The 72089-nt window shown below is 39.5% G+C and overlaps 2 protein-coding genes across 2 annotated transcripts; both read right to left on the bottom strand.

The window, feature by feature from the left end:
- Window positions 1-34159: 34159 nt before the first annotated feature.
- Window positions 34160-36219, bottom strand: LOC104116341 (probable aquaporin TIP3-2). The gene is made up of 3 exons (XM_009627176.3): window positions 35926-36219; window positions 35362-35612; window positions 34160-34734 (listed from the first exon to the last, which is right to left on the bottom strand). The coding sequence occupies exons 1-3, from the start codon at window positions 36059-36061 to the stop codon at window positions 34342-34344; spliced, it is 780 nt and encodes a 259-aa protein (XP_009625471.1). The 5' UTR covers window positions 36062-36219; the 3' UTR covers window positions 34160-34341.
- A 4487-nt stretch (window positions 36220-40706) lies between these two features.
- Window positions 40707-49212, bottom strand: LOC104116340 (uncharacterized). The gene is made up of 6 exons (XM_009627175.4): window positions 48990-49212; window positions 48811-48884; window positions 42226-42274; window positions 42002-42108; window positions 41554-41630; window positions 40707-41167 (listed from the first exon to the last, which is right to left on the bottom strand). The coding sequence occupies exons 1-6, from the start codon at window positions 49036-49038 to the stop codon at window positions 40924-40926; spliced, it is 600 nt and encodes a 199-aa protein (XP_009625470.1). The 5' UTR covers window positions 49039-49212; the 3' UTR covers window positions 40707-40923.
- Between the last annotated feature and the right edge of the window lie 22877 nt (window positions 49213-72089).

Below are 72089 nucleotides of genomic sequence, written 5' to 3'. Positions count from 1 at the left end.
TAATTGTACAGGATCTGAGGCAGGAGCATCTGGTTACCAGTCTGGTGCGCATATTTGATCCCCATCTCGAGACTTCACAGTGAGCTACCTTCCGAGCCGTTCTGCAGCGGCTGGAGTCTCCCTTATGTTGTATTTGTTTTTCTGTCTATTTCATTTCAGAAAGCAGGCTAGTGTCCTTTTGTATATTTTACTAGATTGCCCACATACTTGTGACACCAGGTCTTGGCACACACACTAGTAGACTTATGATTTTGGATTTGTTTACATGATTACGATTTGTACTCGTTTGCTTCCGTTTAATTATATCACATTCACAAATTTCTAAATCTCTTTAACAAATGAGGAAATGTTATCCACTTAGTATTTTATTTAAACGAGAAACCATTAGTTTGATCAGTGTTGGCTTTCCTAACAATAGTATTGGGCTCCATCACGGCCTAAGATGGAATTGGGTCGTGACAGTAAGAGTAATATATTTATAATTATACAATACTAAATTATTTATTTTAACATTATTAATTACCTAATTTATAAAATAGGTATTATTTATTAGAAATTATTTTCAACATATTTATCGTAAATAAATAAGTATAAATAATTTAATTTTAAAAAGGAAGGTCAAAATTGGTCGTCAACACCTTTGGTATGGCAAATTACCCGAAGACCCGAAGGCGTCCCGGGCACTACGAACCAAAGTAACTAGTTACTGCCTCACAGATGGGCAGTTATATAGTAGATCATACGAAGGACCATTGGCTCGGTGTTTGGGAGCCTCGGAGGTAGACTACATGATGACGGAAGTCCACGAAGGAATTTTCGGGAACCACTCCGGTGCAGATTTGTTAGTTCTAATGTTGGTTAGGGTAGGTTACTATTGGTCACGGATGGAGCACGACGCAAAGACATTCGTTCAAAAGTGCGACAAATGTCAATGCCATGCACAATTGGTACATCAACCAACAGAACTTTTGCATTCGTTATTGTCCCCATGGCCATTCATGAAATGGGAAATAGACATAGTTGGTCCTCTGCCACCGGGCCCCGAAAAGGTAAGATTTCTTTTAGTTTTCACTGACTACTTCACTAAATGGGTTGAAGCAGGTCCTAACCAAAATATCGGTGATTACGAGGTGGTCGACTTCATATGGGACCACGTAATCTGTCGATTCGGAATACCGAAGGAAATTGCCTATGACAATGGACCACAGTTCATAGGTTCAAAAGTCACAAAATTTTTGGACGATTTGAAAATAAAGAGGATTATATCTTCACCGTACCACCCAAGTGCTATGGACAAGCGGAATCAAAAAATAAGGTGATTATCCAGAACCTTAAAAAGAAGCTAGAAGCTGCTAAAGGCAAATGCCCTGAAGAACTACCGGGTGTGCTCTGGGCTACCAGACAACAGCGAAGCCGAGCATGGGAGAAACACCTTTCTCTCTCATATATGGCGCAGATGCTCTGATACCGGTGGAAGTAGGGGAACCAACTTTAAGGTTTTTCCGAACAAACGAAGAAGCAAATAATGAAGTGTTGCTGGTGAGGCTGGGCTTGCTAGACGAACAAATGGACTTGGCGTATTTGAGGATGGTGGCTCAAAATCAAAGGATGGAAAGATATTATAATCGCAAGGCCAATCTCTGCTACATCAAAGTAGGAGACTTGTTTTTGAGAAAGGTGACTCAGAGAACTCGGGTGTCAACATCGGGAAGCTGGGACCAACATGAGAAGGGTCCTACTGGGTTTTAGCTATCACCGAAAAAGGGTTGTACGATTTGGAAAATCAAGATGGAGTAAAATTTCCTAGCAACTGGAATGTGACTCACCTCAAAAGGTATTATTGCTGACGGATGCTACTAATACTGAAAGTATGTGCTGCACTCTTTTTCCCTTCGTCTAGGTTTTATCCCAATCGGGTTTTTCTGGCAAGGTTTTTAACGAGACACCGACGAAAAGCATACTACGAAGGGAGTGTCATCGGTAAAGGAAAGACCTATAGATATCAAGGCACTAAAATTTTTACATCGATGGCAAACAACTATGTGTATGGTTAAATAAGCTTTGGATCGATGACAAGTTTTGGCTTCCATCACTAGAAAAAGATTATTTGACCATTCACAAGTTGTTTCCCCTGATGAAGCAAGACTTCCAGTATTCGAATTCGATTGCTTCACATTCAAACACTGGGGGGGAATAATATCTGATACGGCACCAGGAATGCCACGAAAACTGGGACTGCGAGAATCAAGATCAATGTTTCTTCAAGACCGGGGACTGCATGACCAACCCCGTAGAAATAAGTTATACAAGTTAGCCACATGTATTGGCAATTTTTACTTTAGCAAATGAACTCTTATGTACTTTTAAAGATAGAAGGAATAAAATAAAGTCCTTTTATTTTTTCTTATTTCTTGTCCAAATGATGAGTTAATTTTATCGTTTGAAACTTAACAAAAACTTCAAATGCTTGTGCCGGAATGAATAGGAGACGTCCTCTTTAAGAGCACCATAAACATAAGGTCCCTCTCTTATGAAACCCTCATAATAAAGGGTTGATTCTAGAAGAATTTGTGCTCGGAATCAAAAGCTATCGGATAAAAATGTACCAAAAGCTTTAATCAATTAAACGCAAAAGAAATATACTTTGCATAACCCTTAAGCAAAAATTATTTATTTATTTATCAAGTGCCAAACATGGTAAAAGATTTGGCACAATTACAAAGTACAAAAAAAGGAAAAGAAGCTATGCATCATTGCCACCAGAGCCTGAAGGGAGAGAGGGGTCTACGTTTCCCCCGGTAGCAGAAGGCGGATCTACTTCTGGTTCGAGGACTACATCTTCTTCAGTCTCCCCTTCGGTTCCCGAGTACTTGGGACCAGTACTCAAGGAGTCAGTTGCAGCCGGCCGAGTAGGAATATTTTCATGAGCAGTTAGCTCCACTTCTCGTGCCTTGATGATACAATCATCAATATCGACGATGCCCGCTTTGGCATCTTCCAAGGTTTTCCTCCTCATATGATATATAACATAAGTCTTGTCAAATACGAGGGAATCCCCTTGGTCCTGGAGCTTGTTTTGGAGTCTTTCAATTTTGGCCTGAAGGCTGTCCCTTTCAGATCTGAAGATATTGAGGTAAGAATCGAGCTCAACATTTGTAGTTGAGTGGATCCGGTTCTGATCCATGGCCTTCTTGAGCCTCTCCTCCATTTTGGTCCTCTTTTACTCAACAATATTAACCTCCTAGGTCTTAGAGCTTAAGTCTGCCTTCAAATTATTGATCTTCTCCTCGAAGGCAAACTCGTGTTCGGCAGTAGCAAGCATAACGTTGTAGAGATCAGCCCACTTAGCCTTAGCCTCTTGAAGTTGTTCGTGTAATTGAGCAGCTTCTTGGTTGTGGGCCATTTTATCTTGTTCACTTTGTTGCAATCGGGCCTCAAGCTCGCCCATTTTAGCAACTTTTGCTTCCAATACCGGGAGGCGCGCAACAAGTTGGTTCCTTTCAGCCAAAATTTGATCCCATTCGGAAGCAAGTCCTTACATATCAAGGATCAACCTTTGCAGACCTTCAGAAGCAAGAAAGTTGGCCTGTAAAAAAGAATATTAAAGTTAGGGTTTTCATTGCAACATGCAAGCAGAAAAAAAGATGCGAGGGAAACTAGTATGGTACCTATGTTGCGCCGTGCATGGCATTGTTTATCAGGCACTCCCAGGAAAGGGAGCGCATTTTCTTCAAGACTTTCTCCGAAACTAGCGGCTTCAGATAATTCGCAAGCTCCACCGGCTTGGACAAAAGATGGAACCCTTTCGATACCGAAAGAGTGGAAATTCTCCTTCCTCGAGGGTCTAGGGAAGGGTTGAATAATCGTGTCCCAAATTCCCATGGTCGAGAAACCGAGGAAGAGAAGCATACCTTTCTTGGTCATTTGTTGCTAGTGGAGGGGATGTAGCTGTTGTTGGTGGCGAAAGAGCAGCTGGTGTCGATGGGCATGAACCTATTTGTGTGGAAGGTGAAGAAGCAGTAGTGGCAGAAGAAATGTGGGTTATTACTTGCTCAGTGGTCTAAGGAAAAAGAGGCTCGAGGTCCGAACTCCTTGGACAAGAAACAACAATGGGGCCCGAGAAGAGCGAATCAACATTCTCTATCAGGTCCATTTCACCCCAAAGTGCTTGGGTTTCTCCTTCGGTTGGGTTTTGAAGCTCCCCCGGTTGAGCTGATGAAGATCTTTTCCTCCTTTGAAGGGAATCCTCTTTATCACTATCTCCCCCTTCGTCAATGAGGACCACTATGGTCAGCTCAAATGGCGTTTTCTTTGCCTTTTTCTCTTGAGTCCCAGCTGAGGAGGGATGCTTTCTCTTCGGTTTCTTATCCTTGGGTTGGGGACTCCGAGAAAAGGCTCATTCATCGGAAGCAGATCTGCGAGCTCCGCTTCGGGCAATGACATTTTGCAGCACCCTTCTGGCCTCTTCACAGTCAACCAAGGCATCAACCTTGGGGCAGACGACAGAGCCCTTCGAAAGTCCTGTATTGGGCAAAAAATAGAGTTAGCAATTTATTCACGAAATTTTTTGTGTTCATACAATGATAAAAGAAAGAAAGAAAGGATTTGGTTTACCATGGTTTTTGGCCTTCCACTCATATTTGTGGGATATCTCCTTCCACCGGTGGGACTCGGGTGTAGTGATATCTAGAAATTTTTGAACCCACTAGTCCAGGACTCAAACCCGTGGGGGTTCCCATCGGGTAGCTAAAATGAAGAAAATAGAAAATCAGTGAAATCGAAAATAATCTTTTCATGAAGGAAGGAAGTGAATAACCAAAAACTTACGAAAGTGATTCCACGACTCGGAAAAAGATGGAGTTGTGGTCGGATGATTGACCTGATAATAATGATGATGAATCGTTCCATCCACCCACGATCGTTGTCATCCTCTATGCTGGAGAGAAGAGCGTGGTGAGCACGCTTGTTAAAATTTATTACTCCCCCACAAAAGCTTTTGGGAGAATAAAAAGGTTCATAATATGTGCAAGGGTTAGGGTTTCCAGGTTCTCCGTGCATAGTTGGCGAAGGTAGTCCACCGTTCTCCATATATATGGGCCTACTTGTGCTAATTAAGAAGAGGTGATATTGGTGGCAAAACTCCAAAATTATTGGGTCGAGCCCTTTACTCAACCCCAAGGAGAATGGACCCAAGGTAAAGGGATATGTATAGACATACGTAAACCCTTCCTTGAAAAAGGTAACCTGCTCCATCATATCTGGGATGAGGATTTCAAGATTGGGGCAGTTGCAGTCCTCCTTCACAGTTGAGATACTGGAAAGGCGAATGGAGTACGGATACCTGCTAACTGCCCAAGTTCGTGAATGTCACGACCCAAATATCAATATGTCATGATGGCGCCTATTACAATACTAGGCAAGCTGGAAATCACAAAATAACTACGCATTTTAAATTATGAACATGATTAAATAAGTTCAACAATGAATTAGTCATAAATAACTGATAAGAACAATTGCGACTCAACTACAACAATCCCCAAAATTCGGGTGTCAACGAGTACATGAGCTACTAAGTGTCAACACAGTCTAAATCTCTAATACATCTATCTGAAAAATAGAACAGTACAGAATAAAACTGAAAGGAAGGTGAAACTGTGGGCGTCATAGCAGCTACCTCAGTAGTCTCCGATCATATACTGCACCAAGCCTAGCAACCACCGTGTCTGAATGTACCTGGATCTGTACACAAAATGCAGAGTGTAGTATGAGTCCAACCAACCCCATGTACTCTATAAGTAACATGACTAACCTTAGGCTGAAAGTAGTGACGAGCTCACAAAAGTACAGTCTGAATCCAGATAATGATAGTACAGATATAATAGGGAAATGATAGTAATAACTCAGAGAAATTTCATAATCAGATCATACACAATACATAAATGTAGACATGCTTTCGAGTTCAACAATTTAAGCTCCACACTGATAAAATAAGCCAAGTATAGCTAGCATGAGGAATTTTACATCTCTATGTCTACATGTCAAATGTAATGCAACACAGTAATACTCCTAGGTACGCACGCTCTCAAAGTACTCAATCTGACTGTCTCAACTCCCACTCATCACACTCAATCACTCAACTCACTCAATAACTCGGCACTCTCAATCACTCAGCACACTCAATCACTCAGCATTGTATGGTACCTACACTCACTGCTGGTATGTCAGACTCCGGAGGGGTGGATCCATCCCAAGCACTAATATAAGCCAACATGGCATGTTGCGGCGTGCAACCCAATCCTATAATGAGTCAATAGCCTGATCCCATAAATAACTGCAGCGACGTGTATCCCGATCCCATAAATACCACTCATAATTCGGCTCTTAGGACCCAACTCAGTCATCAATCTCTCCAGTCTCTCGGGTTCACAAATCTCATACCAATCAGCCCAAACAATGATAACAAGATGTAATAACAAATGATAGCAGAGACTGAGATATAATATGCAATGAATAAATATGACTGAGCACATAATTGCAACTTAAGCAAATAACTCAACATCAGAAATGATATCAGTGGGTCCCAACAGAATAAGCACATAGCCCTAACATGATTTCTAACATGGATCACAACTCAATTACTTTAACATGTAGAAATTACACGAATAGAAATAAGATTAGATAACTACACAGTACCACAGAATCATCCGAGCCATAATTACCATGGTGCACGCCCACACTCCCGTTACCTAGCATGTGTGTCACCCCAACACCAACCACATAACACGTATTTCAGGGAATCCTTCCCTCAATACCAAGTTTAGAAGTGTTACTTACCTCAAACCGCGCAAATCACAACTCCAACAAGCCATTGCCTAGCAAATCGGGCTCCAAACGACTAGAATCTAGTCACAAACAACTTAATATAATCAATACAAGCTATAGGAATCAATCCCATACGATAAAGCTAAGTTCTTTAACCAAATTCAAAAAGTCAACCCAAATTTCAACCTCGGGCTCATGCCTCGAAACCCGACAAAATTCACAAAATCCAAACACCCATTCAATAATAAGTCCAACCATACCAAAATCATCCAATTCCGACCACAAATCGACCCTCAAACCCCCAAATCTTAGTCTCCAATCCCTAGTCCAAAATCCCCCAAATTTCACCTTAAAACACATAATCTAGGTGTAGAAATCAATCGGTATTCAATATTATTGGACAAAAGTGATCAAAATAGCTTACCTCTTGATTTGTAGAGAAATCCCTCTCAAAAATTGCCCCTAGCCGAGCTCCACAAGTCCAAATGTGAAATAATACTCTAAACCTCATTGTTGAAATTAAATAGTCTGCCCGGCTGTTCCTCTTAGCGATCGCAGAAAATCCCTCGCAAAAAAAGATGTTTCCCTCAAAAATACACTTCGCGAACGCGAAGACTCCATTGCGAACGCGGTGACTAATTCCCCCAAACGTACGCGATCGCGAACACTCTCATAAGATCGTGTAGAACAACGCATATGACATCCCAGGTCTTCTCTTCCTTCTTCGCGAACGCGGAACCTCTCACGTGTTCGCGTAGCACTAACGCCCCAAGGTTTATGATCGCAGACTAATTCACGCGAACGCATAGACCAACTTCACCAGTCACCCAAACAACCCTTTGCGATCGTGGACCTTCCCTCGCGATCACATATAATGAAACTAGAACAAGACATAACAATAGTCTTACAAGTCTAACAATGAGCCGAACATGATACGAATCACACCCAAGGCTCCCGGGACCAAATCCAAACATACCAACATATCCTAAAACATCATATGAACTTAGTCGAAGCCTCAAATCACCTCAAACAACATCGAAAACACAAATCACGCCCAAATTCAAGCCTAATGAACAATTGAACTTCCAACTTCTAAAACCAATGTCAAAACACACTGAATCAACTACGATTGACCTCAATGTTTGCACACAAGTCATAAATAACACAACGAACCTATTCCAACTCCTGAAACCAAAATTCGAGCCCGGTAACAATAAAGTCAACTCTCGGTCAAACTTCTCAACTTTCCAAACCTACAAATCCAACTTTCGCCAATTCAAGCCAAAACGACCTATGGACCTCCAAATCAAAATCTGGACATACCCCTAAGTCCAAAATCACCAACGAAGCTATCAGAACCATCAAAACTCCATTCCGGAGTCGTTTACGCATAGGTCAACATCTGGTTAACTCTTTTAACTTAGGCTTCCAACCTTGGGACTAAGTGTCCCAATTCATTCCGAAGCATTCCCGGAACCAAACCAACCACCCCATAAAGTCACATAACAACAAATGAACACAGTATAAGCAATAAATGAGGGAACGGAGCTATAATACTCAAAATGACTGGCCGGGTCGTTACATTCTCCCCTCTTAAATAAGTGTTCATCCTCGAACGGGTCTAGAATTGGAGTATAAAATAGGTGTGGATAGCTACTTCGTATCTCCCACTCGGTCTCCCAAGTAGCCTCATCGACTGGCTGACCTCTCCATTGTACCTTAACTAAAGCTATATTCTTTGATCTCAACTTTCGAACCTGACAATCCAAAATGGCCACCGACTCCACATCATAAGTCAAATCCCCATCTAACTGAACCGTGCTGAAGTCCAAAACATGAGAGGGATCACCGAAATACTTCTGGAGCATGGAAACATTAAACACTTAGTGAACACTCAATAGACTAGGTGGCAATGCAAGCTTGTAGGCCACCTCTCCAATCCTCTCAAGCACCTCAAAATGGCCAATATACCGAGGACTCAACTTGCCCTTCTTTCCGAACCTCATAACACCTTTCATGGGTGAAACCCTGAGCAATACATTTTCTCCTAACATATAGGCAACATCACGAACCTTTCGATCGGCATAACTCTTCTATCTAGATTGTGCCATGCGAAGCCTATCCTGAATCAACTTGACCTTTTCCAAGGCATCCTGAACCAGATTCGTACCCAACAACCTAGCCTCCCCTTGGCTCAAACCACCCAACTGAAGAACGACACCACCTCCCATATAAGATATCATACGGAGTAATCTGAATGCTCGATTGGTAGCTGTTATTGTAGGCAAACTCTGCAAGTAGTAAAAACTGATCCCAAGAACCCACAAAATCCACGACACAAGCACGTAGCATATCCTCCAATATCTGAATGGTGCGCTCGAACTGTCCATCTGTTTGAGGGTGAAATGTTGTACTCAACCCGTGTGCCTAACTCTCGCTACACTGCTCTCCAAAACTGCGATGTGAAATGCGTTCCCCTATCAGAGATAATGGACACCGGCACACCGTGAAGGCGAACAATCTAACAGATATAGATCTCAGCCAACTGCTCGAAAGAATAGGTAGTCCCAACTTGAATAAAATAAGCGAAGTTACTCAATCAGTCCACAATCACCCAAATAGCATCAAATTTTTTCAAGGTCCGTGAGAGTCCAACAACGAAGTCCATGGTGATACGCTCCCATTTCCACTCAGGAATCTCAAGCCTCTAAAGCGAACCGCCTGGCCTCTGATGCTCGTACTTCACCTACTGACAATTCAAGCACCAAGCTACAAACTCAACTATATCTTTCTTCATTCTCCTCCACCAATAGTGCTGCCTCAAGTCCTGATACATCTTTGTGGCACCCGAATGAATGAAATACCGTGAACTGTGGGCCTCCTCAAGAATCAACTCACGTAACCCATCCACTTTGGGCACACAAATCCGACCCTGTATCCACAACATCCCGTCATCTCCAATAGAAACCTCCTTGGCATCACCATGTTGAACCGTGTCCTTAAGGACAAGCAAATGGGGGTCGCCATACTGATGTTTTCTGATGCGATCATATAAAGAAGATTGAGAAATCACACAAGCTAAAACCCGACTAGGGTCCGAAACATGTAACCTCATGAATTGATTGGCCATGGCCTGAACATCTAATACGAGTGGTCTCTTACCAACCAGAATATAAGCGAGGCTACCCATGCTCACCACCTTTCTACCCATGGCATCGTCCACCACATTGGCCTTCCCGGGATGATACAAAATGGTAATATCATAGTCTTTTAACAGCTCCAACCATCTACTCTGCCTCAAATTTAGATCCTTTTACTTGAACAAGCATTGTAGACTCTGATGAACTGTAAATACCTCACAAGACACGTCGTAGAGATAATGCCTCCAAATCTTCAATGCATGGACAATGGTTGCCAACTCTAAATCATGAATGGGGTAGTTCTTCTCATGGGGCTTCAACTGCCATGAAGCATAAGCAATCACTCAACTCTTATGCATCAAGACACACCCAGTACCAATCCTAGAAGCATCACAATACACTGTATATGAACCCGATATTGAAGGCAAAACTAGAACTGGAGTTGTGGTCAAGGCAGTCTTGAGCTTCTGAAATCTCTCCTCACACTCATCAGACCACCTGAATGGGGCACCTTCTGGGTCAACCTGGTCAAAGGCACAGTGATGGACGAGAAACCCTCCACGAAGCAGCGATAATAACCGGTCAAGCCAAGGAAATTCCGAATCTCAATATTTGAAGACGGTCTGGGCCAACTATAAACCACCTCAATCTTCTTCGGATCTACCTTGATCCCCTCACTGGACACCACGTGCCCCAAGAATGCCACAGAACCAAGCCAAAACTCACACTTGTAGAATTTAGCATAAAGCTTCTCCTCCCTCAATGTCTGTAGTACAATCCTCAGATGTTGTGGATGCTCCTCCTGGCTACGTGAGTACACCAGGATATCATCAATGAATACTATGACAAATGAATCAAGATATGGTTGGAATACGCTGTTCATCGGATGCATAAATGTTGCTAGGGCATTGGTCAGCCCAAAAGATATCACAAGGAACTCGTAGTGACCATAGCGGGTCCTGAATGCCGTCTTCAGAATATTAGAGTCCCGAATCTTCAACTGGTGATACCCTGACCTCAAATCAATCTTAGAGAACAATTTAGCTCCCTGAAGCTGGTCAAATAAGTCATCAATGCGCGACAAAGTATACTTGTTCTTAATTTTAACTTTGTTCAACAGCCTATAATCAATGCATATCCGCACAGTACCATCCTTGTTCTTCACAAAAAGAACCTGTGCACCCCAAGGAGACACACTAGACCTAATGAACCCCTTATCAAGAAGCTCCTGAAGCTGCTCTTTTAATTCCTTCTGCTGGTGCCATATGATACGGAGGAATAGAAATGGGCTGAGTGCCTGGTACCAAGTCAATACCAAAATCAATGTCCTTGTCGGGTGGCATGCCCGGCAGGTCTGCAGGAAACACATCCGGAAAGTCTCGCACAACCGAAAAAGACTCAATGGTAGGAGTATCAACCCCAACATCCCTCACAAAGGCCAAATATGCCAAACACCCCTTCCCAACCACTCGTTGGGCCTTCAAATATGAGATCACCCTACTGGAAACATAGTCCAGAGAACCTCTCCACTCGATTCTAGGCAATCCGGCATCACCAACGTCACGGTCTTAGCATGACAATCCAGAATAGCATGACATGGGGACAACCAATCCATGCCTAGAATCACATCAAAATCAACCATACTAAGCAGCAAAGATCAAATCTCGTTTCCAATCCCCCAATAGTCACCACACACGATCGATATACATGGTCCACAATGATAGAATGACCCACCGGCGTAGACACATGAACAAGTGAAACTAAGGACTCACGATGCATATCCAAATAATGAGAAAAATACGATGATACATATGAATAAGTGGAACCGGGGTCAAATAATATAGAAGCGTCCCTGTTGTCACGCTCCAACCTCGGGGATCGCGACCGGCGCTCAACAGAGTTACCCAGGTCGAGCAAGCATGTACAGTGTCGTCTACCCAACTCACCCATGAATAAATAGAAGAATACATTTCATTAATTAACACCAAGATGGTTCATGAACAACACTAATTCCATCACCATTAGTTACTTCATTTATAAAGTCTCAAAATACACACACTCTTATAGTTTGAAGTAGAAGATGTAACACACATACAACATTACTATCTTGACTTTCCCAATACAAATACACAACCCACATCATGTCTACATAGCCTCTAATAGATATAAAAGAGTACAATGATAGTGCCGGCAACAAGGCTTCGGTTATATCTCAAAACATAATACACATGGAACAAAAGATGCACAACCTCAGAATAAAGTGGGACTCACCAAGTCAGCTGGGAAAAGAGTGTACCGCTATCACTGGTCAGTGCCTTCCATTGTGGAACCACCTGCATCCATTAAAGATGCAGTGTCCCCGGCAAAAGGGACGTTAGTACATGTCGAATAGTACTAGTATGAAAACCAAAACATTTATTTAAGGACATGGAAATACAACATGAATATGATGAATCATGGTAATGATCATAGGGCTTAGATAGACATAAAAGTCAAAACAGATTTATTGAGAACTTCCAATAACACTTATAAATTTCAAGTCGGGAATCCTCTACAACTAACTTTTCAAAAAGCGGCCTTGCCGCCTTACCCCAATGTATATGAGTGAAGGTGCAATCACAATACTAGAAACTCTACACAAAGCGGCCCCACTGCCTCATCCCAATGTATGCGGGTGGAGGTGTATTCACAATACCACAACTATACATAAAGCGGCCACGCCGCCTCACCCCAACGTATGTGGATGGAGGTGAAATCACAATACCACAGCTCTACACAAAGCATCCCCGCCGCCTCACCCCCAACGTATGCGGGTGGAGGTGTAACCACAATGCCACAACTTGAGTTCCCAAAACGATAATAATATGTACAAAAGAGTTCCCTTCTAATCAACTGTTTGGCACCTTTGGCCTTAGCAAGGGTAAATTCATAAAGTTTCATCATATGAGAAATAGGTGTTTAATCACATTGATTTCATACAAGATCTTCTTCCCAAAGGGGTATAACATGACTAAGTCAAAAAAATATAGAATCATTAATACACGAGGGTTCTAACACATTATGCCAATTGGGCATCAATTCTACTAGTTTGAATACCCCACATCAATAGTGTTTCAAGTTCGACTAGACAGGATAGAATTTTACAAGGATTTGGGAATTCCGATACTAGAATAAGAGTTTAGCCTTTATACCTCGAAAGATCTTTTCGTAGTGCCACAATAATGTCCCAGTACTCCTAACAATGCCAATATATAGAGGAGGGGAGAATTACAAGCACGATTAGAGAAATTCGTATGGAAAGGGCTATCACAACTATGACCCAACCTTTCCCTCAACCAATTCAACAACAAAGCCACCCAAGATTGTTCAACAACTTCCCTAAAATCTCTATTAGCTCATGCATGTGATAAATCTACCCTTAGCACACATAATCAACCCCCAAACCCGAAATTGAAGAATTGGGGAAAGAAATTCTTACCTCTTTGAAGCCCTAGCAAGTTCCCTTTGATGGAATTCCAAGGTTTGATCAAAGTAGAGTAGTGAAATCCTTAGTCCTCCCTTCTCTCTCTCTTTCTAGAATAGCTCTCTCATGTCTCTAAAATGTCAGGTAATCCCCCAAAAATGAACACTTAGGCTAGATAAATGAAATGGGGGTCAGGTTATAAAATTGGAAAAATGAAGCCCCGACACAGATCTGCACTTCTGCGGTCCGCAAAATGGACAGCACAATGGCACTCGGAACTAGGCAATTCTTCTCCACTCTGCGACCAGTCTGCAGTCCGCAGACCTATTCTGCGGTCGAATAACGCGTCGTAGAACCTTTCTCCAAAACATTACATGCTAGATATGTGATGGGTTATGCGGCCGCATAATGGACCGCATAATAATCCAAATAAATTGCCTAGATTTCTACCTCAGGCTGCAGCATATCTGCGGTCCACAGATCAGTTCTGTGACCGTAGAATGGGCTGCAGAAAACACCCTACATTTCCAAAAAATTTCTTCAACTCCCCAACGCATTGTTCCACCCAAAAAGTCCGAACCGCCTACTTCAGCACCACAAAACCCCGGGTTTTAGGTAAAATTTTACGGGGCCTTACACCTGTGGCACACTAAGACAATACCTGTGATCACTACGTCTGAAGTAACGGCCTCTGGCCGAGCGGGAAAAGCATAACATCGAGCCTGACCTCAACCTGGCTGACCTCCCTCTCTAGGGCGACCTCTAGCTGCCTGAATCCCACCCCAAGCTGGCTGAGCGGGTGGTGAAGTAATTGGTTCAGAAGCCATAGCCTGACCCCTCTACTGAACTGAACCTCCCAAACAATGGGGACAATGCCTCCATACATGTCCAAACTCTCGCACTCGAAGCAACTCCGATCCGTCAATGGTGGCAGGTACTGAATCGGACCCCGAGAACCAAAATAACTACTAAAAGGACCTGGTACATATGAACCCTAAGCTGATGGAGCACGGGATGAACTCTGAGCTGGGAGGGCACTAAGATATGACTGACTCGGACGAGCACTGTAGGAACCATGGCTAGCTGATGCACCACGATGAATCGAACGAGCCATCTGAGCGGGCCTATAAGGATGACCCCTACTATGGTGGGGCTGTCCTCCAGATGAGGCACTCCTTAAACTACCGGAACCACAAGGCCTCTTGGCCTCCCTCTCCTTATGCTCTTGACTACAAACCTGCTCTAGGCATCGAGCAATATCAACCACCTCGTCAAATAGAGCACCTGACTCAATCTCCCGAGTCATGATGAAACGCAGTCCATAGTTTAGGCCATCAATGAACCTCTTAATCCTCTCCCTCTCTATGGGAACCAACCAGATCGTGTGACGAGCTAACTCTGAAAATCTCATCTCATACTCGGTCACTAACATACCCTCCTAGCGTAGCTGCTCAAACTACCTACACAACTCCTCCCTGCGGGTCCGTGGAACAAACTTCTCTAAGAAGAGAATTGAGAACTCATGCTATGTAAGTGGTGCAGCACCAGCTGGCTTGCTCAACTCATAGGCTTCCCACCATCTGAATGCTGCCCCCGACAGCTGAAAAATAGTAAATGAGACTCCACTAGTCTCCAGAATACCTGCCGTGCGAAGGATCCGCTGGCACCTGTCTAAGAATCCTGAGCATCCTCTGACTCAGCCCTACTGAACCCCGGCGGCCTGAGCCTCCAAAACTACTCTAGTCTCTTTTGCTCCTCGTCACTCATAGATGGACCAACCTGGGCCTGAGCAGCTGCAACCGGCTGGGTTGGTAGTACCCCCGGTGTCTGAAGTCCCTGAACTACCTGCTTTGGAGTACGGGCGGTAGGAGTTTGAGCTCCTCCCCCTGCCTGAGAAGTGGCTGGTGCGGCCTTAACTGAAACCGCCTGAGCAAGGCTAGTGCATACAGTCAATATCAGAGGCAAAGCCTCCTGAAGGTGTGGAATCACAATGGGCACAACTGGTGCCTGAGCTAGTCCCACCAGCTCAACCGCATATGGTATATGCTCATGAGTCGGAGCACCTGGTGGCTCCACAGGTGCTGCTCTAGCTGTTGTACGAGCTGTACCTCAGCCTCTACCGCGGCCCCGGCCTTTCGCTGCCCTTACTGGTGGTACTGGTGGTCGTCCACTTGATCCGGTCACATATATCCTCACCATCTGTGAGAGAATAGAATAATAGAAGTTTAGTTTCCGGAACCAACAAATTCGCACGATAAGAATACAAGAAAGTGAAGTTTCCTAATGGTTCGGTAGCCTCTCGAAGATAAGTATAGACGTCTCCGTACCGTCCACAAGACTCTACTAAACCTGCTCATGACTCGTGAGACCTAAGTAACCTAGGACTCTGATACCAACTTGTCACGACCCAAATCTCAATATGTCGTGATGGCGCCTATCACGTTACTAGGCAAGCCAGCAATCACAAAACAACTACGTATTTTAAATTAAGAACATGATTTAATAAGTTTAGCAATGAATTTTTCATAAATAACAGATAAGAACAACTGCGACTCAACTACAACAATCCCCAAAATTTGGGTGTCACCGAGTACATGAGCTACTAAGTGCCAACACACTCTAAATCTCTAATACATCTATCTAAAAAATAGAACAATACAGAATAAAACTTAAAGGAAGGAGAGTCGAGGTCTGCTGGCATCATAGCAGCTACCTCAATAGTCTCCAAGCAGATACTGCACCAAGCCTAGCAACCACCATGTCTGGATGTACCTGGATCTGCACACGAAGTGCGGAGTGTAGTATAAGTACAACCGACCCCATATACTCAATAGGTAACAGGACTAACCTTGGGCTAAAAGCACTGACGAGCTCAGAAAGGTACAGTCTAAATCTAGATAATGACAGTACAGATATAACAGGGAAATGACAGTAATAATTCAGAGAAATTCCATAATCAGTTCGTATACAGTACAAGAATGAAGACATGCTTACGAGTTCAACAGTTTAAGCTCAACACTGATAAAATAAGCCAAGTATAGCTAGTATGAGGAATGTTACATCTCTATGTCTACATGTCAAATATGCATGTCAAATGTAATACAACACAGTAATACTCTCAGGTACTCACGCTCTCACAGTACTCAATCTGACTGTCTCAACTCCCACTCATCACACTCAATCACTCGGCACTCTCAATCTCTCATCACACTCAGTCACTCAACATTATATGGTTCCTGCGCTCACTGCTGGTATGTCAGACTTCGGAGGGGCGGATCCTACCCAAGCGCTAATATAAGTCAACATGGCATGTTTGGCATGCAGCCCGATCCCATAAACAACTGCTGTGGCGTGCAGCCCGATCCTAGAAATGCCACTCATAATTCGGCTCTCAGGCCCCAACTCAATCATCAATCTCTCCAGTCTCTCACGCTCACAAATCTCATACCAATCAGCCCAAACAATGATAACATGATGTAACAACAAATGATAGCAGAGACTGACATATAATATGCAATGAGTAAATATGACTGAACACATAATTGCAACTTAAGAAAATAACTCAACAGCAGAAATGACCACAGTGAGTCCCAACAGAATAAGCACATACCCCTAACATGGATCACAGCGCAATTACTTTAACACGTAGGAATTACACGAATAGAAATAAGACTAGATAACTACACAGTACCATAGAATTATCAGAGCCATAATTACCACGGTGCACGCCCACACGCCCATCATCTAGCGTGTGCGTCACCCCAACACCAATCACATAACACGTATTTCAGGGATTTCTACCTCAATACCAAGTTTAGAAGTGTTACTTACCTCAAACCGCGCAAATCAAAACTCCAACAAGCCCCTGCCTCGAGAATCGGCCTCCGAGCGACTCGAATCTAGTCACAAATAACTTAATATAATCAATACAAGCTATAGGAATCGATCCCATACAATAAAGCTAAGTTCTTTAACCTAATTCAAAAATTCAACCCAAAATGTCAACCCCGAGCCCACACCTCGGAACTCGACAAAATTCATAAAATCCAAACTTCCATTCAATAACGAGTCCAACCATACCAAAACCATCCTATTTTGATCACAAATCGACCCTCAAACCCCCAAATCTTACTCTCCAATCCGTAGTCCAAAATCCCCCAAATTTCACCTTAAAAACATATAATCTAGGTGTAGAAATCAATGGGTATTCAATATTATTGGACAAAAGTGATCAAAAATAGCTTATCTCTTGATTTGTAGAGAAATCCCTCTCAAACATTGCCCCTAGCCGAGCTCCCCAAGTCCAAATGTGAAATAATACTCTAACCCTCATTTTTTGAAATTAAGTAGTATGCCCGGCTATTCCTCTTCGCGATCACGGAAAGTCCCTCGCGATCACGAAGAACAAAAGATGTTGCCCTCAAAAATACACTTCGCGAACACGAAGACTCCATCGCGAACGCGATGACTAATTCCCCCAAACGTATGCGATCGCGGACACTCACATATGATCGCGTAGAACAATGCGACTGACATCCCAGGTCTTCTCTTCCTTCTTCGTGAACGTGGAACCTCTCACGCGTTCGCGTTGCACTAACTCCCCAAGGTTCGAGATCGCAGAACAATTCACGCAAACGCAGAGACCAACTTCACCAGTCACACAAACAACCCTTCACGATCGCGGACCTTCCCCCGCGATCGCGTATAAGGAAACCAGAACCAAACATAACAGCAGTCCTACAAGTCCAACAATGAGCCGAACATGATCCGAATCACATCTGAGGCCCCCGGGATCCCATCAAAACATACCAACATATCGTAAGACATCATACGAACTTAGTCGAAGCCTCAACTAACCTCAAACAAAGTCGAAATCACAAATCACACCCCCAATTCAAGCCTAATGAACTATTGAACTTTCAATTTCTAAAACCAATGTCGAAACACACCAAATCAACTCTGATTGACCTCAATATTTGCACATAAGTAATAAATGACACAGCAAACCTTTTCCAACTCCCAGAACCAAAATTCGAATCCGGTAATAACAAAGTCAACTCTCGGTCAAACTTCTCAGCTTTCCAAACCTTCAACTTTTGCCAATTCAAGCCAAAACGACCTACGGACCTCCAAATCAAAATTCGGACATACTCCTAAGTCCAAAATCACCATACGAAACTATCGTAAATAACAAAACTCCATTCTGGAGTCGTTTACTCATAAGTTAACATCTGGTCAACTCTTTCAACTTAGGCTTCCAACCTTAGGACTAAGTGTCCCAATTCATTCCGAAGCATCCCCGAAATCAAATCAACCATCCCGGCAAATCACATAACAACAAACAAACATAGTATAACCAATAAATGGGGGAACGGAGCAACAATACTCAGAACGAACGGTTGGGTCGTTACAGTGAAGATGCAGAAGGAGCCTTCTCCATAAAGTCCTTCGTGGCGCTAAGATGTTATAGTATAATGGTGCTAACAGTGGGAGGTTCGGAATTGACTTCGACCTCCTTGTATTTGTTCTTCTTTGGGCCTCCACCGAAGAGAAGACTAGTATTTTCGAAGAAAGTAGTAAAAGAGGCCATGGTGATGAAAGGTCAATAAAACTTTTGCTGAGAAAAAGATGAAAAAATTCGTAAGCAGATGCAAAGAGAAAGAAAAGCTTTTGAAAGTTGTAAAAGTGAAGAAGTAAAAATAATGAACATTAGAGAAGTTATAGACGACAAAAATCGTGGTCATGATTACCTCGACAAAAATACTCCATTGTATTGTATCACCTCTAATAGGAATAAATGAGCTAAACTCCTCAAACTTGATTATCTTTATCCTTTTTATGATTGATATTAAGGAATTAATCTACACGTGATTTTACGAAGTACAACTTGTTATCTCCCACCATTACAAACATTGAATAACTTTCGCACAATTGTTTTTACCAATTTGAACATCAGATCGTTCTCCTCGCATTCAATATTATCTCTATTTTATTAGGAGGACATCCCTTCAACTAGATCTCATATTAGAAAAGCATCGGAGCATAGTTCTGCCTGCTTCATTGCGTCTTTTTTCTGGACCAATTGCATATGAAGAACTCATTCTTCTGCACCAATCGTATATAAAGAACTGCACTCTTTATGCACCAATCGTGTATAAAGAACTGCACCATGCACCTTGACGAAAAATTTAAGTGAATCACTATAGTGATTTCTAGTAGTGATCTTTGTACATGTTCATATCTATTGCAGTTTTAATGGATGTTTATGCATAAATTTACAATTCTCGTCAAAATACAGGTTCATATCTACTATTTATTGCATAATTTTAATGGATGTTTATGCATAAAATTATAGTTCTCGTAAAAAATATTGAATTCTAAACCCGATACCTTAAAAATTGCATCCTAATACCTTAAACTGTCGTTTGCATCGGCCTACATAGCATTTGGGAACTCATTTTATTCATGTATTTAACCAAGACTAGGACTTCCCTTTTTTCAGATTTTGGAAGAGGCCATATAGTCTGGTGTCCGAACAATATATGTTGGGAATAAACCCCCTACATAAATAATATTCACAGTAATAAAAGCGGAATAATAACGTAGCACCGAGATACAGTAATTAATAAGAATAAAAGAGTGACAACGACACCAAAATTTTTACGTGAAAAAACCTTTTAAATAAGGGAAAAAAACCACGGCCCCGAGACGAGCAACTGATACCACTATAGCAAGGAATTTTAAACTTTATAGGTCCGAGTAAAATATTCCAAAGACCACTACAACACTCAAAAGAAATAACCCTCTTTTGATATTCCCACCTCAATACAATATTGCTCACTCTCTATTTTTCTCACAAGCTATTTTCTTATACTTTGTCTGTGAAACCTCACTCCTTCTTTCTCTCTTTGTTGGTGTGCAGAAATGAGAGTTGAAGCTCTCCTTTTATAGCTGAAGCCACACACTCTAAAGCCTACTATATTTGACAATTTGCACACACTTTTCCTTCTTTTTCTTCAATGTTGACAATTCAACAAAGTTGGATACCAAATCAAAGAAATTCAACAAAGTTGGCTACCAAACCAAAGAATTCAGCAAAGTTGGCTACCAAATCAAAGAAATTTTCCTTAGGCACATGCCTATTACTTTGGCTATTGAATGAGATGGACCCCATCAATCTCCCCATCCAGTCTCATTCATCTAGAGGAGGTAGCATTGTCTTCTAGTTTGAGTGCATGCCGACAAGTTCTTTGCATAGCTCGAACTTGTCTCTTGGTACCACCTTGGTCAACATATCAGCAGGATTTTCATTCGTGTGAATCTTTTTGACCTATAAAGATTCGTTCTGCACCTGCTCACGAATCAAATGATATCTTACATCTATATATGCTTTGTTCTTGCATGGTACATGGAGTTCTTGCTCAAGTCTATTGCATTTTTACTGTCACAATAGATGACATACTCCTTTTGATGCAATTCCAACTCTTGAAGAAACCGCTTGAGCCATACCATCTCCTTGACAGCTTCAGTAGCGGCAATATACTCTACTTCAGTTGTTGAAAGTGCAACACACTTTTGCAATTTATACTGCCATGATATAGCTCCCCCTGAAAATGCAAACAAATATCTAGTAGTGGATTTTCTGTTATCAATGTCACCTGCCATATCAGCATCTGTATAGCCCATCAAGATTAGATGAGATCCTCCAAAGCACAAACAATCTCCCGTGGTACCTCTCAGGTACCTGAGTATCCACTTGACTGCTTCCCAATGTTCCTTTCCAGGATTTTCAAGGAATCTGCTAACAACACCAACTGCATGAGCAATATCAGGTCTGGTGTATACCATTGCATACATCAAGCTTCCGACTACTAAAGAATAAGGAACTCTAGCCATGTTCCCATTCTCCTCCATTGTTGTAGGACATATCTTCTTGCTCAACTTTTGATGACTAGCAAGAGGTGTGCTGACTAGCTTAGCATTCTTCGTGTTGAAGAGTTCCAGTACACGTTCAATGTACTTCTCCTGAGATAGCCACAACTTTGTGCTTATTTGCTCTCGAACTATCTTTATGCCCAGAATTTGTTATGCTAGGCCCAAGTCCTTCATATCAAATGACTTGGACAAATCTCCCTTCAACTTTGCGATCAACCCCTTGTCTTCTCCTACAATTAACATGTCATCCATATACAACAACAATATAATAAAGTTATGTTTAGAAAATCTTTTGAAGTATACACTTGGATTAGAATATGTCTTTGTGTAAGTTTGAATTTTCATGAATGAGTCAAACTTCTTGTACCACTGCCTTGGTGCCTGCTTCAACCCATAAAGACTCTTATTCAGTTAACACACCATGTGTTTTCTTTCGGCTACTTCAAATCCTTCTGGCTGCTCCATATATATCTCCTCTTCCAAATCTCCGTGAAGAAATGCAATTTTCACGTCCAATAGCTCCACTTCAAGATCTAGGCTAGTTGCTAAGCTCAAGATTGTTCGAATAGAAGTTATTTTGACAACAGGTGAGAAAATTTTGTCAAAATCAATACCTTTCTTCTGTTCGAAGCCTTTAACCACCAATCTAATTTTGTATCTGACCAGCTTTCCATTTCCATCTTTCTTGATTTTAAAGACCTACTTACATTTGAGTGGTCTTTTACCCTTTGGAAGTTCAACTAGCTTGTAAGTGCTATTTTTCTGTAGAGATTCCATCTCTTTGTGCATGGCTTTCATCCACTGGTTCTTTTCTGGATGGGACAACACCTCCTTAAGATTTTTTGGCCCCCCCTCATCACTGATGAGGACATACTCTGTGGCAGGGTACCTGCATGACTCTACCCTTGGCCTTTCTAATCTCCTCAGAGGTTGAGGTTGTTCTTCTCCCTGAGTGGGGTGCTCCACTTGCTCGACATCATCATTAAGTTGCTCCCCCTGTTCAATAACCTCACCAGGTTGCTCCCCTGCTCGGCAACCTCGTCGGTCCTACTTTCTGCACTTGTGGTATTATTATAAGTAGAAGGAATAGTAACAAGGTTAGGAATTATACCATTCTTAGCCTTCTCTGGCATATCGTCAGTAGTTCCAACTTCACTTTCTCGGAAGACTACATCTCTGCTTTTGATGACCTTCTTCTTTACAAGATCCCACAATCTGTATCCGAACACTTCATCTCCATATCCGATGAATATGCAGGGAAAAAATTTATCATCCAGCTTTGTTCTCTGCTCCTTTGGTACATGTGCAAAAGCTCTACAACCGAACACCTTCAGATGCGAGTAGGACACTTTCTTGTTGGTACAAACTCTCTCTGGGATGTCAAACGCCAATAGAACTGATGGACTCCTATTGATCAGGTAACATGTTATCTGAACTGCTTCACCCCAGAATGACTTAGGTAGTTTAGCCATTCTGAGCATGCTTCTCACCTTCTCCACAATGGTGCGGTTCATCCTTTCGGCTACGCCATTGTGTTGTGGGGTTCCAGGGACTATCTTTTCATGTCTGATCCCATGGCTCGAACAATACTCTTCAAATTCCCTTGAAGTGTACTCACCTCCATTGTCACTTTGGAGACGCTTTAGCTTTTGGCCTGTCTCCCTTTCCACCATAGCATGAAACTTCTGAAAAACTTGAAACACCTGATTTTTGATTTTCAAAATATAAACCCATAATTTTCATGAAGCATCATCAATAAAAGTAACAAAATATTTGTTACCACCCATCGATTCAATTTCCATTGGATCACAAATATCAGAATATACCAAATCAAGCATATTTAATTTTCTTTCAGACGATGTCTAAAATGAGAATCTATGTTGCTTACCAAATAAACTATAATGACCCAACTGGTCATTTTAACTTTTAGAACCCCGTTCCCTAAAATAAAACTTCCAGTATGTTCTTTAAATGATTTATGACTTGTGGGGATAGTTGGTTCGGGATTTGGAAGTGTTTGGGTTAAAATCGGAACACTTGGTTCCTTAAGTTGACTTTTTGATACAGGAGTCGGAATCCAGTTCCGAAACTTTTTTTAGCTCCGTTATGTCATTTATGACTTGTGTGTAAAATTTGAGGTCAATCGGACTTGATTCGATAGGTTTCGGCATCGAATCTAAAAGTTGGAAATTTCATAAGACTAAAGTTTCAAGTGAGTTCGCACAGGACCCAACTTTGAACGAGAATATCTACATATATTGCATTCTTTGTTTAATTAATATTAATTCATACATATATATATATATATATATATATATGTATATATATATATATATGTATATATACATATATGAATACATTGTGAATTTTCAGATAAAGATATTAAAGGATAGAAACCTTATATGCTTGATTTTCTGTTTAAATTAATTAATTGTTAAAAGAAATTATTCTTCCTCCCGAATTTATCTCTTAATAAATATACTCTCCTTCCGGAGGTACATAAGAAAATGTCCTCCTTTCTTGTGGAGCGGGCCGAACACCTCAGTAATATAGATGCATCTATTGATCGCGCTGCACGTCCCTCGGCAGTGTACACGACACTCTGGATCGGGCCATACGTCCTCGGCATAAATCGTGCTTAATAATAATAATAATTACACGATACTTTGACGGTTTATTGCAGCTTGTAAAGCTATTTGAAAAATTAAAAATTCATTAAAATTGAATTGCAGCTTGTAAAGCTATTTGATAAATTGAAAAATTTATTGAAATTTAATTGAAATTTGCAGCTTGTAAAGCTATTTGATAAATTGGAAATTCATTGAAATTAAATTGCATCTTGTAAAGCTATTTGATAAATTAGAATTTTTATTGAAATTGAAGGATTTAATATATATATATATATATATATATTGAGAATTGTTGCATTTTGAAAGAATTTAATTATTTCTGTTGGTTAAATAAATTATTATTATATTCTGTGAATCATGCTAATTTAAATATTCTAGTTTATTTCAATTATTATTATTGACCCATAGTAAGTGTCAAAGTCAGCCATGTCGTCTCGACCACTTCGAGATTAGGCTCGATACTTACTGGGTACACGTTGTTTACGTACTCATACTACACTTGCTGCACTTTTTGTGCAGGATCTGAGATAGGTACTAGTGGAGGACCTATCATCACATATCCACGCCATCCCGAGGCATAGTGGTGAGCTGCCTTTCTGAGTCGTTCTGCAGCTATCAGTGTCTCTTCTTATATTTACATTCTGTCTATTTCATTTCAGACAGTATTTGGAGTTTTGTATAATCTACTAGATGCTCATGCACTTGTGACACCGGGTCTTGGCACACACATTGATAGAATTTGGTATTTTATGATTTTCTTGGATTAAAAGTTTAATCAATATATGTTTGATTTATCAGTTGGCTTGCCTAGCTGTAGTGTTGGGCGCCATCACGACCTATAGGTGAAATTGGGTCGTGACAACATGGTATCAGAGCACTAGGTTCACGTAGGTCTCACAAGTTATGAGCAGACCTAATAGAGTCTTGTGGATCGGTACGGAGACGTCTGTACTTATCTTCGAGAGGCTATAGGGTGTTAGGAAATTACCTTTCTTCACATTCCATCGTGCAATTAATGTAGCACTAAAACTCCTTCTCTTATTTTCTCACAGATGGTGAGAACCCGCTCGAATGAAGTTCCAGACCAAGGAAGAGCTACTCCCCCAATTGCTAGAGGCCGAGGCAGAGTCTGAGGGAGGGCTCCAGCCCGTGGTAGAGGGCGAGGACGTCCCAGGACTATTCCGGTTATGCCGCCAGTGGATCCAACAGAGAATCCCATTATTGAGGAGCAGGGTGAGGTGCCTGTTGCAAAGTCAGCTCCGGTGGACTTCATATCTGCACCGGGATTTCAGGATGTCATGGGTCGTATGCTGCGATTCATGGACAATATGACTCAGGCCGGTTTATTTCCGGCAGACCCAGCCACATCTCAGGCGGGCGGGGGAGCACCGACCCCTACCGCGCAGGCTCATGGATAGGCATCTGCTGTATATCAGACCCAGGGTGCACTACCCGTAGGTGGAGCCCAACCAGTGGTAGCAGCTACACCTGAGCCCAGGCCAGCTGTAGCCGTCGATCCTCAGAAACTATTGGATAGATGGACTAGGCTACATCCTCCTGTCTTCGGGGGTGAGCGACATGAGGATCCACAGGATTTCATTGATCGTTGCAAGGATAGACTGTACAACATGAGGATATTGGAATCCCATGGGGTTGATTTCGTTACTTTTCAGCTAGAGGGTAGAGCCCGTAGATGGTGGCAGTCTTATGCTCTTGGCAGACCAGCAGATTCTCCTCCCATGACTTGGGACAGGTTCACCCGTATCTTCTTGGTAGGTATATTCCACCCTCCCAGAGGGAAGAGTTGCGGTTTCAGTTTGAGCAGCTCCAGCAGGATCAGATGTCATGACTGATTATGAGGCGAGGTTTGTTGAATTATCTCGCCATGCACTAATGATACTCCCTACTGAGGCGGAGAGAGTGCGGAGGTTTGTAGCCGGTTTACATACTGGTATTCAGGCCACTATGGCTCGAGAGGTTGAGATGGGGACTTCTTATGAGCGAGTTGTGGAGATAGCCCGGAGGATTGAGGGTGTACGTCAGCAGAGCCGAGAGCAGATTATGAGAGATAAGCGGTTCAGGTACTCTGGAGAGTTCAGAGGTGCTCCGTCTGGGAGCAGAGGTCAGTTCGTGAGGGGGCAGTCCAGCAGACCCCCATATCCAGCACCACCACCTCCTCGAGGTGCTCCAGTGTGACCTTATCTCAGTGCTATCCCAGAGAGTTCTTACCGCCCACCAGCTATTCAGAATCCTCCCAGTGGGTATTCACATCCCCAGGGCCAGACACTTAGTCAGCAGCTCATCGCACCGAAGAGTTGTTACGAGTGCGGGGATCCCAGTCACATGCGGAGGTTTTGCCCCAAGCTTCGGGGTAGGCCAGTACAGCAGGGTCAGCAGCCTATGCTTACCGGACCAGTTGCTCCACCAGTAGTCCGACCACCCAGAGGTGGAGGACAGGGGGGTAGGGGCCGTCCTAGAGGTGGAGGCCAGTCAGGCGGAGGCCAGATAGTTGGCGCTCCAGCTCGGTTCTATGCTTTTTCGGATAGACCAAATGCAGAGGCCTCAGATGCCGTGATTACAGGTATTATTTCTGTTTGTGGCAAAGATGACTCAGTATTATTTGATCCAGGATCTACGTATTCATATGTGTCATCTCTATTTGCTCCATTCCTGGGTGTTTCTCGTGAGTCCTTGAGTACTCCTGTTTATGTGTCCACTCCTGTGGGCGATTCTGTTGTTGTGAACCGGATCTACCAGTCCTGTATTATTACATTCTGTGGTTATGAAACTAGAGCAGATCTCCTATTGCTTGAGATGACCGATTTTGAAATTATTCTGGGCATGGACTGGTTATCTCCATATCATGCTATTCTAGATTGTCATGCCAAGACTGTTACCTTGGTTATTCCAGCATTTCCTAAGCTAGAGTGGAAGGGTTCGCCTGTTAGTTCATTTCATCGAGTTATTTCTTTTATAAAGGCTCAACACATGGTTGAGAAGGGTTGTTTGGCTTATCTAGCCTATGTTCGGGATACTACTGCAGAGACTCCGGCTATTGATTCAGTGCCTGTAGTTCGGGAGTTCCCCGATGTATTTCCGTCAGATCTTCCAGGTATTCCACCTGATCGTGATATTGATTTCTGTATTGACTTGGCTTCAGATACCCATCCTATATCTATCCCACTGTATCGCATGGCTCTGAAAGAATTGAAAGAATTGAAAGAACAGCTTGAAGAGTTACTAGCCAAAGGGTTCATCAGACCGAGTGTATCGCCTTGGGGTGCACCAGTATTATTTGTGAAAAAGAAGGATGGAACAATGCGGATGTGTATTGATTATCGCCAATTGAACAAAGTCACTTTTAAGAACAAGTACCCGTTGCCGCGTATTGATGATCTATTTGACCAGTTGTAGGGTGCTAGGGTATTCTCTAAGATCGACTTGAGGTCGGGGTACCATCAGTTGAAGATTTGGGATTCGAATGTTCCGAAGACTGCTTTTCGGACTAGATATGGTCATTATGAGTTTCTGGTGATGTCCTTCGGTTTAACTAATGCCCCGGAAGCGTTTATGGATCTGATGAATAGGGTATTCATGCAATATATTGATTCGTTTGTCATTGTCTTCATTGATGACATATTAATCTATTCGCGCAGTAAGGAGGAATATGAGCAATATATAAGAGTAGTGCTTCAGACATTACGGGAACAAAAGCTATATGCTAAATTCTCTAAATGTGAGTTTTGGCTAGAGTCTGTAGCATTTTTGGGACATATTGTATCGGGCGAAGGTATTAAAGTTGATCCCAAAAAGATTGAGGCAGTTCAGAATTGGCATCGTCCCACTTCGGCAATTGAGATCAGGAGTTTTCTGGGTTTAGCAAGTTATTATCGTCAATTTGTAGAAGGTTTTTCATCTATTGCAGCACCTTTGACCAAATTAACCCAGAAGGGTGTTCAGTTCCGATGGTCCGATGATTGTGAGTCAAGCTTTCAGAAGCTCAAGATAGCACTGACTACAGCACCCATGTTAGTGTTACCATCTGGTTCGGGAATATATACAGTGTATTGCGACGCGTCACGCGTTGGATTGGGTTGTGTATTGATGCAGGAAAGGCGAGTTATTGCATATGTTTCACGTCAGCTGAAGCCCCACGAGAAGAATTATCCAGTACATGATTTGGAGTTAGCTGCGATTGTTCACGCTCTAAAGATTTGGAGGCATTATCTTTATGGGGTATCTTGTGAAGTTTACACTGATCATCGTAGTTTGCAGCATTTGTTCAAGCAGAGGGATCTAAATTTGAGGCAGCGCAGATGGCTGGAGTTACTAAAAGATTATGATATTACTATCTTGTATCATCTGGGTAAAGCAAATGTGGTTGCAGATGCCTTGAGCAGGAAGGCGGAGAGTATGGGTAGTTTGGCTTTTATTTCAGTAGAGGAAAGGCCATTAGCCTCAAATATTCAGTCCTTGGCTAACAAACTTGTGAGGCTGGATATTTCAGAGCCCAGCCGAGTTCTTGCATGTGTGATTGACTTTGGAGGTCAGTGGGATCGTTTCCTGCCTTTGGCCGAGTTTGCTTATAATAACAGTTACCAATCCAACATCGAGATGGCTCCATTTGAGGCTTTATATGGTCGGCGATGTCGTTCACCTATCGGATGGTTTGAGCCAGGTGAGGCTAAGTTATATGGTACTGATTTGGTAAGGGGTGCCTTGGAAAAGGTAAAGTTGATTCAGGAGCGACTTCGTACAGCACAGTCCAGACAAAAGAGTTACGCGGATCAAAAAGCGCGTGATATATCATTTATGGTAGGTGAAAAAGTTCTCTTGAAGGTTTCACCGATGAAGGAAATTATGAGATTCGGGAAGAAGGGAAAGTTGAGCCCAAGGTTTATAGGCCCATTTGAGGTGTTGAAACGAGTTGGGGAGGTTGCTTATGAGCTTGCATTGCCTCCTAGCCTATCGGGAGTTCATCCAGTTTTTCACGTATCTACGCTCCGGAAGTATCATGCCGACCTATCACATGTGTTAGACTTCAGCACAGTTCAGCTAGATAATAGCTTGGGTTATGAAGAGGAGCCAATTGCCATTGTTGATAAACATGTTCACCAGTTGAGGTCCAAGAGGATTTCTACAGTAAAAGTCCAATGGAGGGGCCAACCAGTCAAGGAAGCAACTTGGGAGGCCGAGGAAGACATGCGGAGCAGATATCCACACTTATTCAGCACTCCAGGTACAATTCTAAACCCGTTCGAGGACGAACGTTTGTTTAAGAGGTGGAGAATGTAATGACCCAACCGGTTATTTAACTTTTAGAACCCCGTTCCCTAAAATAAAACTTCCAGTATGTTCTTTAAATGATTTATAACTTGTGGGGATGGTTGGTTCAGGATTTGGAAGTGTTTGGGTTGAAATCGGAACACTTGGTTCCTTAAGTTGACTTTTCGATACAGGAGTCGGAATCCAGTTCCGAAAATTTTTTTAGCTCCGTTATGTCATTTATGACTTGTGTGTAAAATTTGAGGTCAATCGGACTTGATTCGATAGGTTTCGGCATCGAATGTAGAAGTTGGAAATTTCATAAGACTAAAGTTTCAAGTGAGTTCGCACAGGACCCAACTTTGAACAAGAATATCTACATATATATATATATATATATATATATATATATATATATATATATATATATATATATATATATATATATATATATATATATATGTAGCGTTATGTGATGATCTACCTATCAAATAAAATATCTTTGAGTCTAGTTTCTAACGCTTTTAACCGTTCGTCATTCGGACATTGCTACAAGAAGTTATGATCAAATACCCAAAGGTTGTCCTGTAGCTCGCTACAGAGCTCGCAAGGCCAGGTGTAAGACCAGGCTTTAGCCTGGCGAGGCCAGGTGTAATACCAGGCTTTAGCCTGGCGAGGCCATCCAAAAGCGAGGCTTAACCAGGCTTTAGCCTGGCGAGGCCAGGTCTGTAGCCTGGTCCGAAATTTTTGGAGTATCCATTCTTCTATTGTTATAACCCGACCCAACTTCGATAAATAAGCCTTGAAGCTCATTTTGGAGCAAAAATCTGATATTTTTAGAGAGAAGAGAGAGTGTTCTAGAGAGAGGAAGAAGCTTAAGTACTTTGTTCATCAAGATCTTGTTCAAGTTTTGAAATCCAACAAGGAAATATCACAAGATCTTCACCCAAGAGGTAAGGTTCTAACCCATAGTCTTCAATTTTGAGTTTGGGTAAAGATGGGTGATTAAGAGTATGATTCTTGGGTGTAATAGTATCATTTATACATATCAATAAGGTTTATGGAAAGATTGTTGAGTTCAAATGGGTATAGATTGGGTTGAAAATGGTAGAAATCTTCAAAGACTTTAATTGAAGATTTGAGGGTCGAGTTGATGTCGGAATTTGGTGAAATTTGTATGGTTGGACTCGTAATTGAATGGGTTGTCGGATTTCATAACTTTCGTCAGATTCCGAGATGTCGGCCCCATGGACGAATTTTTAATTAATTTCAGGATTTTTATTTAAAATGTAGTGTTTTCTTATAAAATTGATTCCTATAATTTTTAGTGATTGTATCAAATTATTTTGGCTAGATTCGAGCCAGACAGAGTGATTATCGTGGAAAAGGCCTTATAGTGGATTAAATTGGAGCAAGACGAGGTAAGTCTCTTGTCTAATCTTGTGAGGGGAAATTACCTCATAGGTGATTAAAATTAAATAATTGTTGCTAATTGCGGGGGCTACGTGCGCACGAGTTGACGAGAGTTCGTGCGTAGCTACTATTAATGTATATATATATATATATATATATATATATATATATATATATATATATATATATATATATATATATATGAATACATTGTGAATTTTCAGATAAAGATATTAAAGGATAGAAACCTTATATGCTTGATTTTCCGTTTAAATTAATTAATTGTTAAAAGAAATTATTCTTCCTCCCGAATTTATCTCTTAATAAATATACTCTCCTTCCGGAGGTACATAAGAAAATGTCCTCCTTTCTTGTGGAGCGGGCCGAACGCCTCGGCAGGATAGATGCATCTATTGATCGCGCAGCACGTCCCTCGGTAGTGTACACGACACTCTGGATCGGGCCGTACGTCCTCGGCAGAAATCGTGCTTAATAATAATAATAATAATTACACGATACTTTGACGGTTTATTGCAGCTTGTAAAGCTATTTGATAAATTAAAAATTCATTGAAATTGAATTGCAGCTTGTAAACCTATTTGATAAATTGGAAATTTATTGAAATTTAATTGAAATTTGCAGCTTGTAAAGCTATTTGATAAATTAAAAATTCATTGAAATTAAATTGCAGCTTGTAAAGCTATTTAATAAATTAGAATTTTTATTGAAATTGAAGGATTTAATATATATATATATATATATATATATATATATATATATATATATATATATATATATATATATATATATATATATATATATATATATTGAGAATTGTTGCATTTTGAAAGAATTTAATTATTTCTGTTGGTTAAATAAATTATTGTTATATTCTGTGAATCATGCTGATTTAAATATTTTAGTTTATTTCAATTATTATTATTGACCCATAGTGAGTGTCAAAGTCGGCCATCTCGTCTCCACCACTTCGAGATTAGGCTTGATACTTACTGGGTACACGTTGTTTACGTACTCATACTACACTTGCTGCACTTTTTGTGCAGGATCTGAGATAGGTACTAGTGGAGGACCTATCATCACATATCCACGCCATCCCGAGGCATAGTGGTGAGCTGCCTTTCTGAGTCGTTCTGCAGCTACCAGTGTCTCTTCTTATATTTACATTCTGTCTATTTCATTTCAGACAGTATTTGGAGTTTTGTATAATCTACTAGATGCTCATGCACTTGTGACACCGAGTCTTGGCACACACATTGATAGAATTTGGTATTTTATGATTTTTTTGGATTAAAAGTTTAATCAATATATGTTTGATTTATCAGTTGGCTTGCCTAGCTGTAGTGTTGGGTGCCATCACGACCTATAGGTGAAATTGGGTCGTGACATAAACAGTAGTCACAAGGTTTTACCGTTGTACCTTTGGCATAAGAAATGAGTGATTTCTTGGCAAGAATCTGCAATCCCTTCTCGCTCATATGGCACATTATTTTGTGCCACAAATCTGCAGAAATCTCATCTTGTGCCACGTTCAATTCACCTTGGCATATTTCTGCATTAGTCATGTACAACGTGCCACGAGCAACTCCCTTTTGCAATCACCAATGATCCCTTGATGAGTCTCCACTTTTGATTTGCAAAATAGTTCTCGTATCCATCTCGGTCTAAAGCAATTTTCGAGATCAAGTTCATCCGCAAATCAGGTACATGTCGCACGTCCTTCAGAACCAATGTGCATCTGACATTTATCTTGATACAAATGTCACTAATTCCTGCAATCTTTGAGTAATTTGTGTTACCCATTCTCACAAGGCCGAAATCACCTGCTACATATCTACAAAAAAAGATCTCTTACCGGTGTGGCATGGTAAAATGTTATTGTATCAACCACCCATTCCGACTCTAGACCTGATAAGTGCATGCATTCCTCTTCCTCGTTTATAAACAGGACAACATTATCATTGTTTTGCACCATGGCGGCTGTGTCGTCGTCATTCTTCTGGCCACTAGTTTCACCTTTGCCCTGGATTTGGGCAATTTCTTTTGAAGTGACCTGGTTGATCACAATTGAAGCAATTTCTGGCTCTTGATTTGGATCGGTTCTTAGACTTCCCACGAGCTCCGGATCTACCATAGTTGCTCGAACTCCTTTGATAACTCCTGCCTCTACCTTCTGTGATGAGAGCCTGTCCTTGATTTTCAGGCTTCTTTCTCATCTTCTCATTGAGTAGAAGAGCCGATGTGGCATCTTTCAACTCAATGGTAGTCTAACCATGCAGGATGGTTGTTGCCAAATTATCGTATGAAGATGGCAATGAGTTCAAAAGCAAGATGGCTTTATCTTCTTCCTCGATTTTCACTTCGAGATTGGCGAGCTGTGTGATTAGTCACTTTAAATACATTTAAATGTGACAAAAAATTCGTACCTTCACCCATGTGTAGAGCGTATAGCTGCTTCTTCAGGTACAATTTATTTGTCAGTATTTTGAACATGTATAGGCTTTCCAACCTTATCCAAATGTCACGTGCGGTGTCTTCATCAATGATGTTATTTACCACATCATCTAATAAGTGCAACCTGATTGCACTAGCAGCCCTTTCATCCAAATCAGCCCAATCCTCAACTTTCATGGTATCACGCATTTTGGCATCAGCATCTAGTACCTTGTGTAATCCTTGTTGGATGAGCAGATCTCTCATCCTTCTTTGCCATGTTGAGAAACAGCTATCTCCGTTAAATTTTGCTACCTCGTACTTTACTCCGGACATTTTTGTTTTTCGCTGAGTATAGTACTACCGACAGTGAATAGTAATTCTGTGAACGAGCAGAACATATGTTCTGATACCAGTTGTTGGGAATAAACCCCCTACAGAAATAATATTCACAGTAATAAAAGGAGAATAATAATATAGCACCGAGATACGGTAATTAACAAGAATAAAAGAATGACAATGACACCAAGATTTTTACGTGAAAAACCCTTTTGAATAAGGGAAAAAACCACGGCCCCGAGACGAGCAACTGATATCACTATAGCAAGGAATTTTACACTTTGTAGGTTCGAGTAAAATACTCCAAAGACCACCTACAACACTCAAAAGAAATAACTCTCTTTTGATATTCTCACCTCACTACAATATCGCTCTCAATTTTTCTCATAGACTATTTTCTTATACCCTATCTGTAAAACCTCACTCTTTCTCTCTCTTTGTTGGTATGTAGAAATGAAAGTTGAAGCTCTCCTTTTATATTCGAAGCCACACTCTCTAAAGCCTACTATATTTAATAATTTGCACATGCTTCCTTCTTTTTCTTCAATGTTGACAATTCAACAAAGTTGAATACCAAATCAATGAAATTCAACAAAGTTAGCTACCAAACTAAAGAAATTCAACAAAGTTGGTTACCAAACCAAAAAAAATTTCCTTAGACACATGCGTATTACTTTGGCTATTGAATGAGATGGACCATGGACAAACGACGAAAAAAGAAACATTACGGACAACACATAAATTATTGCTGACAACATTATGCTATTATTTAGAAGCTTACAAAATGTAACTATTGAACACTCTCCACGAGACTACATTAAACAGAGACAAACTTCACGAAACGAGTCAGAGTCTAGCACAAATCTTCAATATAATGTGCTATTTAGTAATCTTCTGGAGCCAAGGGTTGATGGTGAGTGTGGATTGGAGCTATCTCAGATTGTATAAGCCCAAACTCATAGATAAGTCCAGCAATGGCTGCACCTATAAATGGGCCCAACCAGTAGATCCAGTGGTTCCTCCACCTCCAGCCCACAAGAGCAGGCCCAAATGCCCTAGCAGGATTCATGGATGCTCCTTCAAAAGGTCCACCAACAAATATATTAGCCCCAACTATGAAAGCAATGGCAAGAGGTGCAATGATGCCCAAACTTCCCCTCTTTGGATCAATGGCAGTTGCATAAACTGTGTATACCAGCCCAAATGTCATTACTATTTCCATCACAAGTGCGTTCAAGTTGCCAACTCCTGCTGCTACTCCGAATCCCAGTGGCCTCTGAACCCACAAGAAATCTTTAATAAACTCAAAGAAGAAAAATAGTACACACTCTCTATTCAATATTATATTCAAAAACTATCTACAGAAAGTATTGTAAGTTACTTACACTTCAATATATATGATAATTATTTTTTAAATGTTGGTCAAAATTCACATAAAACGAAGGGTCTCACATAAATTGGGGTTGAAGAGTAATTGTATAATGAGTTAGCTAGCTGCTGGTCAAGACCAAATAAGAGGATTAATCCTCCCTCACTTCAATGCACAAGGAAAAACCAGAATATACAAGACTACCGTATTCACCAAAAGCAAGCTGAGTGAGCAAGAAAGAGGAACAGAGAAAATAAAACAGTATGGTATATATGACAGGAAAATATCCTCACAAATAGCTCGCCGTATTAACTGTTTACATTTACCAATCGACATGTATACACAAATTTATGCACTAATATGTCCGATGTCTATTCTTAATTTAAGAAGTTAGGTGAGCCACTATTTAGGTTAACTATTCAAACATATATATATTCAGGTTTGGATCGGAGATATGACTCATTCTCCGTGTTGGAGGGTGGAAAATATTTTTCAAATTATTAAATACATCTAAAGGGGCCAGATCTGTCTTACCAAGCCATCAGTAGCCAGCCTCAACAAGGCAGAGGCTACAACAGCACCAAGGAGCTGAGCAACCCAATAGTAGACAGCACGAAGAACGCTAACCCTGCCACCCACGAGGGCACCAAAGGTGACAGCCGGGTTAATATGTCCCCCCGAGACGTTCATGCTCGACGCTACTGCTGCAAAGAGCGACAGTGCATGCGCCAATGCAATGGCCGTCAATCTTGATGCTCCTAAAGCTGTGTCGGGATACAACTTATCTGCATATACATTCACATTCACAGAATTATAACTATTTGCATGCATGCATGATTGAGCAGCGCAATAAATTAATGATTTCGTTCTAATGCAATATTACTAGGAGATCAATCTTACAACGGATCGATTTAAGCCATATACATGTGAATAAAAACAACATCAATACAGCTATCAGGTTTGACATAAAGAAATTATTATTATAAGTCAATTTTGTGGGAAAAAAATACTGTATAAAATTGTTAGTGCACAAGAAATCAAATGTAACAAGATGAAACTGAAAGATGCAGAAATATTGCTACTTATTTATTTATTTACCAAGAGCAAGAGCAGAGCCTTCCCCTGCAAAGACGAAGATGAAGGTAGAGAGGAACTCGGACAAGGTGGCTCTCATGGAATCAGGGTGAGTGGCCTCATCCACCCTCCCAAAGGCATATCTGCGCGGTGGCTGCATGACCTCTCTGATTATTCTAATTAATTAAACCTTTTTTTCTTATTTGGACCAACAGCCTTTACACTCACTATTAATTCTTGTTTACTTGAGAAGAAGAAAAGATAAAGATGAAGAGATCAGAGAACGATCGATATTGTCGAGGGGGTTATAGTAGTAGGTGTAATGGTGGATTCCAGATAGATAAAAACGGATTTAAGTGGACACTTGGGAGTACTTATGCATGAATACTGACACGTACTGCCTACTTGCATGCGTTGTCTATTCGATCCAATCAACACCGTACTTCATATTTTCTCTCTTACATCTATATATGCTAAAATCCAAACGCCATAATTGACTTAATTAACTTCAAACACCAAGTCTACTGCTTAGAATGCAATTCAACCCTCTATCTTTTATTTTCTTTTTTACCTCCTCATCCAGTCCGCATCCACGCTAATACGACAAACTCAAGAAAATATGGGTCTTAATCCATTCTTACATATTATCTAACGTTTAACTTACTGAGAATATTAACAAATTAAATTTACACTACTAAATCACTTAGGATTAACTAATTATATAACTTTTGTTAACATGCGCTGATTGATAATATGCGCATGTTATGAGAAGCTGCACAAGTTGATCATGGACACTTTGGTACAACATAAATTAGTTATCGAGGATTTGACCAAAGAAGTGAAGAAGTGAAGAAGCTAAGGAAGTCCTAGGCCAGTAAGAGACCTGTTGATAAGCTAAAGAAGGAGGTGACCCGACGTCCTTTCAGGTCAGAAACTCGTGCAATAGGCAACTAGCCTATTGGAAAAAGACTATTCTTATCCCTCTCCCGAGGTAGCTACTTTTTTTTTCATGCTTCTTAAGTCAATGTTGACCTGTATATAAGTCAGATGTTGGAAAGGGAAGCCCCCATAATATAAGCACTCTTTCAGTCAAATAATGTCTTTAGAGACAGGTGGGGATTTATCATTTGACATGTTGCTTGACCCAGACCAGTCCGCCCCAAATCCATCTGCACCAGTTGTCCAGTCTGATGAGCCATCCCTTGCTGCCGAACTGCGTCTGCATGCGATGTTTGCTACTCTTATCACTCCCAGATATGATGATGACGAGATACAGTTGACTGAGCCAGCTGGAGTTGATGCTGCTCTGGAGACTGAGATGTCAAAGGATGCTTAGGGAGTTTCTTCACCCTCCCTCTTTTCACTCTTATTTTGTTAAGCATTGGGGACAATGCTTACTTTTATTCGAGGGGGTGGAGTTTATTTGATTGACACATTTGGATACATTTGGACTGTAATAATTGGATAATTTTATTTTTTTTCTTATTTTTAGTTAGTTATTGCTTTCATTACTTTGACTTTTGTTTTGTTAGTAGCTTCTTTTTTATGCTAGTAGCTTTCATGTTTTGTAGTAGTATAGATAATAAGTCTTTGGTTTTCTTAATGTCACGGTTCTCTCTAAAGGTAATTTTGCGTGAACCGGGTGACTCTTCCTGAGGATAGATAGTGTGACAACCTTATTAAGGAATGAGTCCGCTTTTGTGTTTAGGTAATAATAATAGTAATAGTAATGAATAAAAGTTCTAATCAAGTCGTACTCTAAAAAGAGTTATTCATGCTTCATTTGGCACCAACACACTTAACTACGTGCTTATGGTTTGAAACAAGATTTTTGAAAGAAAATAGCTGTAGTTAGTGACTTTGAGACTCTTGAGTTGATTTTGATAATCATTGAGTGGTTTATTGGATCATAGTGATCGTTAACTTGATTGTGGTTGTTGTAGGCTCCCGACTCTATCCTCTTTTACGGTCTATTTGCATGAGGGGTGAGGTGATTTTTCGTTGCTAGTCCAAGTATCCTTGTGAATGGTCTAGAACTTGCCCCGAAAATGCTTCAAAGCGAAATCCTAAGTCTGCTTGGTTTGGGAGATGATTGTAGGCTTTTCTTGGTCCGATTGAGCTTTCTATTTCCAACCAATGTTGTTATCCCTAGTCAAGCCTCTTTGAGCCTTTGGCCTTTCTTACTTGGTAACCATGCTATAAACCTTTACCCGTTTTGTTGTAATCCTCTCTTGGCACCCGGACCTTTCTTAACACTCTTATGAAATAAGTGGCTTAAGGCATAAGTTTGGGGGGAGAGTTGAGAAGTTTGAAAAAAGGTATCAAGGCACCAAAAAGAGGAAAGAAATGATCTCTATGAAAAGAGAAGGCAAGAAAAGAAAAAGAACAAAAAGAAAATGCCAAAAAGAGAATAAAAAGAGAGTTGATAAAATCAAAAAGAGGCAACTATCGCTAGTATGAGCATCAAGGGAGAAAAAGAATGAAATGAACAAGAAAGAGCGATGTCAAGTCTCTCTAGCCCCTAAAAAAAAGAAAATGCTTCTAAGAGTTGGTAAATGTGAGCTAAGAAATAAAAATGTGGAGTGCTTAAGGAATGATGTAACTACTTACCCATATGGTATCCTACCCTAATCTAAACGCCTTCATTACAACCCGAAAGAAGTCCTACTTGATTTTGAACCGAGTAAGCTTACATTAGTGGTGATCTACATGAGGGGCAAGTCTATGGTACTTGAAGCCTTACTTGTGACATTCTTTTGTGAGACAAGAGTGTACCTTTCGTTGATCTAAAAATTGAGTGTTAACTTTTGAAGTGAGCTTGGCAAATGGAAGGTAGAGGAGGAAGAGTTTGGAGTCCACTGTGATCTACATGATAGAACAAGAGTCCTTGATGAGTAAAGTCAATTCTTGAAGCTCAAATGTCACATTAGAACTATATGTGCATAATATGTGATTTATCACCTTGTTGAAAATGCATGAGTATTGTGGGTAATTGTTGGTCCCAACTGAGTATGAATAGCTTATCATTGACTCTCTGAAATGACCTTTCACTATGAGGAGATGAGAACTAAACTATTTGCTTGAGGACAAGCAAAGCCTTAAGTTTGGGAGAATTGATAAGTGTGGATTTTAACCACTTATTAGTACCTTCTTGCTTTAGTTTTAGTCCGAAAGTGTTGATTTCTGTTCCCAAAACTAATGAAATTGTGCAAATTGCAAGAATATTGGAGAATTGGACTTTAATGAAGAAATCTAACTCAAAAAGGAGTGTTCCGACTCATAAGGCAAGAAATAGCGCAGCAGGCCAAAAGTGCGGTCCGTATAAGTAATTCTGCGGCCACAGAAGAAAGCGCGGGCCGTAGAAGAAAGCGCGGGCCGTAGAAGAAAGCGCGGGTCGTAGAAGAAAGCGCGGACCGCAAAATTCTCTCTACGGCAGCAGATCTGGTGTTGAAGCTCAGATGTTGATTGAAGCAAAGTGCGGACCGCATACAATTTGTGCGGCCGCAAAACATGGCCGCACTGACAAGAATTCAAAAAGTTCAGAGAATGTGCAAAACGACCAAGAGTGAAGCATTGCCAAGAGTACGGACCGCACATGGAATTGTGTGGCCGCAGAAATGAAGTACAGCTGCAGACTAAATTGTGCGGCTGCAGAATCCCTCAACCTGCAGAATCAAGTAAAGTGCGGACCGCACATAGAATTGTGCGGCCGCAGAACCTCCCGAAAGGCATTTTTGTTAGCGAATTTCGGGCCACTATAGATAGACGGGAATCACTTTTTTAAGGCAAGCTTGGTAGTTTTTTTAGCGGTAACCGTTGTAGTTTACTACTTTTGGTAATTTGTGACCATTTTGGATTTAAAAACACATTAGTTTATCATTTTAATTTTGTATTATGGCTTTAATTAATATTTCTTCTTTATTTTCTTCCATTTCTATTATGAGTGGCTAGATATTTTCTAGGGTTGTGACACAACCCTAGTGTGTAAACCTTATGGGTAATTGATCTAATGCTTGTTTATGATTGAGTGTTTGTTATTTAGCCTCGTTCATGATTTAATTAGAGAATTAATGGTTGCAAACATTGATTCATGCCTTTTTGACCTGGTCTTTTACTTGAGAAAGAGGAACCTAGTCTAGGAAAACTTGGCTAACAAGAATTTGGGCTAATTAAGGTTTTGACTAACCTAATTAAAGGGTTTGAACTAGAGATAGGGAAAATCCGACTTGAACTCATATCAACTATTTGACTTGATACTCATTTGCTCTTGAGAAAGCCAAATTGGACAAAAATCACTCTATGATCGAGAGGTATTGAGTACGATTTTGGAGGGGAACTTTCTTAAGGAACTGAAAATTTTCCTATATCAGTGACTAATATATCAAATCAAAGCTTAGTTTCATCAAGAAACTTCACATTCCGAGGGAATATTATAGCTTCTCTCGATTTTCTTCATCATTTGGTGCAGAACAATAATATCTCAACTACGTTAAATTACAACATACTTCTCTCAATTTCTTCCTCATTTAGGTAAATTTAACAACATTCCCCTAACGCACTTAGACTGTAATAGCAGGCACTTTAGTCCAACCATCTTCGGCCCTACATCCCTGTATACGTTCAGGTTCTGAAATATGTAAATGTAACAGTTAAAACGAAAAACTCTTTCTTGCCTTCTATAGTAATTAAGTTGGAGCACAAATAAATACTACTAGTACTAACTTAGGAATGACTTGATGGATAAAGCACTGTCCAAAGCGTTGCAGTACAACCACCAACTAAAATTTTCATCAATATTCACTCTATCAGGTAATTTATGGTGGATTAAGAAGATTTAGGCCTCTATTGCACATGCTCAAAGGCCAGCGGTGTGCATTTAGCTGCTCTTCTGTTATACAATTGCAGTAAAAAGGAGAGCTTTGAAGGATCCTTGATCAGAATGGGCACATAACAACTACTAATGAGATTTGTTGATTTAAACACAATGCTCTAAGCATCAGCATACAAAAACTACATACAAGATCAATCTTCATCTGAGCTCTCATATGCTACTAGCAAGCTTTTCATTGGATTATCTGTCTTTGTTTCATCTCCCATGTCAGCTGATCTAGCTGGCAGGGTCTCTTTCTGCTTCTCCTGATTAGAATCAGCGTTATTACTTGGAGCAGCCTGTGTGCTTGCTGGGGAATTACTCCCATCAGATGCGGTACAAACTTTCTGCTTCTTAGGTTTGACTTCTAAAACCCTTTTTAGTAAATCTTGCTGCCTGTACCATGAGACCAGCAAATCTTAATTTAATTGACTCCCCTTGATTATTTACGCACAATACCAAGTACCAAAAACAACAAAAAGATGGAAATAACAAGGGTGACGTCACAGAAGAAATAAAGTGCAACAACAACAACCCAGTATAATCCCACTAGTGGGGTCTGGGGAAGGTAGTGTGTACGCAGACCTTACACCTACCCTGGGGTAGAGAGGCTGTTTCCGATAGATCCTCCGCTCCCTCCCTCCAAGAACTCCCCACCTTGCTCTTGGGGTGACTCGAACTCACAACCTCTTGGTTGGAATTGGAGGGTGCTTACCACTAGAGCAACCCACTTTTGTCAGAAGAAATAAAGTGCCTAACAGTAAAAAGAGGCAAAAGAATACCTAATCCCACTCTTTGGCTTGGGCTCAACACGAAGCGGCAGGGGAATTGATGCTGGTGAAGAATCAGCAACAGCTTTGTTTAAAATGGTTAAGCATTACACAGAAGATGGAACTGGTTAACTACAACTTGATAACCTTACATTATCTATGTCCTTTTCTTTTGGTTGACAAGTTATCTGTGTCCTATGCTTTCTCAAGCCACAACATCCTATCTGCTGGCAAGGCTAAACTTGATGAGGTAAATCATCAAATCAGCCTTTATAAAGATTATACAAATCAGCCTTTATAATGATTATTTTTTTGAGAAGGTAGCCTTTATAATGATTATACATATTAATGAAACTCATTTGACATCAATTAGCACTTGCAGTCACCATATAATGTTAACATACGAGGGATACACAATGGAATGCGGTAATATCAAAGGAAGAACCAGTAAAAAGGATATCTTGAATGCTTGGAATGCACGTTTTTCGGTACGTCTCAGAAGGCGTTCAGCATCCTCCTCGGCTTCCATCTGCTCCTTTAGATAAAGCAAGTCATCGCTGTCCAAGGCTGCATTGCATAACTTAAACAAGGCTCAGGAAACTATTACACACTTCCATTATATTGATGGATGGATGTACCAAGAAGAAAAAGAGGGGAGGAATTATTTTGAGCAAGAATCTGTACCGCCTCTCCCATGAAGGTAACCTCCGCGTTCCCCAGCAACCTCTTGCATCTGAACATATCAAGCACCCAGTAGGAAAAGCCAAGATCCCTGTCAGGGCATGTTATAAGAAATTGGGGTATTCTGAAGGATACTTTACAATATGATCTAGCCCTGAAATAATGTGATATTACACGCTTTTCCGGAATATCTTAACTTAGAATAACTCACAACCATCAAGCTTTTGTTTTAGTAGTGTTAAACCTGTTTTCAAAGACTATAACTAAATATACTTCAAAAACACCTTATTAAATCCTATTTTTTTGATAGGGTTCCCCTTACCAGTAGTAACTCCGCTGATGTGAGCTTGCTCACTTTGTCGGTCCTATACCCTTATTAAATCCTATTTTTTTGATAGGGTTCCCCTTACCAGTAGTAACTCCGCTGATGTGAGCTTGCTCACTTTGTCGGTCCTATACCCTCATAAAGGAGGAGGGTTGTAGTAGGTTCACAACCAGCGTAAAATATGTCGATTTATGATGAATCTTCACGATTGATGAATAGTGAGGATTCATATAATTGAGACTTAATTGTTTTCGTTGTTGTTTCTTTTACCAGTAGCAGTCTCCCATTGAGTAAAGAAGCCTTCTTCTTGATCAAAACAACTTCTATAAGTTCCTTATAAGCCTAACAAGAGGAAGGATAGGGTAGCAAATAAAAAGAGCAGTTACAAGAGCCCTTATTGGCAAGAAAATAAGGAATAGAAAACTGGAGTGGTCGCAAGCTCAGTCAGTTTTCTCAACACATTCAGAATTCAAAAAGGGGAAGTTAATTTTTTCTTTTTCTTTTGATAGCTAGGACATGAGGAAGAATTTTTATTTCTCCGACATGGTACCCCCTCCCCCCCCCAAAAACTCTGTGGCAAATGTGAAGAAATCACTTAGGTTGAGACAAATTTCTTGCCTCTTAGTTGGAGTGGAGTGCTCTTGCCCCAGGGGCAAAACCACACTTGAGAGAATAAATCCTATTTTAGCTTTGCGGAAGTAAATTATTTAACAGCCCCATCATTTCATCAAACAAAGAAAATGAAGAAAGACTTGTTGATTCGAGCAAATAGACGAATTCATGGATGACCTCTTCAAATATCAGATTATGGTTGAGAACATGGGGCCCAAACAGGATTTTTCCTTTAAAATTAACTAAACATTTGCGATTATTATCTATAGTTCTCAATCCACTACAAACATCTCCTCCTGGATATCATCTATTTCACAATGTGGATGAAAAGGCATATACAGCTAATGGCCAATGAGTTTTATGAGATAATAAATAGTCAGTATGAACTAACGGTGTAAAAAATGATTTAAACAATCAAGTCACTTAAAAGATAATTGCAGGTAATTCCATTTTATACTAGCATTGATTGTTGTGATATTTTCAAAATTAGACAAATGTCCTTCCAAGTGGCAATGGAGAAATGAGTGTGGCAATATCATGGAAAATCCAAGACAACAAGAGTTATACACTTGTCATGCTTCAAACCTCTCTTAAAGCCTATAAATAGGCATAACTTAGGCACATCAACCATCAACAACTTTCCTTTGCTTTTTTGTTCTTCACTAGCTTCCCTTTGTTGTCTTTCCTTCTCAAAATTTAGTAGTCTATTTTCTTTTGTTCCCCTCTTTTAAATAGTTGGGTTTGTAATTTAATATTTTGTATTGTAGGGAAATAACACGAGAAAAGTATTAATATTATTTGTGAGCGAAAATACAACAATTGGCTTGAGTCGTGCTAGGCACTGTCCTAAGAAACTATTTCAGTAATGTGAAATGTTTCCCCAAGATTAAACAAACCTACCTCTATATAATAGGATACAGGAATATTAATAATAAATCCAGCAAGTTGGAAGAGAAAGGGCAACTAATATCTTATGCCAATTAAAATATTTTAGAAGGAGAAGGACGTATAGGAGGAAAAGAAGATAGAAGAATTTCTTCTTTTGCTAATGATTACTAATGATGAGCTCTTCTTGGTATTTTGGATGATGGAAGAATGATGGCCTAATCATGGCTATATGTAGGCCTAAGAAAAGCTTCTGCACAAGATAAGTGTTTTACTTACTTTTCAAATTTCCTTCGTGCAAGATGCCAAAACATCTTATGCAAAATGCCACTTGGCTTAGTAAGGCCATTTGTCAAACAATCTTTTAAAATAATGCCACATGTAAAAAGTCTTTTGACACATTACCAACAATCCCTCACATTAAAAAACTTTTTTGTTTAGGAATACAGAGTAGGAAAGAGTAAGACTTGCTGGAGTACTTTTAGCTTCAGCACACATTTCACACTTGTCAATATTATTTGAGTCTAAATCGGATATTAATCCTAGCGACTGCATTTTCTTTATATATGCGACATTAACATGTCCTAGTCTAGCATGCCATAAAGAAATAGACTCCACCATATAAGCAGAAGAAGATGCATTTTCATTTCTAGTATCAGAAATATTAACCACAAATAAACCATGACTAGAGGTAGTAAAAGGTATTATGTGACATTTATTAATGATTTTTCCAGATATACTAAGTCGTATTTTCTTAGAAATAAATATGATGCCTTTAATGCTTTTATTTCTTATAAAACTGAGGTTGAAAATCAACTTAGTAGAAAAATTAAGAGAATTAGATCTAATAGAGGTGGAGAATATTTTTCTTTGAATAATTTTTGTGAAAAAGAAGGAATAATTCATGAAGTATCTCCGCCTTATTCACCTGAGTCAAATGGAGTAGCTGAAAGGAAAAATAGAACATTGAAAGAGATGATGAATTCCATATTAGTTAGTTCTAATGCACATGATAATTTGTGGGGTGAAACTATATTATCTGCATGTCACTTACAAAATAGAATACCACATAAAAGAACTAGCAAAACTCCTTATGAATTGTTAAAGGGTTATAAACCTAACATGAAATATGTGTGGGATGCCTTGCTAAAGTCCTATTGCCTGAACCTAAAAAGAGAAAAATAGGTTCTAAAACTACAGATTGTATGCTTATTGGATATGTTGAACATAGTGTTGCATATAGATTTCTTGTTTTAAAAAGTAATGTGCTTGATTGCAATACTATAATTGAGACAAAGAATGTTGAGTTCTTTGAATATATTTATCCATTGTTTGATAAAATTTCTCATAGTTCTTTGAATATATTTATCCACTGTCTGATAAAATTTCTCATACACCTGTTGAAACAAATAATGAAAGTACCTCTAACGAGGAACTGAGAACGAGCAAATGGCCTAGGAAAGAATATTTTTCTTATGAAAATGATTTTCAAACTTTTCTTGTCGATAATGAACCATCAAATTATTTTGAAGCTATATCTTCTTCAGAAGCTAATTATTGGAAAGAGGCAATAAAAGTTGAAATTAATTCTATTTTGAAAAATAAAACATGAATTTTAACAGATTTACCTCCGGGTGCAAAGCCTATTGGTTGTAAATAGATTTTCAAAAAGAAATTTAATCCGGATGGATCTTTAGATAAATATAAAGCTCGGTTAGTAGCAAAAGGATTTTCTCAAAAACAAAATATAGATTATTTTGATACATTTACACCAGTTACTAGAATTTCCTCTATTCAAGTTTTAGTTGCCTTAGCTTCAATCCATAAGCTTTGTATCCATTAAATGGATGTAAAACAACTTTTTTAAATGGTTATTTAGGAGAAGAAATTTATATGGTTCAACCTGAAGGCTGTGTCATTCCAGGACAAAAAATAAAGTTTGTAAATTAATTAAATCTCTTTATGGCCTTAAACAAGCTTCTAAGCAGTGATATGAGAAATTTGATCAAGTCTTACTGAGAGACGATTTTTCTTCAGTTGAGGTGGATAAATATATTTATACAAAAGTAGTAGACAATGATTATGTGATAATATGTCTATATGTTGTTGACATGCTTATATTTGGTACAAGTTTAAATATTGTGCAAAGTACTAAATTATTTTGTCTGCTAATTTTGATATGAAAGATCTGGGTGAAGTAAATACAATATTAGGAGTTAAAGTTATAAGGAGTGAAGATGGAATAACGTTATCACAAGAACATTATGTTGAGAGACTTCTTAAGAAGTTTGAATATTTTAATGTCACATCTGTGAGCACTCCTTTTGATGCTAACTCTCATTTGAAAAAGAATAATGGTGACTCAGTTGCTCATTATGCTCGGGAGTCTGACGTATTTAATAAATTTTACAAGACCCGATATAGCCTATGTTGTGTGTAGACTGAGTAGATATACTCATAATCCCAACAGAGAGCATTGGTCTGCATTAGCTAGACTAATGAAATATTTGAGAGGAACCATGAATTATAGTATCCTATATAGTGGATTTCCTTCTACTTTAGAAGGGTACAATGATGCAAACTGGATCTCTGATTCAGATAAGACAAAATCCACTAGTAGTTATGTATTCACTCTTGGCGGTGGTACAAAATCGTGGAATTCAGCTAAACAGACGATCATAGCTAGATCGACTATGGAATCAGAGTTTGTAGCTCTGCAGTTAGCTGGTTCTGAGGTCGAGTGGCTAAGAAACTTCTTAGCTAATATTCCTTTAATAAAGGGCGTACTGCCTCCTGTGTTTATGCATTGTGATTGTCATGCGGCAATAGTTATTGCAAAGAACAGAGTTGTGAAAAGCGGTCGCTTCCTCGCTTAAAGCGAGAAGCGAAGCGAGGCAACCCACTCACCGCTTCTGCTATCTGAAGCGTAGCAGGTATGAAAAAGCGGTCGCTTCTCACTAAAGAGCGAGAAGCGACGATGCGAAGCGAGGCGACTGAAGCGAGCGCTTCTCTGTTTTAAAGGGCTGCCTAATTAAAATAGTTGTTCTTTTATTAAAACATATCACCAGCACTCCAACAGCAACAGAGAAAGAAAGAGGCGACTAGGGTTCCAAGTTTTCTACACTTTTCAACTTCAAAATCATCTCCGGGTATGTGATTTCTTCTTCCTCCTCCTTCTCCTCCTTCTTCTTCCTCTTCTTTTTCTTTTTCTTTCACTGTTTCAGCGTCCAAAAAGCAACAAAATGCTGGCGAAATTTTTTTTTCCTTTCAGTTCTTCTTTCTCATTCTTCTTTATTTTCTTGCACTGTTTTTTCGTTTGAAATGCTGCCCATTTTTTTACTGAAATGGTATACTGCCCTTACTCTTATTTTTATATCATTTATTCTTAGTTCTTATTGCCCTTCCCTTCAGTATTTTATTTTTTAAATTCCGCTTCACTTCAAAAAAGTGAGCGCTTCGCTTCGCGCTTTAAGCGAAAAGGGGGTTGTCGCTTTTCCTCGCTTCACGCTCTTCACAACACTGACAAAGAATAAATCTTATAATTGTAAAAGTAGACACATGAAATTGAGACATGATGTCATAAAACAGTTGTTGAGAGATGGAATAATTTCCATTGACTATGTGAAGCCAGAGATAAATTTGGCCGATCCTCTGACTAAACCTGTGGGAAGAAAATTAATTCTTCAAACCTCAAGAGAGATGGGGTTAAGGCCGACATGTTGTCAATAGAGATGGTAACCCAACCTATGTGATTGGAGATCCCATGAAGTAGGTTCATATGGGTAATAACAAGTTGATATTGACACTGAAGCACTAAAAGAGAGTGTTTGACTGCTACTAATTGAGAGGTTGAGTTATAACTCTTAATGAATTCATATTTCTTATGGGTGATGTATTTAAAAGCAGCATACATTTGATGAATTCACCTGTATGAGAGTGGAGTGGGGCCGCTCCTATGAGATTTTGGTCTAGTCTATAGAGCTCTCATGAATTACCAGGCACGCGCGTGGCCTAGTGGCACAAAACCGCGTTGAACAGCAAAATTGTGAGGGTCGAAATGTGATGGTCGAAATGTGATTGATAATAAAAATTATTGGTTCATAGAAATATTATATTTCACCAGTAATTCTGTGAGTTAAGTTTTATTGGTCTAAGTTTGGTTCATAGTCCAGAAGACACCAAACCTATTACATTTAGACCATGCAAATCCAGCAAGTCTTACTCTTTCCTACTCTGTATTCCTAAACAAAAAGTCTTTTGATGTGGGGGATTGTTGATAATTGTTGGTAATGTGTCAAAAGACTTTTTACATGTGGCATTGTTTTAAAAGATTATTTGACAAATGGCCTTAATAAGCCTAGTGGCATTTTGCATGAGATGTTATGACATCTTGCATAAAAGGAAATTTGACAAGTAAAACACTTGTCTTGTGCAGAAGTTTTCCTTAAGCCTATATATAGCCATGATTAGGCCATCATTCTTTCGTCATCCCAAAAATCAAGAAGAGCTCATCATTAGTAATCATTAGCAAAAGAAGAAATTCTGTTAACTTCTTTCCCTCCTACACGTCCATTCTCCTTCTAAAATATTTTAATTGGCATAAGATATTAGTTGCTCTTTCCCTTCCAACTTGCTAGATTTATTATTAATATTTTGTTGATTCCTGTAGAAGGAAGTCAAATCAGAGGCAAAATTTGTTGGCTCCTGATTAAATATTGGAGCGTGTTAAATCCGTATATAAAGTTGGAGAAACGGGATTCGCTAACCTTTGAAACCATGCGTTGGAAAGTGATTTCCTCGTCATCTATCCTGTCTCCCTTTCCTTTCCCGAATTTCTTATCTGCAAAATTTGTTCGCATTTACAGGTTAACTAACCCTAAAGAGTAAACGAATACCAAAAAAGCTAGCTACAACCAAATGCGTGTGGCCAGTTGTGGGATAATACCTTTAGGATCGGTGAGATTGGTGTATTCTCGAACTTCTCTGCCAGCCATGGCTTCAGTCAGGTTGATTAGAAATTGCTTGCTATGTGCAGATGGATACGATTATTTGCTCGAGAAGTGTTCTTCGGTTTAGGGCTTTCTTTCGCATTCGGGTCTTTTCTCTTTCCCTCTTTGTGAATTTATCCTCTTTTTAGATGCGGATCAAACGGTCCTTGGTCCTATGAAGCTGGGCTATTTATTTAGTGAAACAAAAAATTGCATAAATATATAAGGTGCGTGCTCTTTTAGGAGGGTTAATCCATGTACGAAAACCAATACTCATCCCGTTTCATTTTATGCGAACATATTTCTTTTTTAATCCGTACCAAAAAAAATAATATATTTTCTTATTTAAAAATAATTTAACTTTATGGAATAATTTATAGTCACACAAAATATATGTGACTCATTTTATACCACAAGTTTAAAAGTCTTCTTTTTTTTCTTAAATTTCATGTCAAATCAAATGGGTTCACATAAATTAAAACGGAGGGAGTATAATTTAATACATTATTTGGTCAAGGAAAATCAATTTCCGTATAAAATTTAACACAACATATACCATGTTTTGTTAGTTTTTTGGTTATTCGTACATAATATATGTATAAGTTAACGAGGAAATTTGTGTATTATTTTATACAGGATAGAACATTTAAAATAAAAATATATGTATTAAATAATAAATCTATTAAAAATTAAATGCCAAATATACCCTTTCACTTTAAGTTTAGAATTTCTTTCCCTTTCACTGGGAGCCTGATATCTGAGTTCACAAAGATGCTAAAGAACCTACTTCTCATTATCCGTATTTACACATTATAAACTATTTATAGGTGATACACACAAACCGCAAAATTGCTAGCTTATGATTTCCATATTATATGTGTTAGTTACTGGAGAAACAAATAGTACTTTAATTTTCTTAAGGACAACACGAATATTTTAGTCCATTCTTTTAAATGTGACCCAAGTATCTTTTTTGGAAAACCAAATATTACGCTCAAATTTTGTGAGTGAATAAGCTAATGAATTTCAATCAAAAGCCAAAATTGTCTCTGTGTCAACAGCGTCGAGCTTATAGGGTACCTCCTAAAATAATTGCTTACAACTCTGTGTTCATCCAAAATCTGTAAGGGGACATCAGGGATTTGAAATTGTTAAAAGAGTTGAGTAAATGAAAAATTCAATGGAGGTTCACACCAGAGAGAAAGATGTCTATGAGATAAAGCTTTGCAAAGAAAAATTACAAACTAAAGATGGTTAAGGTGTAATACTAAATAAATATTTTCTAAACAAACAAAAGAAAAGATATATCTTAAATTTTATAATATATAGTAGTTTTTAATACAACAAACTAAACATTCAAAAAGAATTAATCTCTCCATAACTAAGATTTGTATAACTAATATTTGCATAACTAAAACATGTATAACCAGTCTGTGCATAACTTATCTCTATACCAAACGATCCCTAAGAGCTAGTCTTGAATTTTTGTCCCCCAACTTGTCTTATGTGCATTTTTTTTGTTCTCGCTTGCCCCATTGGTTAATTCTTAATGTCAAAATTCAAAAATTTTATCTCATGGTCAAACCTTTTTAAACTTAAAGGTTTGTAGGTAAGCGGGGTCAAAAGTTCAAGATCGTCCACTTTCATGGTCATTTTTATAAATCACCCAAGAAAAAAAAAAAAGGGTGATTAGCACAAATAGGCTGATTTAGGGCAACTCTTTATATTTGTCCCCATTTAAGAAATTTGTGTCTCGCGCTACAATTCTCGAAGAATGAAAATTTATGCTTTCACAAGTTATATCAGCTCAGAGCACAAATTTTACAATTTTCGCTTCTACAAATCTTGTAATTTTTTTACAAATCTTGTATTGTTCACAAGTTATAGCATACGGAGTTACGGACAACATAGGTACAAATAGCTTACAAGTTTTGCCCCGCTCATAAGTTCTGGCAGATAGGTAAAACTTGCAAGTATTTATTAATCATTCACAAGTTTTGAAAACTAATGTGAATATTTAGGTGTCCCGAATGCAAGACCCAAAAATAGTGTGCAAGTATAAATAGTTAGGAATAGTAGAAAAAAAATAGTTTAAGATCAAGAAGGGAGGTTCTGTTAGTAAACTATATTCAAAACCAAAAAATCAGAGAAGCAAAGAAATGTTAGTTCAATAAACAAAATAGAAAATAATTCTGAGCCCACAAATTATTTGTGTGTCCTTAAAAAATTTAGTTCCTTCACTTTTGCCCAAGGTTTTTGGAATAACACTTCCAAGGATAGAACAAAATAACTATTTTGTGATAGCGTCACTACAAATCACAGAACTTCAGCGAACTCAACAAACGGAGCAAATCATACTTGACACTTATGTTTATTTAAAAAAATAATGCAATAATGCAAAGAAGAGAGGAGAAGTTTTCAGATGTTTCTGTGTGTAAAAATGAGGTCAAGCCTCGAAATTTAGAGACAATGAAAGGGTGAGATTAAGAGGTGCAATACAAGAGATACCTCTTCCATTTCCCATTCAAACTCTTTAGAAAAAAGTCAATAATCCCCCACATAAATGGGGAATGGCCATATGCATGAAAACTGTGTGATTTGCAAGCAAGGATTAATCGCATCTGGATAAGTAGATTTCTCTTTAAATTTTTCGTAGTGAACTTATGTCGGATATACTCGATCAATCAGTAGATTTGTGTCACGACCCAAAATTCGCATGTTGTGATGGCGCCTATCTCAATACTAGGCAAGACGACAACCTCAATAAAATCATAATTTCTTTTAAGTTTGAAAACATAATATTTGAATTCCATAGAAAATCTCACAAACTACTGGCATAAAATACATTCTCAAAATTCGGTGTCACTCAGTACATGAGCATCTGAATGATAACAAAGTCTGACCGATAAAAATACTGTCTGAAAATATAAAATAGTACAATAAATGAAAGGAAGAGAGTCAAGGTCAGCGGATGCCAAGCAACTACTTGATCGTCTCCAACTGATAACACTCTGAGATCTAACAGTCGTCGTATCCGGAAGCACCTGAATTTGCACACGAGGTGCAAGGTGTATTATGAGTACAACCAACTCAGCAAGTAACAATACTAAATAAAGAACTGAAAGTAGTGACGAGCTTCACAGCTAAGTCCAATTACAGTAATTCCCAACATAAGAAAGTAGGCATGCTTTCAAGTTCGACAATAAAGGCCAACACAGTAATTTCATGTCAAGTTCAACTGAAACAGAAGATAATATCTCTTAGAAATTTCCAAAACAATGATATATGACAAATGTAGTACAACAATAATGAAATCAATGCATCCTCTCAGAGCAACAGTCACTCAGTCCCCCCACTCGCTCAACACTCGGCACTCGCACTAAGTAGGTACCTGCACTCATTAGGGGTGTGTACAGACTCCGGAGGGGCTCCTTCATCCCAAGCGCTATAATCCGCACGGACAACTCACGTGCTATAGTATCAATATCTGGATTTGCATGGATAACTCACGTGCTGCACGGACAATCCACGTGCTTAGTATAATATCTGGATCCGCACGGATAACTCACGTGCTGCACGGATAACTCACATACTATAGTATAATATCTGGATCCGCACGGATAACTCACGTGCTATAGTATCAATATCTCACAATCAGGCCCTCGGCCCCACTCAGTCATAAATCTCTCCAGTCTTTCGGGCTCTCAGAAATCATGAACATCAGCCCCAATAGACTAGGCTCGAATTTTAGTTCCAGGAGTTGGAATAGGTCTGTTATATCATTTATGACTTGTGTGCAAAATTTAAGGTCAATCGGAGTTGGTTTGGTGTGTTTCGGTATTGGTTTTAGAAGTTGGAAGTTCAATAGTTCATTAGGCTTGAATTAGGTGCTATTCGTGATTTCGATGTTGTTTGATATCATTTGAGGCTTCGGCTAAGTTCGTATCATGTTTTAGAATCTGTTGGTATGTTCAGACGGGGTGTCCGGGGCCTCGAGGGTGATTCGGACGAAGTTCGACTTCATGTTGTCCTTATAGAACTGTTGATAAGGTGTCTAGTGTTGTCTTCATCGCGTTCGCGACATGGAGATCGCGTTCGTATAGAGTTGTTCAGGGGCAGGAGGTTTTGTTCTTCGCGTTCGTGAAAGTCTAGTGGGTCTGTTCATCATGATCGTGAGAGGGGTTTCACGTTCGCGTAGAAGGATGAGGCCGGCTTGGGCACCATGCATTTAGCCTTTGCGTTCGCAACATGTATATTGCATTCGCGTAAGAGGATTCTTCAGCTGGAATATTTTGTGCTTCACGAACGCGAGGCATTTTCCGTGTTTGTAAAGGAGGAGCACCTGGGCAGATTTAAAAATCCTAAATCATGGGTTAGAGTATTATTTTCATATTTTGACTTGTGGAGCTCGGTTAAGGGTGATTTTTGTGAGGGATTTCACTACAATTCAAGAGGTAAGCAACGTTTGATCACTTTTGTCTATTTATATTGAATACCCATTGATTTTCCCACCTACATTATGTGTTTTTAGGTGAAATTTTGGGAATTTTGGACTAGGTATTGGAGAGTAAGATTTGGGGATTTGAAGGTCAATTTGTGGTTGGAATTAGATGATTTTAGTATGGTTGGACTCGTAATTAAATGGGTATTCGGATTTTATAAATTTTGCCGGGTTCCGAGGCGTGGGCTTAGGGTTGACTTTTTGAATTTGGTTAAAGAACTTAGCTTTATCATATGGGATCGATTCTTATAGCTTGTATTGATTATATTAAGTTATTTGTGACTAGATTCAAGTCGTTCGGAGGTCGATTTGCAGGGCAAGGGTTTGCTGGAGCATTGAGTTGCGTATTTTGAGGTAAGTAACATTTCTAAACTTGGAACTGAGAGTATAAATCCCTGAAAAATGTGTTATGTGGGTTGTTTTGAGGTGACGCACATGCTAGGTGACGGGTGTATGGGCGGGCACCGTGGTAATCATAATCCGGGTGGATTTTTATATTGTGTTAATATCTAGTCTTGTTTTATCCATGTAATTTCTACGTGTTATAGTAATTGAGTTGTGATTCATGTTAGAAATTATGTTTAGGCTATGTGCATATTCTATTAGGACCCACTAAGGTTATTTCTACTGTTGAGTTATTTGCTTAAACTGCAATTATGTACTGATTCATGTTTATTCATTTGCATATCACCTCTCAGTCGCTGTTATTATTCACTGTTACATCATGTTATCATTATTTGGGCTAAGTAGTATGAGACTTGTGAGCCCGTGAGACTGGAGAGATTGATGATTAAGCTGCCTAAGAGCCGGATTGTGAGTGATATTGTGGATCGGGCTGCACGCTGCAGCAAGCCTTATTGGCTTTATTTATTATTGTGGATCGGGTTGCACACCGCAACAGGCCTTATAGGATTTATATTAGCGCTTGGGTAGGATCCGCCCCTCTGGAGTTTGACACACCAGCAGTGAGCGTAGGCACAATGATTTATATATACGTGCTTTCGTGAGGGGCATTGGTTCCAAGCACCGGTACAGTGCTGAGTAATTGTGTGTGATGAATGGGAATTTGAGATAGACAATTTGAGTACTCTGAGACTGTGAGTACCTGGGATTATCACTATGATACATTACATTTGACATGCATATTTGACATGTAGGCACAGAGACGTAACATTCCTCATGCTAGTTGTACTTGGCATATTTCTATCAGTGTTGGGCTTAAATTATTGAACTAGAAAGCATGACTAAATTTCTGTAATGTGAACGAGTTGAATATGGAAGTTTCTCTGAGATATTACTATCATTCTCTTTCCTATAACTATGTTGTTGTTATTTTGGTTCTAACTGTATCCTTCTGAGCTCATCACTTCTTTCAGTCCAAGGTTAGTCTTGTTACTTATTGAGTACATTGGGCTGGTTGTACTCATACTACACTCTGCACTTCGTGTGCAGATCCAGGTACATCTGGATGCGGTGATTGCTAGAGTGGTGCTAGTACCTGTTTGGAGACTTTGAGGTAGCTGCTATGAACCCCACAGACCTTGACTCTCCTTCCTTTAATTTTTATTCAGTACTATTCTATTTTCTTAGACAATTGTACTAGAGTTTCAGACTATGTTGACACTTAGCAGCTCATGTACTCGGTGACACCAGGATTTTGGGTTAGTTTTAGTAGAGTTACAGTTGTGTTTATCAGATATTTATGAGACTTTCAACTGTTAAGCTTATTAAATCATGTTTTAAATTCAAATGTGTAGTTTTTATGTGATTGTCGGCTTGCCTAGTAATGTGCTAGGTGTCGTCACGACAAGTTGGAATTTTGGATCGTGACACTAGATCTTGGGATCTCCAGTCTTCTACGTAAAGTTACCGCCATAGTGACTTGTCCTCGGCCATAGTCCCATTTCCTTAGATGACTTTTCAACCGCCTCTCTAGTTATGCCTTTTGTAAGCGGACCCGACACATTATCTTTTGACTTTACATAATCAATTGTGATAATTCCACTAGAGAGTAGTTGTCTAACGATATTATATCTTCGTCGTATGTGACGAGATTTTCCGTTATACATAATGCTCCCAACCCTTCCTATTGCCGCTTGACTATCACAATATTTGCATATAGGTGCCAACCGTTTGGGCCAAAATAGAATATTTTTAAAAAAATTACGGAGCCATTCAGCTTCTTCACCTGCCTTGTCTAAAGTGATGAACTCAGACACTATTGTAGAGTGGGTGATGCATGTCTGTTTGAATGACTTCCAAGACACTGATCCTCCATCAATAGTAAAAATATATCCACTAGTGGATTTTGTTTCAGTTGATCCGATGATTTAGTTTGTATCACTATAGCCCTCAATAACCGCGTGATAATTATTATAATGCAATGCATAGTCTTAGGTATATTTCAAATAACCCAAAACTCGTTTCATTGCTATCGAATGAGCTTGATCAGGTTTACTTGTGTATCAACTAAGTTTACTTATCGCATAAGCTATATCAGGTTGTGTACAATTCATAATATACATCAAACTTTCCAAAACTCGAGCATATTCCAATTGAGACTTGCTTTGACCTTTATTCTTTACAAGAGTATGGTTTAAATCAACTGGCGTTCTTGCAACTTTAAAGTCCAAATATTTAAAATTTTCAAGTACCATTTTAATATAATGACATTGAGACAATTCTTGACCTGAGTTTTAAGGATCTTAATTCCCAAAATTAAATCGACAACTCCTAAGTCTTTCATATCAAATTTACTAATAAGCATGTGCTTAGTAGCATTTATGTTAGCAATGTTGTTACTCATTATCAACATATCATCCACATACAAACAAACAACGACTATTTAATTTAGAGTGTCTTAATGTAAACACATTTGTCACACTCATTGATCTTGAAACCATTTGGCAACATTGTTTGGTCAAATTTCGCATGCCATTATTTTGGTGCTTGTTTTAGTCTGTAAAATGACTTAACAAGTCGGCACGCCTTCTTTTCTTTTCCGGGAATTACGAACCCTTCAAGTTGTTCCATATAAATTTCTTTCTCCAAAATCTCCATTTAAGAAGACCGTCTTCACATCCATCTGATCGATTTCAAGGCCATACATGGTGGCTAACGCTATTAACACCCGAATAGATATAATTCTCGTTACCGGCGAGTATGTGTCAAAGTAATCAAGACCTTCTCATTGTCTAAATCCTTTGACAACTAATCTTGACTTATATTTGTCAATAGTACCATTAGCTTTTATTTTACTTATGAAAATCCACTTAGAACCCAAAGGTTTATTTTCTGGAGGAAGATCAACACATTCCCAAGTATGATTACTTAATATGGATTCTATCTCACTATTGACTGCCTCTTTCCAATATTATGCTTCCGAGGAAGACATTTCTTCTTTAAATGTTTGAGGCTCATTTTCCAACAAGAATGTCAGAGAATCTGGTCCAATGGAAAGTAGTTGTCTTTTGACGTTTACTACCTCTTGGATTTTCCTCATTAAATGTACTTTCCTTTGCTTCTTCCCGAGGTCGCTTAGAATTTTCACTAGACGACTCACATTCCTTTTTATACGGATAAATATTTTCAAAGAATTCATCATTATCTGATTCGATTACCGTATTAATATGAATGTCGGGATTTTCTGATTTTTGAACCAGAAACTATATGCCTTACTATTTGTTGCATATCCTATGAAAACTCAATCAACGGTTTTCGATCCAATATTTTTACCTTTTTGGGTTTAGGAACTTGCAATCTAGTCAAACACCCCCACACTTTAAAATATTTTAAGTAGAGTTTTCTTTCGTTCTATTTTTCATATGGAATGGATTGTGTTTTGCTTTGAGGAACTCAATTGAATATTCGGTTAGTTGTAAGAATAGCTTTCCCCCACAAGTTCTAAGATAAATTAGAACTTATTAACAGTGCATTCATCATCTCTTTTAATATTCTATTCTTTATTTCCGCAATTTCATTAGATTGCGGTGAGTAAGGGGTTGTTCTTTGGTGAATAATGTCATATTCCAAATATATTTCTTCAAAAGGAGATTCATATTTGCCACCCCTATCACTTTGTAGAGCCAACACAAGAATTGTCATTTGTGTCGCAACAAAACCAGAATTAATAAACGCCGAGTTTTTAATCTTCAAAGTGAGTAATATCTGACACAACTAGATTTAATAAGCGATAGAATTTTTAATCTTCAAACTGAGTAATAAAATGGAGTAAAAAATTACTAAGATTTTAATATCCGATAAATAAGTATAAAGCCATGAAGACTTTAATCTCAACGAACGAGTAGAAAATCATGCAGATTTTATTCTCGAAGCAGGAGTAAAAAATCACAAAAGATTTTAGTCTCCATAGTAGAAAATCATGAAGATTTTAATCTCCATAACATAGGATAAAAATTACAAGTGTTTTAACTTTTTTTAAAATGGCTTTCCAACTAAACCATCATAATACTTAAATAGTTTGATCTTTTACTCTAATAAAACAAATATACGTACATCTTTACATATATTATATTCATGATCTCAAGAATACTTCAAGTATTACTGTAAGCCTAATTCATGTCTTACTTCCTTGAAGAAACCATGCATGCTACCAAATTGTATATAAAGTACTAACAATTTATTTTTTTGGTCAAAGGAATAACACACAAACACATGTTATGCTTAATCATGCATATAAATCTAGATTTGTAATATGATATCATCGCATAATAAACACCTACCCTTACATTTGTAGAAGCAAGATATCATAAATCACAAAAGGGTAGAAAAATTAAACATAAATAGAGTAAAGAAATTAGAACCCGATATATTGTCACTTTCTTCTTAAATAGTCACCTTGAATTTCACATCTTCTTTGCTGCAATTCCGAAAAGTAAAATTCTATGTCTCTAGATTCCCTTTCGAACTCAAGATATATTTGGGTTTGTTTCTTCAATTCCACATCAGAATGTATAATGACTCGGCCAGTCATTTTATGTATTGTAGACCCATCTTGTTCTTCTATTTATCGCTCTTTCTATGATAATTTATGGTTATGTGACTTGTCGGAGTGGTTGGATTATTTCCGGGAGAAGTTTTGGAGTGAATTGGGATACCTAGTCCGAATATTGGAAGCTTAAGTTAAAAGAGTTTACCGGACTTTGACTTTTATATAAACGACTCCGAAATAGAGTTTGAATGATTTCGATAGATTCATATGGTGATTTTGGACTTAGAAGTATGTCTGAATATTGATTTGGAGGACTATAGGTTGTTTTGGCTTGAATTGGCGAAAGTTGAAGGTTTGGAAGGTTGAGAAGTTTGACCGAGAGTTGACTTTATTGATATCGGGTTTGAATTTTTTTCGGGAGTTGGAATAAGTCTGTTGTGTCATTTATGACTTGTGTGCAAACTTTGAGGTCAATCGTAGTTGGTTTGGTATGATTCAACTTTAGTTTTAGAAGTTGAAAGTTCATTAGTTCATTAGGCTTGAATTGGGGTACGATTCGTGATTTCGATATTGTTTGATGTGATTTGAGGCTTTGACTAAGTTTGTATCGTGTTTTAGAACCTGTTAGTATGTTTGGATGGGGTCCCAGGGATCTCGGGAGTGATCCGGATCAAGTTCGGCTTCATTTTAGGACTTTGTTGGACTCCTAATTTTCTGGTATCTGGTTTCCTCTTCCGCGATCGCGAAGTGTAACAGCCTGACTGCTTGTTTTGAGCATTTGCATTTTATTCAGCTATTTGAAGTCTTGAGTAGCTTCATATGATGTATTATGACTTGTGTGAATCGTCGGTTTTGGTTTTCAGGGATTGGAAATTGATTTTGAAGAATGAATCTCATGTCAGAGGCTTTAAGTTGGAAGAGTTGATCAAGTTTGACTTTTGTATATTTTGCCTCGGATCGGAGTTTTGATAGTTTTGTTAGGTCTGGATGGTGATTTTGGACTTAGACATATGCACATATTTGCATTTGAATGTTTCTTGTAGGTTTTGGCTTTAATTGGTGAAAGTTGGCAATTTGAAGGGTTGGAAAGTTCTTAGGTTTGAGCGGGAGTCGACTTTGCTATATTGGGTTCAGATTGTGGTTCCGAGAATTTGAATAGCTTCGTTATGTTATTTGGGACTTGTGCGCAAAATTTGAGGTCATTCTGGGTTGATTGGATATGGTTCAACACGAGTTTTGAAAGTTGAAAGTTCGAAAGTTCATTAAGTCTGATTTGAGATGCGATTTATGGTTTCGATGTAGTTATGTGTGATTTGAGACCTTGAGTAGGTCCGTGTTATGTTTTGGGACTTATTGGTATATTCGGACGGGGTCCCAAGGGGCTTGGATAAGTTTCAGACGGTTTTCAGACCATTTTGAGTCATGTTAGTTTTGGCTGGTTTTGGTAAAGGACTATTGTCATTGCACCTGCAAAACATTGGGTGCAGGTGCGGAGCCGCTGAAGCGAAAGGGCTAGGCTGGGGAAAGATATCACAGATGCGGAAGTTTTAACGCATCTACGTATGCGTAGAAACAAGCGAGGTTGCGCAAAAGCTGTCTGGCGCAGAAGCGGAGCGTGTTCTCACACCTACGATGTTGCAGAAGCAGATATTCTTCCGCAGGTACGGGAGGTCGGTATTATGGGCGTTTTCGCAGAAGCGATGTTTGTGCCGCACATGCGGTTCCGTATAGGCGGGAAAAGGGTCGCAGGTGCGGCTTACTTGGGCAGATTGTATTTATACTCAAGGGTTTGTTCATTTTATCATATTTTTGGGATTTAGAGCTCGGTTTTGGGCGATTTTGGAGAGAATTTTCACCGCATGGATTGGGGTAAGTATTTTTGACTCGATTTTGATTATATTTCATATATCTATCTTCAATCTTGGCGTTTGGATTATGAATTTTAAAGAGAAATTGGGGTTTTGTCTAAACTTTCCTAAATGATTTTTTGAGTTTTGAACATCGATTCAGAGTCGGATTTGAGTGAAATTAGTATGGTTGGACTCGTAATTGAATGGATTGTCATAATTTGTAAGTTTTGTCGGTTTTCTAGGCACACGAGTCCAGGTTTGACTTTTTGGTTGAATTTGAGTATTTGATTAAATATACGACCTTTATCAATTTGAATATTTCATTGGGCATTATTTGATGTTTTTGAGTTGCTTTTAGCTAGTTTCGAGCCGTTCGGAGGTCGATTTGTGCGGGGTGGAGCTTATAGAGTATTGTTTTGCTTGCTCGGTAGTTGATTTGGCTTGCTTGAGGTAAGTATCTTATCTAAACTTAGTTGAGGCACTAGTTGCCTGAATTATTTGTGCAGCAACGTGCTATGGGTGCGCATATGTGTGGGCTTTGAGATCATGTGCGAGCACCGGGGTATCTATCCATGCTCGGGGTAGTGCTTAGGGTATGATATGCCTAGAATTAACTGTTAAGCTTTAAGCTATAATGTTTCTCATATTTGTAGCATTGTTGTGTACTTTTTGAGCCATGTTTGAGGTTATGAAGAGGCTAATTCCTTGAATAAACTTGGTAATTGCTTTTTCTGTGATGTACATGCCGATTTGAGCTATGATAGCACACTTTGCACATGCCTACACTTTAGCATGTTATTATATCAGTCTAGGAGCATGAAATCTGACATTTATTCATCATATACATGTGTTCTTGTATACTTGCTTCTGTGTGATATGATTTGGAATGGATGCTTGTGACCACGCCGGGCGAATTGTGTTGATATGCTTGTGTCCACGCTGGGCAGATTGTGTTGATATGCATGTGACCACGCCGAGCGGATTTTGTTGTTATGAATGTGACCACACCAGGCTAATTGTGTTGATATGCCTATGACCACGCCGGGCGGATTGTGATATAGCATGTGACCACGACAAGCAGATCCATCACATTAAGCTTGTGACCATGCCGGGCAGATTATGATATTGAGCCTGTGACCACACCGGGCTAGTAGCACATTGAATTGGCCATGCTTGCGTGTGGATAAAGATCCATCTCCCTAGGGTCACCCTCTCATGTTTCTCTCTTGATGGCGTACATGCAGATTGTGAGAAACCAACGAGTTTCTGGTTGATGTGAGCTATGGGAGAGCTGGTTACTATGTTTGGATCGGGTTGCATGCTGCAACATGCCTTATTGGCTTTTTGTTATTAGATCGGGTTGCGCGCCGCAATAGACTGATATTTGGTTATTGTATTTCATCTTTATTTGCAATTTCCTTGGCTGTTTTTCTGATTTACTTGCATGTCTTCTTAATATGCTGGATTAGTGACTGATAGGACACTTTAAAAATAAAATATTGTGAGCATCAAAGTGGTTTTAACTAAGATTTCCTGATTTGATCATATATCTGTCTTATACTTGTTAAAATTATGAGTTGTACATATGTTGATGAGTATCATTTATAGTTCTTGCTTCTTTTACCTCACCGATGTTAGTTATGATACTTATTAAATACATGGGGTCAGTTGTATTCACGCTACACTTCTACACCTTGCGTGCAGATCTTGGAGTTGATGCTGCTGTGTATGGCGGGAGCTGGCACTGAAGATGTACTCGTGTTCTGGTTATGGCTATCACTTGTACTTGGTAGCTTTAGATGCGAATTCTGTTCATGTACATTCCAAATAGATGTTGTAATTATTTTATTTTTGTTTTTTAAATATAAGTCTTAGTGGCTCATGACTTCTACTACCAGTCCTTAGGTTGTTGTATAAAAGTTCTGAAAAGTTCGGTTATTTTATCATTTATTTCTCATTAATCTCATTTGGAATATGTTGACTGTTAGTTGGCTTACCTAGTGGATTGAGTTAGGTTCTATCACGACTAGTGAATTTTGGATCGTGACAAATTGGTATCAGAGCTCTAGGGTCATAGGTTCTACGAACCATAAGCAAATGTCTAGTAGAGTCTTTTGGATCGGTATGATGATGTCCATACCTATCTTCAAGAGGCTATATGTCATCTAGGATAAACTTCCCATCTTTATTTCCTCATCGTGCAACATTGATTCAGCTCGAAGCGTATCTCTTTCAATTCCTTCCATTCACTCGTGTGGTGTTGAGCACTCGGTATTAGTTGTGCATCGACGACTTGCGATTCCATGGATGAGGTGTGAGATGTGTACTCGGTGTTGTGGTTTTGGGCCAGTTTGGAGGACTTGAGGCCGGGTTTTGACCATACTTAGGCTCAGTGATTTCAGTTGTGTGAGCATGTGCTTTTGGACTTACATATCCGGTAGTGTCCCTAGGAGTGGGATTTATGGGCTCAACGAGTGGTTGGATAGATAAATGATGAGTATGATGTGATTGCGGGATGTGTTCAGATGACTTTGATGAGATGAGAAGAGTTTGCTTGGTATATGAAAATGACTATTGGGTTCTTGATTTCTATCTTGAATTATTGTACAGTCTCAAGTTACGAGCGTGTTGAGGGGTCTTCTTGTTGTTCGTTTGTGGGATTAAGTAGATTCTTATGTCTTGTTGACTAGTTTAGACTTGGGAAGATTTAGTGACCGCATAGTGGTTTTGACCATGAAAGGGCATAGAGAAATGCCAGTTTGAGGCTAAGTAGGTGGGTTATCACCTGCGGGATAATCTTCGGATGTGCGATTCTCATGATTTCTATGGAGGGTTCTTTCTACTAGTAGATTATATGTGTTGCATTTTGTGTTTAGAATGCTTGGAGAAGTTGTCTTGACTGTCCCGAGAATGAATGTGGGGGTAGTGGATGATTTAAGGTATTTTATGATTTGTGCTACGTGAGTTTATGAAGGATTTAATTGAATTATAGTGCAGGATTTTGGCAGTAGTAGAGTAGAGGCATTGTAGGTTATTGAATGTTGTACTTTATGGCTTTGAGCCAAGTGAGGGAGCCTGCTATCAACGATCATATTGCATAGTTATGTATTGTATTGGTTTCAATCTGAGGCATGTTTGTGGATCAGTTATGACTTCAAAGGTTGAGATCGAGGATGACTCGAGTAAGGAAATTTCTAGATACATGATGTATTACACTTTATGGGTATATGGGAATCATTGTTTGAGTTGGTCATTCGCGAATGATGTAGTGTGCATGGGGTAGGGATTTACTCCACTGTGTTAAAATGAGGTTACTTCTTTGGGTGTGGGTGTGATGATGGCGCACGGATCATTCAGCTTGTTTGGGGCGGTGCATTTGAGATTAGAATAGGGTGGATGACTCTCGAGAAGGTTCTAACGAGTTCAAGATTCGTATGTGGTATTTGAGGAATTTCCAGATTTTTGAGTGGCTATGACCTCAGATTTGCATCGGAGGATGTTGGGACTCGTAGTATTTCTATATCGTTATGGATTCTACATTTCAATATCAGAAAGATAAAGGAAATAGTTTTAGATTCACATAAAGTCTTTTCATAGTGAGTATCTCAGATGCAGTATTTTGAGTGTTTAAATAGGAATAGAATGGCTTATGGGCCTTAGGGTGATGTGGTTTTATGCTAGGATCTCTCGTGGTGAGCGTTGAGTTAAGGGTCGTAGTGTGCTAGCAAAGAGAAGTGTTAACTTGAAGGAAATTCAAAAGAAACTCGGAGGAAATAGGATAACTTGGTAATAGGTAGGATCGGTATGGTAGTGGTATGATCGGTTCTTTTGGTTCTTATGATGTGATGAGGCTTTGCATGTGTTTTGTGGCAATACTCTTGGGTATGGTAACCTGTGTGACTTGATTGAGTTAGAGGGATTTAGTTCTAATAGATTAGTTATGTGCATATGGGTTTTGTAGAGTCCTTGATGATTTCTACCACAGTTTGAGATGGATATTTCTACCGGCATGAGGAGTATGTTGCATATTGTGATTTTCCCCTGGATGTGATCAAGTGGAAGGTTTTCGACTGATCGAGTGTGTATTCTACTTATGACTTAGAGTTGATAATGGGGTTCTCGTATTTTTATATGAGGGCATGATTGATGCGGTGCATCGTGTGAGGTTGAGATTTGCATGTGCAAGCATACAGTTTAGTCTCAAAAGGAAGGTCATGAGTTCTAGACGCCATTGACAGTTTCAGATATTTAGAAGAATGCTAGCATTATCTAGTATCACTTGAGAAGACTGCGCATTTCAGAAGGCACCTTGTGTTTTGACTAACGGATGCTTTATTGGTAGTACGGTACTCGCCTAGTTGATCGACTATCGATGTTCGGATTTTTCTATGTGGCACAAAATAATTATGGAAGTATTTCTCGCGGAATGATTATGTAGGAAGGATGTTTCAGCTATTTGAGTGGTGGTGATGGGATCAGATCTAGTGATTCTTGTGTATTCTTGTAGTTTGGAGACTAGGAGTCTTAGAGGCAGATTGTTTCTTGGTTACAGACTGCAAAGATATGGCCAAGCTAGCCAGCTGATGGTAAATGTTGCGGATAGGTTCCAGTGGATCTCTAGAAAGGTTATCTACTCATTTTGGAAGGATCAAAATTGATTTGGAGGTCATTGGTAAGCCTAATGGAGATGTGTATTCTACTATGAGTCGGATTTGTTGACTCAGCATGGTTATTATTGAGGGGTGTTTCATTCGGTTAGTGTTGAGCTTGTTCGTGTTCTGATATGTTCTACTGTTGGCTAATTATACACAGGATGTGGTTCTATTTGGGCCATATGGCAAAATTCGAGCGAAATAGTTTTTGGGGTGTTGAATGGTTGGTTGCACCTTGGTTATGATCTTTGGGTTTTGGTTTATTGTGCTATTTGATTCTCCATGGTTATGGTCATGCACGCCGTGAGTTTGTTATTGACATGCACATGGTGGTTGATTTTGAGCATCATGGTTCGAGGTATTTCTTGTGGACCGGTGTTTGGATTGGGTCACTCACTGCAATGGAGTTATGTTGGGATATGGTCCTTCGTGTTAGATTCGTATGTCTTGGTTCTACTATGTATGATGGGTTCATAGAATTGTGCTTGTGGTGGTATCTGTTGAGCTTACAAGACGGTTCTCTTATTTGATTCACTTTCCATTTTTGGGTACATTTGAGTTATTGCTTCTTGGTACACGGATTGCATGGAGTGTGACTATAGATGATATTTTTGTGGCATGTCGATTGAGCAACTTATATTGTATGAGATGAGGGTATTGGACCTGGAACGAGTGTTGTCAGATTTGATTGCGGTATGTTTGAAAGAATAATGTCACTAATCAGCTTAGAATTTGGCTATGGTCCTAGTCCGGCGTGAGAGCTCCATGACTTGTTGATCTGATGAGTAGTTATGAGTTTCTACGTGTTTCTTTCATCATCGACATTGTACGAGGGTTTTAAACGAGGTTTTACTTGTTATGAGTTATATTACCGGTACCAGGTTTGTTTTTGAGCAGCTACTATGATCGGAAATTTTTGCTACGAGTATGCGAGATATGTGGTATATCATCTGATTACGTCTTGGGTTATGGTTATGGTTTGATGCAGCTTGTCCAGACTTGTACAATGTGTAGATGCGAGATTCGGGTATTGTAATGAATTTCGGATGTTGAAAATTGGGTTCAAAGGTTTACGGACTAAGGTTGAATTAGGGATCTTTAGCTATCTTGTGTTGTCAGCCTTATATGGGTTGGGGTGACATGGGATCACCCCCAGGTTTGTCCATGATGAGTTTACATAGTGATTTGATGGCTTTGGAATGACTCTTGGCACGTTCGAGGATGAACATATGTTTCAGTGGGGGAGAATGTAACGATCCGACATGTCGTTTTGAGCATTTGCATTTTGTTCAGCTGTTTGAAGTCTTGAGTAGCTTCATATGATAATTATGACTTGTGTGAATCATTGATTTTAGTTTTCAGGTGATTCGAAATTGATTTGGAAGAATGAATCTCATGTTAGAAGCTTTAAGTTCGAAGAGTTGACCAATTTTGACTTTTTTGTATTTGACCCCGAATCAGAGTATTGGTGGTTCCGTTAGGTCTGGATGGTGATTTTGGACTTAAGCGTATGCCCGGATTCGCATTCGGATGTTTCTTGTAGGTTTTGGCGTTAATTGGCGAAAGTTGGAAATTAGAAGGGTTGGAAAGTTCTTAGGTTTGATTGAGAGTTGACTTTGCTATATCGGGTTCAGATTGTGGTTTCGGGAATTGGAAAAGCCTTGTTATGTCATTTGGGACTTGTGTGCAAAATATTAGGTCATTCCGGGTTGATTGGATATGGTTCGGCACGAATGAAATTGAAAGTTCAAAAATTCATTAAGTTTGATTTTAGGTGCGATTCGTGGTTTTGATGTTGTTATGTGTGATTTGAGGCCTCGAGTAGGTCCGTGTTGTGTTTTGGGACTTGTTGGTATGTTCGTACAGGGTCTCGAGGGGCTCGGGTGAGTTTCAGACGGGTTTATGACCATTTTGAGTTATGTTGGTTGAGGCTGGTTTTGGCAGAGGACTGGTGTCATCGCACTTGAGAAATATTGGGCGCAGGTGCGAAAGGTCTAGGCTGGGGCAAGATATCGCATATGCGGAAGTTTTGGTACATCTTCGTGTGCGCAGAAGTGAGCAGGGTTGCGCAGACGCGATCTGGCATAGAAACGGAGCGTGTCCTTGCACCTGCGATGTCGCAGAAGCGGATATTCTTCCACAGGTGTGTGAGGTCGGTATTATTGGCATTTTAGGAGAAGCGATGGTTGGGCTGCACATGCAGTTTCGCAGAGGACGGAAAAGGGTCGCAGGTGCGACTTACCCGGGCAAATTGTATTTATATTCGAGGGTTGGTTCATTTTATCACATTTTTGGGATTTAGAGTTTCGTTTTGGGCGATTTTAGAGAGGATTTTCACCACATGGATTGGGGTAAGTATTTTTGACTCGATTTTGATTATATTTATGAATCTATCTTCGATCTGGGCATTTGTATTATGAATTTTAAAGAGAAATTGGAGGGTTTTGTCTAAACTTTCCTAAAATATATTTTTGAGTTTTGAACATCGATTCGGAGTCGTATTTGAGTAAAATTAGTATGGCTGGACTCGTAATTGAATAGGTTGTCATAATTTGTAAGTTTTGTCATGTTCGAGGCGCGAGTCCGAGTTTGACTTTTTGCTTGACTTTGAGTATTTGATTAAAGATATGACCTTTATCAATTGGGATGTTTCATTGGGCATTATTTGACGTTTTTGAGTTGCTTTTGGCTAGTTTTGAGCTGTTCGGAGGTCGATTTGTGAGGGATGGAGCTTATAGAGTATTGTTTTTCTTGCTCAGTAGTTGATTTGATTTGCTTGGGGTAAGTATCTTATCTAATTGTGGCGTTGAATTGGCCGTGCTTGCGTGTGGATAAGGACCCATCCCCCTAAGGTCATTTTCTGATGTTTCTCTCTTGATGGTGTACACGCGAATTGTGAGAAAACGACAGGTTTCTGGTTGATGTGAGCTATGGGAAAGCTGGTTACTATATTTGGATCGAGTTGCATGTCGCAACAGGTCTTATTGGATTATTGTTATTGGATCTGGTTGTGCGCCGCAACAGACTGATATTTGGTTATTGTATTTCATCTTTACTTGCAATTTCCTTGGCTGTTTCTCTGATTTACTTGCATGTCTTCTTTATATACTGGATTGTTGATTTAGTAGGACACTTTAAAAACAAAGAATTATGAGCATTAAAGTGGTTTTACCTGATATTTCCTGATTTGATCATAAATCTGTTCTATAGTTGTTGAAATTATGAACTGTACCGGTGTTAGTGAGTATTATTTATAGTTCTTACTTCTTTTACCTAGCCTAGGTTAGTTAGGATATTTATTGAGTACATTGGGTCGGTTGTACTCATGCTATACTTATTCACCTTGTGTGCAAATCTTGGAGTTGATGTTGCTGTGTATGGTGGGAGATGGCATTGAAGATGTACCCGTGTTCCAGTTATAGCTATCACTTGTCCTTGGTAGCTTTAGATTTCAATACTGTTCATGTACATTCCAAACAGATATTGTAATTATTTCATTTCAGTTTTGTAAATTCAAGTCTTAGTGGCTCATGACTTGTGCTACCAACCCTTCGATTGTTGTATAAAAGTTCAGTTATTTCATCATTTATTTCTCATTAATCTTGTAAGGCCCTGTAAAATTGTACTTGAAACCCGGGGTTTCGTGGTGCCTAGGTAGACTTATGTGTTGACGAGTGTAAGGATTCTTCGCGGTGAGCTTGCTCGCCGCAGTTCGGACTTTTTGGGTTTAATAGTGCATTGGGGAGTTCAGAAAATTTTTGGAAGTGTAGGGCGTTTCTTCGGTCCACTCTGCGGTCGCAAATATGCCGTGGACTGAGGCAGAAATCTGGGCAAATTTCCGAACCATTATGTGGTCCATTAGGCCGCCGCATAATCATTTTGCAGGCCGCATTACCCATCGCAGACCCAACTCAAACATGTCCGGAGGGAGGTTCTGCGGCACATTATGCGACCACAGAATAGGTCTGCAGGGTGCAGACCGGTCGCAGAGTGAGGCAGAAGTGCCCAGTTCCGGAGGTCCATGATGCGGCCCATTTTGCGGACCACAGAAGCGTTATGCGGTCGCATATGCGACCATAGATCTGTATCAGGGCTTCATTTTTTCTAATTTAATAACCCGACCCCATTTCATTTTATCTAGCCATATGAGTCATTTTTGAGAGATTATCTGATATTTTAAAGAGAGCAGAGAGCTATCCTCGAGAGAGAAATGGGAGGATTCAAGGATTTCACTACTCAACTTGGATTAAGCCTTGGAATTTCATCAAGTGGAACTTGCTAGGGTTTTTAAAAGGTAAGAATTGTTTCTCCCAATTCTCCAATTTCGAATTTGGGTAGAAGATGGGTAAAGTAGGAGTGTGATTCTTGGGTGTGACAGTATTATTTATACACACATGTATCAATAAGGTTTATGGGAAGATTGTTGAGCTCAAATGGGTAAAGATTGGGTTGTGGAGTGAAGGAAATCTTGTGGTAGAACCTTGTAATCAAATTTGCACATCTATTGTTTGATAAAATGTTCAAATGAGTTGAAACCATGAATATCTTCCAAATTTGTGTTCAATTTTGTTATGTCTCAAAATAGATTGAAGTTGCTAGGATTTCCAAAATATTGTAATAATTTAAGGAAAGCTCAAAGCGAGTTATGAAGGCTAAACTCTTCTTCTAGTATCGGAATTCCCGAATCCTTGTAAAATTCTATCATGTGTAGTCGAACTTGAAACCCTATTGATGTGGGGTATTCAAACTAGTAAAATTGATTCCCGATTGGCATAACGTTTTAGAACCCTCGTGTGTTACTGATTATCTAATTTTGACTTAATTATGTTATACCCCTTTTGGGAAGAAGATCTTGTATGAAATCAATGTGATTATACACTTATTTCTCACATGATGAAACCTTATGAACTTACACTTGCTAAGGCCAAATGTGCCAAATGGTTGATTTAAAAGGGAACTCTTTTGTACAAATTATTATTGTTTTGGGAATCTGAGATATGGCATTGTGAGAACACCTCCACCCGCATACATTGGGGTGAGGCGGCGGGGACGCTTTGTGTAGAGTTGTGGTATTGTGAATACACCTCCACCCGCATACATAAAGGTGAGGCGGAAGGGCCGCTTTGTGCAAAGTTTGTGGCATGATGAATGCACTTCCACCCACATACATTGGGATAAGACGGCGTGGCCGCTTTTTGTAGAGTTTCTAGTATTGTGATTGCACCTCCACCCGCATACAATGGGGTGAGGCGGCAGGGCCGCTTTGTGAGAGGATCCCCGACTTATGAATTTATAAATATTATTGAAAGCTCTTAATAAATTTGCTATGGCTTTAACGACCAACTAAGACTTTTATTATTACCATGATTCATCATATCCATGTTGTAATTCCAAGTCCTTGCATATGTTTGGTTTTCATACTAGTACTATTCATATGTACTAACGTCCCTTCTGCCGGGGGTGCTGCATCTTTAATGAATGCAGGTGGTTCCATAGCAGGTGGTATTGATCAGTGATAGCAGCACACCCTCTCCTCAGCTGACTTGGTGAGCCCCACTTCATTTCGGGGTCCTATATCTCTTGTTTAATGCGCATAGTGTTTTGAGGTATAGCTAGGGTCTTGTTGTCGACTCTGTCGTAATACTCTTTTATTTCTGTTAGAGGCTCCGTAGACATAGTGTGGGTTGTATCCTATTTTGGGAAAGTTGAACTAAACTTGTTGTAATCATATCATTTGTTCCACTTTAACTATGACTGTACAAGGTACTGTTTTAGAGACTTGTTAATGACGTAACTTATGGAAATGAACTAGTGTTATTCATATGACCTCTTACTATCTAATTAATGAAACGTATTATTATCTTTATTCATGGGTAAGTTGGGTAGACAGCACTGTGCAGGCTTGCTCGACCGGGGTAACTCTATTGAGCGCCGGTCGCGCCCCTGCGGTCGAGGCATGACAAATCTAATTTGGAATATGTTGACTGTTAGTTGTCATACCTAGAGTGTTGGGTTAGGTTCCATCACGACTAGTGTATTTTGGGTCGTGACACGAAGAAAGGGACGCGATCGCGAAGAGTTATTGTTGGCAGCTGTAAATTTATGCTTCGCGTTAGTAAGCATGCGTTCGCGTAGCTTTGTGAGGATCAGGTCATTGCGGACGCGAGGAGGTTCACACGTTTGCATAGAGGAATGGTCAGCTCGAGTGTCAGGATTTAAGCCTACGCGATCGTGTAGGTGTGCACGCGTTCGTGAAGATTCAGTTCGGGTAAGCATCACGTTCGCGACTGTGGCTTCGTGCGTTCGAGTAGACCATTTTGGAGGGCAGTGATTTTTGTTCTTCGCGATTGCGAGGGACATTTCGTGATCGCGAAGGGTAATGCCTGGAAAGCAAAATTAAAAACCAAAATCGAGGGTTAGAGTTATTATTTCATATTTTGAGTCGTAGAGCTCGATTTTAGGCGATTTTGGAGGGGATTTTCACGTGTTGGATCGGGGTAAGTATTTTTGGCTCGTATTTATTAATTTATCATGATTCCATTCTTGTTTTTATCATTTATTTGGTGATTTGGAGTAGAAAAATGGGGGATTTTATAGATACTTTTCAAAAATAAAAAATGGAGGTTTGAAGGTCGATTTGAGGTCGGAATTTGATGGTTTTGGTATGGTTGTACTCGTAATCGAATGGGTGTTCGGAATTTATAAATTTTGTCATGTTCTGAGGTGCGAGACTAGGGGTTGACGTTTTGGGTTGACCTTTTGTTTTTGATAAAGATCGAAACTTTATTGTTTGAAGTTGTTTCCTACGGTATTATTTGTTGATATTGAGTTATTTGTGACTAAATTCGAGTCGTTTGGAGGGCGATACACGTGGAAAGGGTTTGTTATAGCATTGAGTTGCACGCTTTAAGGTAAGTAACATTTCTAAACTTGGAATTGAGTGTATTTATCCTTGAACAACATGTTATTTGTGTTGTATTGGGGTGACACATATGCTAGGTGACGAGCGTGTGGGCGTGCATCGCGGAAATCATGATCCGATTAAATGCTTTTGTACTGTGTTGTTATAAAGTCTTGTTCTATCCGTGTAAACCCTACTTGTT

This window comes from Nicotiana tomentosiformis, chromosome 6 (assembly GCF_000390325.3).
Source record: "Nicotiana tomentosiformis chromosome 6, ASM39032v3, whole genome shotgun sequence".
Classification (NCBI taxonomy): Eukaryota; Viridiplantae; Streptophyta; class Magnoliopsida; order Solanales; family Solanaceae; genus Nicotiana; species Nicotiana tomentosiformis.
Note: the sequence above shows the minus strand (reverse complement) of the source record. Positions and strands in the feature narration are given on the sequence as shown.

Bases quoted from the DNA above. Each gene is read 5' to 3' on its own strand.
- LOC104116341 (XM_009627176.3), bottom strand. From the start codon at position 36,061: ATGCAGCCACCGCGCAGATATGCCTTTGGGAGGGTGGATGAGGCCACT. The intron at 35,613-35,925 runs GTAAATAAATAA...ATGTATATGCAG, and splicing joins AGGCTCTGCTCTTGCTCTTG to ATAAGTTGTATCCCGACACA. The intron at 34,735-35,361 runs GTAAGACAGATC...TTGTGGGTTCAG, and splicing joins GGCTGGCTACTGATGGCTTG to AGGCCACTGGGATTCGGAGT.
- LOC104116340 (XM_009627175.4), bottom strand. From the start codon at position 49,038: ATGGCTGGCAGAGAAGTTCGAGAATACACCAATCTCACCGATCCTAAA. The intron at 48,885-48,989 runs GTATTATCCCAC...CAAATTTTGCAG, and splicing joins CAATCTCACCGATCCTAAAG to ATAAGAAATTCGGGAAAGGA. The intron at 42,109-42,225 runs GTACAGATTCTT...TATGCAATGCAG, and splicing joins TTACCTTCATGGGAGAGGCG to CCTTGGACAGCGATGACTTG.